The 70,354-nt window shown below is 36.9% G+C and overlaps 6 protein-coding genes and 1 long non-coding RNA gene across 8 annotated transcripts; 3 read left to right on the plus strand and 4 right to left on the minus strand.

Annotated features, from left to right (window-relative positions):
- Positions 1–2,099: 2,099 nt before the first annotated feature.
- LOC127153800 (beta-1,3-galactosyltransferase 1-like) lies at positions 2,100–5,735 on the minus strand. Its single transcript, XM_051095050.1, has 2 exons — positions 5,628–5,735; positions 2,100–4,065 (listed from the first exon to the last, which is right to left on the minus strand). The coding sequence occupies exons 1-2, from the start codon at positions 5,684–5,686 to the stop codon at positions 2,961–2,963; spliced, it is 1,164 nt and encodes a 387-aa protein (XP_050951007.1). The 5' UTR covers positions 5,687–5,735; the 3' UTR covers positions 2,100–2,960.
- Positions 5,736–7,994: 2,259 nt separating this feature from the next.
- Positions 7,995–20,180, minus strand: aars2 (alanyl-tRNA synthetase 2, mitochondrial (putative)). The gene is made up of 22 exons (XM_051095606.1): positions 19,907–20,180; positions 19,198–19,386; positions 17,064–17,209; positions 16,779–16,970; positions 16,204–16,348; positions 15,967–16,112; positions 15,779–15,887; positions 15,649–15,687; positions 15,269–15,383; positions 15,046–15,173; positions 14,792–14,936; positions 13,327–13,496; positions 13,129–13,242; positions 12,902–13,042; positions 12,191–12,328; positions 10,781–10,884; positions 10,188–10,296; positions 9,992–10,117; positions 9,786–9,896; positions 9,597–9,680; positions 9,400–9,513; positions 7,995–9,323 (listed from the first exon to the last, which is right to left on the minus strand). Exons 1-22 carry the CDS (start codon positions 20,162–20,164, stop codon positions 9,141–9,143), a joined length of 3,006 nt encoding a protein of 1,001 aa, XP_050951563.1. The 5' UTR covers positions 20,165–20,180; the 3' UTR covers positions 7,995–9,140.
- Positions 20,181–20,744: 564 nt separating this feature from the next.
- On the plus strand, positions 20,745–28,308 carry LOC127153506 (uncharacterized). Its single transcript, XR_007825279.1, has 3 exons — positions 20,745–20,960; positions 21,450–21,509; positions 28,166–28,308. It is a non-coding gene; the product is annotated as an uncharacterized LOC127153506 (long non-coding RNA).
- On the minus strand, positions 23,166–39,347 carry rrbp1b (ribosome binding protein 1b). Of its 2 annotated transcripts, none has more exons than XM_051094577.1 (28): positions 39,248–39,347; positions 36,565–37,277; positions 36,180–36,328; positions 35,963–36,085; positions 35,074–35,226; positions 34,860–34,978; positions 34,343–34,496; positions 33,707–33,845; positions 33,405–33,556; positions 33,243–33,268; positions 33,029–33,136; positions 32,835–32,897; positions 32,674–32,734; positions 32,559–32,593; positions 32,378–32,465; positions 29,087–29,179; positions 28,805–28,897; positions 28,620–28,724; positions 28,449–28,538; positions 28,266–28,358; positions 28,115–28,186; positions 27,870–27,962; positions 26,137–26,220; positions 25,999–26,064; positions 25,677–25,760; positions 23,930–24,010; positions 23,689–23,832; positions 23,166–23,590 (listed from the first exon to the last, which is right to left on the minus strand). In XM_051094577.1, exons 2-28 carry the CDS (start codon positions 37,241–37,243, stop codon positions 23,555–23,557), a joined length of 3,183 nt encoding a protein of 1,060 aa, XP_050950534.1. In that variant the 5' UTR covers positions 37,244–37,277; positions 39,248–39,347; the 3' UTR covers positions 23,166–23,554. The 2 variants fall into 2 exon arrangements, with proteins under 2 accessions (XP_050950534.1, XP_050950533.1); XM_051094576.1 differs by having other exon boundaries at positions 36,565–37,298; positions 39,248–39,268.
- Positions 39,348–45,441: 6,094 nt separating this feature from the next.
- LOC127153505 (protein PET117 homolog, mitochondrial) lies at positions 45,442–46,286 on the plus strand. The gene is made up of 2 exons (XM_051094580.1): positions 45,442–45,640; positions 46,134–46,286. Exons 1-2 carry the CDS (start codon positions 45,545–45,547, stop codon positions 46,284–46,286), a joined length of 249 nt encoding a protein of 82 aa, XP_050950537.1. The 5' UTR covers positions 45,442–45,544.
- A 1,707-nt stretch (positions 46,287–47,993) lies between these two features.
- On the plus strand, positions 47,994–57,990 carry kat14 (lysine acetyltransferase 14). Its single transcript, XM_051094579.1, has 10 exons — positions 47,994–48,252; positions 48,413–48,534; positions 48,754–48,875; positions 48,967–49,148; positions 52,085–52,504; positions 54,619–55,199; positions 55,284–55,417; positions 56,964–57,139; positions 57,220–57,410; positions 57,488–57,990. The coding sequence occupies exons 1-10, from the start codon at positions 47,994–47,996 to the stop codon at positions 57,659–57,661; spliced, it is 2,361 nt and encodes a 786-aa protein (XP_050950536.1). The 3' UTR covers positions 57,662–57,990.
- Positions 57,991–59,486: 1,496 nt separating this feature from the next.
- dzank1 (double zinc ribbon and ankyrin repeat domains 1) lies at positions 59,487–70,076 on the minus strand. The gene is made up of 21 exons (XM_051094207.1): positions 69,977–70,076; positions 69,744–69,868; positions 69,516–69,666; positions 67,737–67,866; positions 67,584–67,647; positions 67,395–67,498; positions 67,194–67,279; positions 66,568–66,685; positions 66,360–66,473; positions 66,191–66,283; positions 65,982–66,104; positions 64,258–64,413; positions 63,960–64,182; positions 63,778–63,881; positions 63,612–63,695; positions 63,419–63,509; positions 62,277–62,362; positions 62,101–62,184; positions 60,542–60,669; positions 60,373–60,447; positions 59,487–60,301 (listed from the first exon to the last, which is right to left on the minus strand). Exons 2-21 carry the CDS (start codon positions 69,850–69,852, stop codon positions 60,130–60,132), a joined length of 2,295 nt encoding a protein of 764 aa, XP_050950164.1. The 5' UTR covers positions 69,853–69,868; positions 69,977–70,076; the 3' UTR covers positions 59,487–60,129.
- Positions 70,077–70,354: the final 278 nt, after the last annotated feature.

A 70,354-nucleotide genomic window follows, 5' to 3' on the forward strand; every position in this document is an offset into this window, starting at 1 on the left:
CTTCACACCTCTGTACTGATTTCTTGTGTGCTATGCTGTTGTAAATAAGAGGAACAGAAAACAAACACACTCGCACAGATTCTCACAGGCCTGCTATGCAACTGAACGCCAGTAGGGTTGCTGATAGAATAAATAATACATAATAAATAAACTTCCAAAAACGTTATCCAACACACATTCAATATGAAAATTAGCTATGCTTTTATTATAGTAAAAAGTATGAAAGCCCCTTTCCTCCACTGAATAATAAAATAAAAAAGGTAAATTGCAACTTTTTATCTTGCAATTCTGGGAAATGAAGTCAGACTCAGAATTATCAGACATTTTTTTTTCCCCAGACACACGGGCAGCAATCGGAAGATTTTGCAGAAGAACGAAGAGAGAAGAGAGAGGGCCTTTAAGTTCTCTGGAGGCTGCACCTCCAGGAGGTCCGAGAGCCAACAGTGACTTTCACTTTTGGAGGGAAGTTTTACGACTCTTTGTCTGTGAGCATGGTATTTTGCATATGTAATTCGATTGGGTGTTGATGCAAAAACTACTAAGGATTTTTAAAACACTAATATGTTGCAAAGGTATCAACATATAAATATACACTATCATTTAGATCATCAAAATACAAATTCAGACCAAACATGGCATAGGTAAGTTATACTACACTAGAGATCTATCATAACAAATGCATACAACAGAATACAATGAAAACACAAAAATTACAAGGCAGTAATAGTAAAACTATACACAATGACCTGGGGCTATGTGTGATAGGAAGGTCAAGGATAAGTTTGTCTGTGAATGAATAGGAAAGTGTCCATTTCTTTTGGCATTGTGTCTTTCCTATAGGCAAATGTAGTGTGCTCCGTTTGCATTCCTTGAAGCAATAAAACCCATGATACCAGATGGTCACCCTGGCAACTGAGCCCTTTTGGGGTGTTAGTTGCTTTGCAGGGTTGTCTCCAGAACTCCAGCATATAGCCGGCTTGTTGGTTTTAAAGATTATTTGTTAAATGTAACAAATAACTGTATGTCTGATTGGTCCAGATGCTACACAGTACAATTTAAATGACATGAGACGATGGCTGTTTTTAATGACTCTGTGTTGGAGTTTCATGAGCACAAATTCATACTAGTACGTCCACATCATGAAGGTAAGACCTTATGGATTTATGAACAAACCACCACTTGATTTAAAAATTATCTTTGCAGTCTACTGACATTTTATTATGACACTTGGTATTCTGCAAGGTGCCTCAACATGAAGGCCATACTTGTCTAGTGTTCTTCTTATATAGTGCATTAAAATGTTTTTCCTCGTTTCGTCGAGTCATCTTGCATGTCTTTGGCTGTACATTGCAAACTTGCTCTAATCAAACATTTTATGATATTGTGCTTTTTTGTTTAACATACTCAAACATACTTTCTGGTAAGAAAAAAGGCTGCCAGCTGTGTCTAGGAACTTCTAATGTCTTGGAAATCTTCATGCAGCCTTAGACTTTCTAAAGTAGTAAAATTATTTCTTCTCTATCCAAAAGATTCCGGGGGGCGCTACTGTAAAAAAAGAACGTGGGTACAACTTCCGGTGAGGCGGCGGACATGTATAACATGGTATTTTGTGTGCTAATTAGCGAAGAGGCTAAGTGTTTTTTGGACCATTGTTTACTTTGTAAAGATGCACACCTTTATGAGAGATGTCATGTCCTTATGGACAATATATGCTTTTCGAATTTGTGTTCCCACAGCATTAGCAAGTTTGGATCGCTAAATCTTGAACGACTGCCCTGGTGAAAAAAAAACAGCATATGCTGGTAGGTATGTTTTGATGCTGGGATGCTGGTTAGGTAGGTTTTGATGCTGGTTTATGCTGGTCCTTTGCTGGTTCATGCTGGTCCTTGATCAGCAAAAACCAGCAAAGGACCAGCTTAAACCAGCATCAAAACATACCTAACCAGCATCCCAGCATCAAAACATACCTACCAGCATATGTCAAAAATTCAACAAACAAACAAACACACACACACACGGTTAGGCTTTTATTTGTGCATATGGATTGATCTATGGAAATTGTGATCCGATGGAGCTTTACAGGCTTTTGGCTGCTTTATTTTTTACTAACCACCAGTTTGCGCTGTTTTCGACACTCTTGAAGCTTTGAATCTTTTCCCGAAACAGTCAGAGGAAAGTCTCGGTGCTTCACGAGGTTTCATTTGCCCGTAACTCCTGTCAACTGTTGAATGAATGAGTGTCACGTCCCACTTGTTTACTTTGAACCAGAAGACGCTCCCACTTTTAACGTGGTCTGATTTTAAAATGCCTTTCAAAGGATGAATTTTGAGATTTTAAGTTTTGAACTGATATATAATTTCTTATGATTTCTAAAACGTGATAGGGAAAAAGGCGACGAAGAAAGTCTTTTGTGACAAAGGTCAGAACTCATGTTATAATGTAGATTTTTTTTTAAGTTGCACTCTTGACATATTAATCTGTTACTTTTCCTACATAATTTGTGACACAAAAATATGGTAAAATATCTATTTAAGAGTCTTAGACCTTTCCAACGATGTATAGTTTGTCATGATTACAGTAGGATTTAATTGTAATATAGTGAAGTAAACTTAGGGGTCACACACAGAGGGGACAGTGACAGTTAAAGGGGTAATTGTGTTTTAAGACAATTATGTTCCCTACCATAAAAGTAAGTAACTTAAAACAGCAATGTTAAATAGGGGTTGAATAATTATGACAGCTGTGTTATTAAAAAAATCCAGTAATTCAAAAACCTTACATTATATATTAACATCATCACTTTTAATATGCCAGTAAACTGCTGCAGATGCAATTTTTATAAAGTGCTGGATCTTCAGAAAAGCTTGTATTTGTAAACTTCTGTAGTCTCTGAGGGGTTGGCTAATTTTGATTCAACTTTATATTTCACAGAGTATGTGTTGGGTCTTAATTTTCCTCATTCATGCTGGTTTATCCGTTAATTTCTGTCTCTTTACATTTTGCCAGAACTTTATTATCTGCTTCGGTGACCTTGCGATTGTTGTAATGACTTTAGAAAGATCATGATGTTTAGAATCCTTCATATAGGTCCGAAACTGAGAAGGATCTGGAGGGCGTGAGGGTTTTACGCCCAGCCGTTTCAGACAAGTGCCCACATACGCATCCTCAATGTTAAATGGCTTCATGTTTTTGGAAGCCTCAACTATTTTTTTGGGAAGATCGTTGGAGAACACATATCCTACTCCCAGCACATACAAAGGGTATTTTGGTTCAGGGTACAGCTCCTCTGATACGTAATACTTTGATTTTTTGTTTCTAATGACATTCTGGTTCCACATCAAAAATCCTGTAAAGTAGTTTTGTCTTGGTGTGTTGGGTGCCAGCAGGAGGGTCATCAGGTTCTCCACATTTATGTACATGTCAGAATCAACCTTCATAGCATAAGATGCTTGAGGGCAACGAGTGGCCAACCAGTCCATGATCACCATTGTCTTTATGGTCAAGTTGAAGTAGGAGTCCACAAAGTTGCTCTGCAGTAAATCTCTGTGTTGTCGACTCTCTTCCTCCAGCTGCTGTTGAGCTTCAGATCCTCCAGGCAAACCCACCATAAACAGAGTCAGCACTGTTTTTCCCTGGACTGAGCTCTCATTCCCCCATGTGCTCCGGATGGCGATACGAGCATCTACTTGATGAGGAGCCACAGGAACAATGAAGGCCAGGAACGGATTCTGCTTACATTTATCAGGTTCATCCAAGATGAAATGATAGTTTCTTGGATGAGCCACATGATAATGCACTGAAACGTGTTCTTTTAGTACAGTAGTTGTTTGAATGATGTGTTGATCTGTTAAGAATCTCCAGGCAAATATTTTACCAGAAAAGGCCTCAGTCACGTTATAGGACAGAGTCTGATTTACAAGATTAAACCAGGTCTGATGGTGTTTAAATGGCTTGATTGAGAAATCATAGAAACAAGCGATGACAAACAGTGATGTCAATGTGAGCAGCAGAATGAATCCTCTTTTAATGCGACTGTTTCTGTTTTTATCCTGAGCCAAACAACACCTGAGAAAGACAGAGAAACAAAAGGATAATCAGACCTAATTATACTTCTGAAGATGTGAATGGTTTATCTGCTTTTCTAACCAGGGTTAAATGTAAAAGTACCTTGAGACTCTAAAATGTGCTTTATTGCAGGAGTGCATTATAGAGCCAGATACACAGTCAGTGACAACGCTACCACAAATTTTCATAAAAGATTTTTTTTTTGAAGATGGCATCAAATGCATCACAAAACCCACCACTGATCCTTTGCAAGTGCAGTTTTTGTGTGTATTTGACATTCAAATAAGTTACGATTCTAATCAGTCTCTATGATAAGCTGTCCATTATCTACAGTACCAAAAGTGACCATGCTGGTTTTCCCCGTCTTACTTACACTAATTAAATAGTATTACAAATAGTTTGTATTGTACAGGTCGGCACATTTTTAAAAGAAAGAAACATGAATCTGGGTCTTTTTCCAGTATGAAACATTTTTGCCATATTTTATGCATTTTGGCCAGTAGTAGTACAGTCGGTCTTTTACACTCAGGTGGTGTTTGGTTATAGTTAACTGAATCTAAAAGCATTAAAAATCCTGAGAAACTTGTTTGACTGTTGACATTAATAACGTGTTTTAATGTCAGTAATAATTTTACCACCACCAACGCACCTGCCATTCTAGTTTCCATGGCTTAAAATGCATGAACCTATATAAAAAACAGTGAGGAAATAATGATAACACTGTTAAAATACATAATGTGGGCTAATGCTAAATAAACAATTTATGTACATTACATGTTATTACAAATGCCTGCAAAGGGCGCCAAAGGCTTAATAATTGTTGCTGTTACACTTACAGGATGATCAAATCCTTGTTAAATAGTGATCATTTAACATTTAATTTAAATATCCTCTTAATCTTGTGATAGAAATGCTACAGCCTCTATAATTTCTTGTGGAGCACAACCCTTGCCAAAATTAACCATGGTTTTATCGTAGTAAAACTGCTTAATTTTCTTGTGTGTTTTTTTGGATGCTTGAGACAATAAAATCAATTAGAAAACTGTATTAGGCCTAATAAAATTATAGTTATAGGTAAATTTCTAGATCTACAACTGTAATTTATAAATAATACAATTCAATTGTTTGTTTGTTTTTTTTTTTTTTTACTTCCATAACGAGGGAGAAGTCACAACAATACAATTCTGCTTAAGGCACCCATTTGGCCAGCAGCAGCCTTGTTTACAAGCTACTTAAAACCTAAGGAAAGTGAAGAAAAGAGGGAAAACTCAACCTAAAAACAAACAACTGCTTGATGCCGAATTGCCACTAATTTGAAAGTGAAAGTAAAATGTGCACGGCACCTTTACCGAAGGAAAGCGAGGAAAAGAGGGTAAACTCAAACGAACTAAAAACAAACAATTGCTAGATGCTGAATTGCTGCAAATTTGAAAGTAAAACTCGAACTATACTTCACATATAGACTGGTACCAACAAGGCTTAGATTTGGACCTAACTAAGTCTCATTGCCAGACTGTGTCTGTATGAAAAACGCAGTTTAAACAAATAACAGGTGCACGTACCTCTTCCACATGCTTCCAATGGCCATGACTGTGTATTTGACTGTGTGTGAAAGATGCATTCTGTATTTTTTCCTGATGTTAATGCGTTTGTTCCTTCTTGTGAACTGAGGGTGGGGCTTAAACTTTATACCTTGTTATGAACTTGTTATTTTGGTTACTTAGGTAGAACAATAATGCTGCTGCTTCTTTTTCAATAATCACAGAGAACAGAGGTGTATGCGTAGCAGTGGTGTGCAGTTGTGTTCTGAAATGAGGAAACAAAGTCCTCACATTTTTTTTTTTTTAATTTCTGTATTGTTGTTATTATTATTAAATGTAAATTCATGTCCCAGTCACATTTTCTTGGTTAAACATTACTTACACTACCAGAATAAAAATCTATTTTGTATTTTTACATTAACAAAGTAATTAATAAAACCAAGCATAAATCTCATCAGACGCGGAGATGTACCTTTAATTTCAACAAGCTGATTGGTCACCAAAAAAAAAAAAAAAAAAAAAAAAAACTCCACAGATCATGTTTTCAGGTCATTTAAAGTGTGATTTTGACTTGACAAAGTGGTTATATTTAGTTGTGTGAGTTGTTTACTTACTTTTTTATTAGTCTTCCCATTTATGTAATTATATTGTTCATTCAGACCCGGAATGCACACAAACAAAGGAGGCAGGATTTGTCACATGAACCAATCACAGCTGAACATAACCAGTCATATCCAATCATATTACGATAGAGGCATTGCCTCCTTTCTTGTGACTTTTCCCCAGACTGTCTGAATTACTCCCCTACAAACTCGCCCCATGCTTTAGTGGCAGTGTTGCCAAGTCCACGGTTTTCCCGTGGAATTGGGCTACTTTAACACTGTTGCTGATAGTTTTTTTATGTCTGCGGGTTGACGCGACCCACTAGAATGCTCATTTTACCAGTGGAACCCTGCCAAAAAGTATATTTTATCCTGCGAACATGGTTTTTAATGAGGGACCCCCCTCGAAATGCAGTAGCAATTGGGCAGGTTTTGTTGTGAAAACCTGGCAACCTATTTAGGTCAAAAATGAGATAATGATACTGATTGAATGCTCTTGACACATATTATTCATCCATCAAATACTTTTTCTTCAAACTCGCTAAAATACCAGCCTCAGCCCAATCAGAAGTACCAGTACTTACATAGAAACCTATACATGAGCCTGATAAAAATGCAAAAATGCATCAGGATTCTATGTTCATCACAAGGAGTAAAACCAAAGAATATAGTTCTAATGTGCAGAACAAGATTGCTGAGCTTCACAAAATAGAAAGTGGCTGTAAGAAAAGAGCTAAAGCATTGAAAATCCCCATTTCCACCATCAGGGCAATAATTAAGAAGTTCCAATCAACTAAAGATCTGCCTAGAAGAAGACGTGTGTCTATATCATCATAATGGATGATGAGGAGGAGACTTTGAGTGGCCAAAGACTCTCCAAGGATCACAGCTGGAGAATTGCAGAGATTAGTTGAGTCTTGCGGCCAGAAAGCCTAAAAAAAATTCAAATAGCCCCTACATCACCACATGCTGTTTAGGAGGGTTTCAAGAGAAATCCTGCTCGCTCATCCAAAAACAAACTCCAGCATATTTAGTTGTCAGATATGACTAGAACTTCAAACAAGACTGGCTTCTATGGTCAGATGAAACTAAAAAAAAAAAAGCTTTTTCGCAGCACTCAAGATGGGTTTGGTGCAAACAGGGATAAAAAGTACCCCATGCCCACATTTAAATAAACTGCTGGATTTTTAATGTTCTGGGCCTATTTTTCTGCCAGAGATCATGGACATCATGTTTAGATACATGGCATCATGGATTCTATCAAATACTAAGAGATATTTTTTTTTTTTTAAACCTGACTGCCACGGTTATAAATTTTATACTGGCCAATTAAATTTTATATTGGGCTGTTTAAATATTTCATCAGGACATGATCCAAAACAAACACAAAAATGTGTCACTGAGAACAAAATGAAGCTTCTGCCATGGCCGTCCCAGTTCCCTGACCTGAACCCTGTAGAAAATGAGTGGGGTAAACTGAAGAGAAGAAGCACCAACATGGAACTGTGAATCTGAAGGATCTGGAGAGATTTTATATGAAGGAATGGTCTCTGATCTCTTGTCAGGTGTTCTCCAAACTCACCAAGAATTATAGGAGAAAATTCAGAGCTGTTATCTTGGGAAAAGGACTTAATTGGGTGCCAATAATTGTGGCCAACGTGAACTAGAGAAAAAAATAAATTTAATAATGAGATTTCCCCCAAACTTTCCATTGTTTTACTTCAGTGAAAGGTTAGAAGTTCATGATTTGTTTTTAAATGAAAGATCAAAACGATAAACAATGTAGATTTATTTCCACAGCTGCCTTATTTGCTCATATTTACCAAGGGTGCCAATATTTGTGGAGGGCACTGTAGCACACGTACGTTTGCAAGAGGTCTGTTAAAAATCACTTGATCTGGAAAGCATCTGCTGTGTACAAACATCTGACAGATGTCTGTAAGATGTCAGTTTTACATACATTCTAAATTATAAACATTTTAAAGACATCTGATAGGAAATGCCCTATAGACGTATTGCAGATGAGCAAACACTCTAAAAAAAAAAAAAACGTCTTCCAGATGTAAAAGCAGACGTCAAATAGACATCTCTGTGATGTATGTGTGCGCATCAGGGTTGTTGGTGGGGCTATCAGAAACTGTCAAATTATAATCTTGACAAGTGTGAAGAGTATGGTATGCACCTATAGAAAGACTAAACTAAGCTAAAAAGCTAGAAACTTTTTATGCATTTTGGCCGTTCACTTACATGACAAGAGCATTTTGGTGGCAGTAAAATGCAAACGGGTTTAAAAGGGCACATTTTTGAAAACAATACCATTACTGTCTCTGTAAACTACAAAAATGCAAATTTATGAAAACGGTGACGTCAGAATGCAAAACTCAACATAAATATCACCTAAGAGTGAAATGTCAATGCAGACACCAGCAGAGAACTGCAAGTTGGTGGTAAAAACTCTTTTCATGTCTGTAAGGATGATTCATTTATTAGAGACTTGAGGCAAGTTCAACATTTGTTTGTTGGTGTGAGACTTTACTTCTCTTTTGTCTCCCTCTGGTGACTGGATATAATAATTCTCCAATGAAGGACAATAGCTAGCCAGATAGATGCTAGCCAGCAGGGTGGCACTCTGACACAATGCTTTTACAGTATTTTATATACCATGATTGTAACATTTAACTGACACGAAATGATATGAAACATGTATTTACAATTATAAATTCTTAGAGCAATGCCTAATAACAGTTTCTTGAACCAAACCCACTATTATAAAGTGTACCCAACACAGAGCAATAAATAACTTAATACCAGTATTTAATATCAAAATAACCCCACCTTTCAAAATTTCACAATCCTGACCTTTTAAAACAAAGGAACAGGAGCTATATTTTTCGATGAAGCAGATCCATTGTGGTATCCAAGATTAGTTTGTTCATGATGCCTTTTGGATTTTGTTTTGAGCAAATTCGTCAGCCCAGTGCAAGATGTCTGTAATATCTGCGAGATTGGCTGAGTTTCCCACACCTTTAGCTACATCGGTTGAGCCGTCTGCATTTCCTCCTAAGCGTGCACACACATAATGAGCCCATTTAAGGGCTGAGTCACTAGCAGAGCCCTAGAAAAAAGAGAACAAATACAATCACATACCTGTGTGGTTATATCATAGTTATGTGATTTTGTGTGTGCTGTACCTTGGGTACTTGGCAGGCACAAAGCACCTTCCCTGACAACTGCAGGTGAGAGAACAACATGACCATGGAATCTGGAGAACTCTTGCTCAGCTGGAGCACAGTCTTCATCAGCACCTAAACACAATCACATGTATACAAACTGTATACATTTGACACAAATACAATCATCAAACATCATCACAAAAGATATTAATTACCGATATCGAGTCTGTATGGATGAAGTCTACCACCACAGGTTTATTGGAGTGTTTGATCAGCAGCTCTTTGGCTTTCAAGGCAGCCTGAAGCAGAAGAAAAACATCTCAACAAAACCTCAGAGCAGATGTGATAGAAATGACTACCCAGCAAACTACCTTTTGAACATCATTGCCTATAGATGTATCTACCTCTTTGATCTCCAGTTTTCTGATGGTGGTGTTGCTGGTCTTCTGCATTCCTTTGAGCCGATTCTGCAACTCTCGCCTCTGCCATTGTGGGATAGGTGTGATATCAACTGCCTAAGATGCATCACACATAGGACATAGACCAAAGAAATTCATACATCATGAACTGAATCGGCAACAAAGACGAGAGGTTATAGAGAGTTACGTACGTTCATTAGGAGGCCAACCTCTTTGGAGAGCCTCTGTGCTGCTGGTATAGACAGGGAGCTTGCAGCTCCTACCTGGGCTGCCAAAGACTCCAACTCTTCTTCCATGGCTTGGCCCGTCTCACGAGCCTAGGTCACAGGAGCAGTTAGTATCACAAAAACCGATCTGGTACACAATAGCAGATTTTGGTTTTCAAACCTTTTTGGCTTCATCTCCAGTAACAGCAAGTATACGGCTGATGCCTTTCACCATCTGTCGCTCAGACACAATGACAAAGTCCTTAATTGCTCCCGTCTTTAATAAATGCCTGATAAAAACAACAATATATTGGTGATGTTGGCTGCAGCTTGGGAAACGCCAAAAGTATTGGTGGTTTCCCCAAAGGACAGGCAGCTAACCCTGTACCTGGAGGGCTCCCATCCTGCAGAAAGGGATGCATAGACTCTAAAATACATTCAAGAGTTTTAGACACCAGTCTGTTATTATGGGGACATTTCCATGCCCCTAAACATGACACGGCACAAAATGAAATGTGGTACTTGGCCATTCAAAGTGGCCAAGGTTTCCAGACCTTCTGCTGTCAGTCTGAAAGTCTGGCTATGCGAGACTAACCCTAGGTGAGCACAACTGAACCAGCTAAACAAAGTGTTCAGGACTTCATTGCTTTATTTTTAAAACTACAGCCAAGTGTGTTACAGCAAAGTTGGAAATGCAGGAAGAAGTAGCTCCCCAGGAGTAGGATTGGCAACCCTTGGTCCCAAAGGGTTCCAGCAGTTTCAGAAGAATCTTACGTGCCACAGCAAAGCTCCACTGAAGCTTGTTCAGTGGTGTTTGAGTTAAGCAGATCCGAAACGGGCACAGCCACGGACACTACTCGCACTGGGTCTGGATACACCTAAAACAAACAGGTCAAAACATCATCTATAGATTGTTTCCACCAATAGGGAGCTGGGTACCAAAACGTCCTTTTATTTGGGAGGAACAGGGCCATAACTTTGGCCATGCTCTCCCCAAAGAAAAGGACATAAGCACAGTCCACTCATCTTACATCAGGGTTGCCCATTTCTGCTCCTAGAAGGCCACTATGCTGTAGAGCAAGGGTGCCCAAACTCGGTCCTGGATGGCTGCTGTCCTGTAGAGTTTAGTTTCAACCCAATTAAACACACAGGCTCTTACTAGGCATAGTAAAAATTCCTGGCAGGTGTGTTGAGGCAAGTTGAAGCTGAACTCTGCAGGACACTGGCCCTCCAGGACCGAGTTCAGGGACCCCTTCCGTAGAGTTTCCAGTTTTCAGTCCTTCAATTTCCAGTCCTACTTAAACATACCTTAACCAGCAAATCAAAGACTTCAGGATCATGATTAGCTGGACTTCAGGAGCAGAAATGTTCAAGCGAGTTTGTTGGTAGGGATGTCCCAAGCTGATCTCAAGGAACGGTAGCGGGGGGCGATTAGGCATTTTTGTGGGTTCGAGTATCGGGACCAGCAGGAATTGTAGATGAGGGGAGTAAATTTACAGTGCTCTCTTTCACTATTGGTGCTCGATTTCACTTTGAGCAAGGCACTAAACACCCAACTACTCCCTGGATGCTGCAGCAAAAATGTCTGCCCGCTGCTTCAGGTCTGTGTTGACAGTCTGTGCGTGTTTGTTCGCTACTCATGGGGGGGTGTTTGCACATGGATAGGATAAATTCAGAGCACCAATTCTTATGTTAAAATTATTCTGCTCCCATTTTAGGTTTTGGAGTCTCTACTAATTGCTGGGCTCCAGGCTGGACTTTTTAGTTACAGATGCCCCTTTTTCACATTTGAGATCCTGCCCCTGTATACATTGGATTGATTTTAATAATTTTCAAGTGTGCACCTAGCACTAGAAATATACAAGTATCAGACCATGACTCTGTATTTGCAGATACTCAGTAATAAATGACTCAGATCAGGGGCACAAAAAACTTGATTGGGACATCCCTAGATGGTGGGTCTCCAGGAGCAGGATTGGTCTTCCCTGTCCTACACCCTTGTTACATATATACCTCTAGGCATGCAACAATCCAATATTCAATATTATATATATTTTTTTATATTTTTTTTCTGTCTCAATTGGTTTTGTTTGGTAATGGGACAAATCCAAATCCTACTGTGCATTATGGTTGTTACTGTCAAGCTCTAAAAAGGACAGAGAAAGTGGTGTCAACTCTATTTACCTCATCTACTGTTCTCAGACCCGTAATCTGTTTAGCTTTGGACAGAGGGATCTCCTCTATGTGCACCTCTGCATTTTGACGAATGATGTTCTGGACCAACTCCTCAACTTGCTGTAGCTCAGACACACTCAGGGAGCCCTTTAAGCAAGCACATACACATGTATTAGACATTTTGGAAATCATTTCACAAGTTCGCCTGCCCATCCAGTCCTGATGGTTAATGGTAAATTAACTTGTCTTGCAGTCCTCAATGGAGGCTCGAACCCAAGGCTTGGCTTGAGCTCTGAGTTTAACCCCCCTTTGTGGTACTACATAGAGCAGGGGTCTCCAGACTCAGTCCTGAAGGGCCAGTGTCCTGCAGAGTTTAGCTCCAACCCTAATTAAACACACCTAAACCAGCTAATCAAGGTCTTACTAGGCATGCTAGAAACTTCCAGGCAGGTGTGTTGAGGCAAGTTGGAGCTAAACTCTGCAGGACACCGGCCCTCCAGGACCAAGTTTGGTGACTCCTGACATAGAGGGAGAATAACAGAAATAGAGGAGGAGATGGGGAGGTGGAGGGATGCCAGAAGAACTGACGCTGGGATGGTGCAATGAGTGCTGCTTATATAGGCTCGTAATGATGAATGACAAGCCTGAATGATCAGGCTCCTACCAAACCTGCATTTGGAACTTCATTAAATCACTGAGGTAGCTACTCAGCTGATGTACCTTCACGCTGAAGTCGAAGCGAAGCCGGTTGGCAGTGCAGTGAGACCCCCGCTGGCTAACAGAAGGACCCAGCAACTCTCGCAGAGCGAAGTTTAGCAAATGTGTGGCGGAGTGCTTGACCATGCAGCCCAGGCGGATAACCTACAGTTCAAAATGCAACACTTACTAAAAAGTATCTGCAAGATGCATTACCACGATGTTGGTACTTTTATTCCTACTACTCCCACCTCATCCAAATGAAGCTGCACTTGGTCTCCGGTTCTCAAAGTCTCTGCTGCTGTGACTTGATGTACCACATAACCCCCAGCCAGACGGACAGACTTTACAGGGAACAGCACATCCTGCAAAGCATAACCGCAATGGTGAATCTTGTGCTTATCAAATACATAAAAATTAAGTATCTCAGATGGGATATGACCAGCAACCTGCAGTCCGTCCTTAGTGAAATAACCCTGGTCATGTGCCTGTCCACCCTGCTCTGCGTAAAAGCTGGTCTGGTCCAGAATCACACCACAGCGCTGCCCCTCGATCACCTCTGAAACCAGAGAGCCATCACAGTAGAGTGCCAGGACTGAAGCTCTGCAAGGCTGAAACACTGACAGAGGAAAATGGATCAGGATCTTTGTTCAGTCTCACATGTGTACAAACCAAGTGGTGTTTTCTTAATATTTCTGCTGTTTGGACTGTTTCGTAGTATACTGCTATTTGATTGCTACGGTGTTATGACTTTATTTTTAACATGCTGCTATGTTACTTAGCATTTTGAGGATGTTTCTTTGTGGTTAGTGAGGTGTTAATGTTTTTTTTTAGCATGCTGCTATGCAGTTACTAAGATGTTCTGAGTGTTTGTAGCATGTTGCTATGTGGTTACAAAGGTGTTATGAGTGTTTTTAGCATGTGGCTATGTGGTTACTGAGGTGTTCTGAGTATTTTTTTAGCATGTTCCCAGATGGCACACATACGTTTGCAAGATGTCTGTTAAAGATCTCTTGATCTGAAAAGCATCTGCTGTTTCTAAACATCTGATAGACGTTTGTAAGATGTCAGTTTAACATATGTTCTAAATCATAAACATCTTAAAAACATCTATAGACGTCTATTTGACATCTGATAGGAAACGTCCTATAGACGTATTGCTGATGAGCAAACACTTTAAAAAATGTCTTCCATATGTAAATGCAGACGTCAAACAGATGTCCCTGTGATGTATGTTTGTTATCAAGGTTGCAATGTGGTTACTGAGATGTTCTGAGTGTCTTTAGCATGTTGCTAATTGCCCAGATTGCCCAGACTGCTGTGGAGTTGCTAATGTGTTTAAATGCATCTGGTGTTCTTAATGTTCGTTCCCAGATAGCACATGTACGTCTGCAAGATGTCTGTTAAAGATCACTTGATCTGGAAAGCATCTGCTGTGTACAATCATCTGACAGACATCTGTAAGATGTCAGTTTTAAATGCATTCTAAATCATGAACATCTTAAAGACATCTTGAAGACGTCTATTTAACATCTGATAGGAAACATCCTATAGACATTTTGCAGATGAGCAAACAATCTAAAAAAAAATATGTGTTCCAGATGTTAATGCAGACGTCTAATAGACGTCTCTGTGTTGTATGTTTGTTATCAGGGTTAACATATTTCTCTGTGGTTACTGAGGTGTTAAGTGTGTTTTTAAGCATGTTGCTGTGTGGTTACTGAGGTGTCACAACGTGTTTTTGATGTTGTAAATGTTCTTTAGAATGTTACTGAGTTTGCTAGCATGTTGTGAGTGATGTATGTAAGTTACATTTTAGTTTGTTGCTTGCTTGCTTTATAATATAACCATTTAGTGGCACGTCTGGTCTGCTCCACAAACTCATGCACACATTATTTTTTAACTCTCCAATACCATATTGTCCATTAGGCCCCAGACTGTAACAGTATTTCGGGGAGTCGTCCGTATGAGGAACTCCTCGACTTTGTAGCTCCGCCAGACTATGAAGGTCCAGCTGGTTCACCCTATCTCCATCATCCTCCTCCGACTGAAGCCTCAACTGAGGAAAAAAAGAAAACCACCAGATTAGTCCACATACCCCATAAAAACAGAGTCCATTATTCATCCACCAATCAGAAACTGGATTAAGGAAAGCTACATGCTAATACCTTCTCATATTCATCTTCAAGCACTGCCATCTCTTTTTTATCAACCACCTTGCCCTTCTCCTCCAGCATCAGGTCAATGAGATCGAGAGGGAAGCCCAGGTTACGATACAATGACCAGGCGACCGATGCTGATAGAAACGACAACACATTGGACACATAGAGTACATAGAAAGAGAATAATAAAGAGGTTTAAGAAAAGAAAATTACAAATTGTGGGCTTTACCTGGAAAAACAGCCGAGTCTTTGTCCATATTGCTTAGGGTCCTGTCAATCACCCTCCTGCCCTGCTTCAGTGAGGACAGGAACTGGACTTCATTCTGATTAATGAGATCCATGATCTACAGAGGAAGCACAAAGTTTGTCATAGAAAACCAAATTCAGTTCCTGCAGTGTTATCAGCAGGTTTCCCAAATATCTCAAAAGACAAAAACAGCATTTATTTGAAAAAAAAAAAAAATTATTCTGTAACATTCTAAATGTCTTTACTGTCAATCTTGATCAATTTAATCAATCCAATTTCTTTTAAAAAATGGTAGTTTATCTTATACAACTTCACCCAGTTGTAATAAATGTAATATTGTGGTGCTTTCCGAACATGCTTACCCTTTCAGATTCTGTGTGCAGCTCTGGATAGGCATCACCCTGAAAAAATAGGAAAAGGGGAGGAAATATGAAACTTCAGACACAATTAAGTGATGGCAGTAATAATTTGGTGGGCTCTGAATCATCTCACCAGTATATGAGCTACAGTAGGCACCAGGCTTGCCAGCGCACCCTCAGGAGCCTGCAGCACTTCTGTAGTAAACCTTACGGCACGTCTCAAGATACGTCTCAACACCAGCCTTTCACAAAGAGGACACATTGCATAAATTGTATCCTTTAAATGACTCGTACTGCACACTTTGATGAAGTCAGACTCACTCAGCGCCTGTCATGCCTGGGTAAACTCCGTCAGCGATGCACACACTGAGTGTCCGGATGTGGTCGGCCACGACCCGATAGGCCATGTCCACTTGACCCACATCAGCCTCTCCGGTCCTGCCTTGATATGCAGGAACCTTAGAGCACTACATGCACAAACAATAGAGGTAATGTAGTTTAGTTTGTATTGATCCTGCAATATTATTCATGTGAAAAGGTTAAACGAAGATTAGGGACCTGATGGATGGCGGACAATATGGGTGTAAAAAGATCTGTGTCATAGTTAGATCGTTTCCCTTGCAGGACGGTCACCAGCCGCTCCAAACCCATCCCAGTATCCACGCTGCACTGGGGCAGAGGTCGCAGGCTACCATTGACCTCCCTGCAACACAAAGACAGAACACTGACATAGTCACATCTGTAGCCTGGTCTCCATAAAATGTTGCATGGTTGTTTAAATGATGCATCTGTTTACTCAGTTTTGATACATTTTGAGCTTTCTTTAAGGATTTTTAGGCTTTTAGGTACACTATATAAGGACCATATTATTGTCCCTGTTATAGCTGTCCAAATGCAAATGTTCCACATTTTTTTGATAATTATTGACCTAGAGAGTCTAGAGAATTGTTCACAAAAGTAGTTTTTTTAAATAATATCAAATATTTAAAGAACAGTTGGATTGACAGCAGTGGTCATAGAGGCAAAGTTGTTCAGAATGAGGAGAAATATTTCAGCACTATGCGCTCGAAGCTGTTATTAAAATTAAATTTGAAAATATATAAATAAAAGACACTGGAAGTAACCTTTCTAACCTGTTATACTGCATAAATACTAGATTCCAAATTTCCACCACATCCGGACTGTCTGCGTTGACCAGTGAGGCGGCGTTGCGATTCCCAATGTGATCATAGTGAATCTCCGTGCAGGGGCCACAAGGACCCGTCTCCCCCATTTCCCAGAAGTTATCTTTCATCCCAAATGGCAACACGTGATCTGGCTGCACTCTGCAATAGGAATGTCACAACAATTCAGGGAATCTCCTACAGAAAACGAATGCATTTGTCTACTTTGCTTTGCCTTGCCTTTAGTAAACGTACCCCATGCTAAGCCAGATTTGCCGTGTTTCCTCATCAGCAGGGAGTCCATTTGCCACGTCTCCAGAGAAGTATGAGATGTACAAGCGATCTGCAGGAATGCCGTACTCTTGCGTTAAAAGACGCCAAGCCATTGCACAGGCCTCCACCTGGATTATGAATTATTACTTTATTCAAAAATAAATTACAATGCTACAGAGCCCTACATTGGAGAAGGTGATGATTAAAAAAAGAAGAAATATTATTTTGAAATACAATTTTAACCATTTTTTGTGATAGAATCCAAAGTTTCTTGAAGGAACGCAAAATTTCTTGGGGTACGCAATACTTTTACAAGAGACAAAAGTTGTTTCTTGGGGGAATGCAATAGTTTTACATGAGAATTCAAAGTTCCTCGGGGGAACGCAATACTTTTTCAAAAGAATGCAATGTTTACTGGGCAAACACAATAGTTTTGCGAGAGAATGTGAAGTTTCTCTGAGAATTGCAATAATAATAAGAATTTTAAGAATTATGAAGTTTATCCAGTGAACGCAATACTTTAACGAAATGCAGAACGATGTTGAAGTTGGAGGAGAAAATGAGACAGGAGTTTTTAGACATACCATAACCATCATAACCGGAAAAAAATAGTTCACACAGTGCTAGACAAGATGAGTGTTTGAGGTGAAAAAGTATATAAACTTTTTTTTTTTTTTTTTTAAAGAAAATAACAGATCGTTTTGCTAGATAAGACCTTATTCCTCGGCTGGGAATGTTTAGAGCCCTTTGAAGCTAACCCTGAGAGCACACACACACATCACATAGACGTCTATTTGACATCTGAATTTATATCTGCAAGACATATTTTTTAGAGTGTTTGCTCATCTGCAATACGTCTATAGGACGTTTCCTATCAGATGTCAAATAGTCATCTATTAGATGTCTTTAAGATGTTTATGATTTATAATGTATCTAAAACTGACATATTACAGACATCTGTCAGATGTTTGTACACAGCAGATGCTTTCCAGATCAAGAGATCGTTAACAGACATCTTGCAGACGTACGGGTGCTATCTGGGAATCCTTTAAGTTTCTTGAGCAAACACAATAGTCTTCAGAGAAACTGTTGTGAGAGAATATCCTGATAGCACATGTGCATCTCAGAGACGTCTATCTGACATCTGCATTTACATCTGGAAGACATATTTTTTATGTAGTTTGCTCATCTGCTATACGTCTATAGGACGCTTCCTATCAGATGTCAAATAGTCATCTATTAGATGTCTTTAAGATGTTTATGATTTATAATGTATCTAAAACTGACATATTACAGACATCTGTCAGATGTTTGTACACAGCAGATGCTTTCCAGATCAAGTGATCTTTAACAGACATCTTGCAAACGTATGTGTGCCATCTGGGAACATGCTAAAAAAATACTCAGAACACCTCAGTAACCACTTAGCCACATGCTAAAAACACTCATAACACCTTTGTAACCACATAGCAACATGCTACAAACACTCAGAACATCTTAGTAACTGCATAGCAGCATGCTAAAAAAAACATTAACACCTCACTAACCACAAAGAAACATCCTCAAAATGCTAAGTAACATAGCAGCATGTTAAAAATCAAGTCATAACACCGTAGCAATCAAATAGCAGTATACTACGAAACAGTCCAAACAGCAGAAATATTAAGAAAACACCACTTGGTTTGTACACATATGAGACTGAACAAAGATCCTGATCCATTTTCCTCTGTCAGTGTTTCAGTGTTTTAACAGACATCTTGCAGACGTACATGTGCTGTCTGGGTACTAAGTGTCTCAGGAAAATGCAATGCTTTTGCAGAAGAACAAAGTTTCTTGGGTGAATGCAATACTTTTGTGACCATATAATATGGTATGGTAAAATATGGTAAAAGGTATAATTTTTGTAAATTTATTTGTTCCTCTTTTTTTTTTTTTTTTTCCCATTACCATGTTTGTGTAGGGACTCTGTAAAATGCAATTCACACACATGATAACTTGAATATTAACTCTTGAATGATGAACATTCATTTTGATATTTTTTAGGGGGCATAAGTGTCCAGATTTCATACGCAAGAAAAAAAAAGCCTTATTAAATGAATAACATTTTTGAGCAAACCTTGAAGTAATCTCCAAATGACCAGTTCCCCAGCATCTCGAAGAAGGTGTGATGGTACACGTCTTTCCCCACGTCCTCCAGGTCATTGTGTTTGCCTCCAGCACGGACACACTTCTGACTGTTCACCACCCGCCGGTACGACGCCATCTCACTGCGGGGGTCCGGACAGCCCAGAAGAATGGGCTTAAACTACAGGACGACACAGACCATGATAACCTACCATCAAAATTATTATTACAAAATGCCCTTAAACCTCTCAAAAACACATTTAATTCCTTTTTTGGGCTGTAAATAAAAGCACAGTGTTTACCTGGCACATCTATTTTTGAATATTTGACTATTAAATTGTCTATTTAGTGAGTCTCTTAAATATAAACAAGAATTCAAGATCTACTATTTTATATAGATTTAGTTATGGTTTCCAAAGTTTGCTTTTACAATTGTAAACTGATCAAACCATTTGACTTTATGTGTATAATGACATTTTTTAAATCAAAAATAAATACTAGATTTCATCACAATCCACAATACAATATTTTTAAGTGCAAACGTTATATTTCTCCCTACTTATACCATAGTATTACCATACGTGCCAAAAAAAAACAAACAAATAAGAATAAAAAATAACATAGTAGAAGCGTTGTACTTTGACGTTGTTGTTCCTTGTTATATTTGCATTATCCTGCATGTGTCATTCTTGACTGTGTACCTGGTTCATCCCAGCATTGACGAACAGAAGACTCGGGTCTCCTCTCGGACGCACGGGGGAGGACGACACAACCCGGTGTTCATAACCTTCCTTGAAAAAGTCGATGAACTTCCGCCGTACTCTTTTAGATGTGAATTCTTTATGCGATTCTGAGTAAGACAGGGCCGAGCATCTTCTTATGCCCGCAGATAAAACACTTAATTTTGCATTTAAAAACGCACAGTGGAGCTGTTTCACAAGCCCTATGCGCGCAGCCATCTTGCCGCGTCACAGCATTAAACAGCAGCATCCAATCAGCGACGAGAATGAAACCGAAACTAAACATGACGGTGAATCTATTCGAAATAAATAAATAAATAAATAACATCTAAAAAGGAAAATATATTATATTACGAAAGTGTAAATATAAAAATGTAAAGTATATATATAATATAAAAATATAGAAAACCATAACATTTAGGATGTATATAAAAACAAACGTATATGAAGTACATATAAAATCTATTTTATAGATCTTTATTGTATGCATTTAAAGCAGGGGCGGATTGGCCATCTGGCAATTCTGGCAAATGCCAGAAGGGCCGGACTATTTTTTAAATGTGGGCCGGTCAGTTTTTTTTTTTTTTTTTTTTTTTTTTTAATATGTATTGTTTTTACATGCAGGCAGCTTTTATCTCTTGCAAGATGTGAATATGATGAGGATGATGATGATGATGATGATAATAGTAATAATAATAATAATAATAATAATAAATGTTAAGCATTTGGCCCAATCGGCGACAGCCGGCTGGTTTCGAGATGGGCCGACCCAATCTGACCCAATCAGAGGTTACGCGGAGTATCAAAATGTGGCAAGAATGTCAAACAGTAAGTGCAACACAAGCTAATTGTCAGAGATGAACCATAAAAAAAGGAAAGGCGGTGCCGAAAAGCTCAGAGAAAGCAAAAAAAGGGCTCTAAAATCAGACGCTGCCAAATGCATAAAATTAACTGAAATATTCTCGAAAGGTTTAAATTCGGCTGCTGCATCGGAGGACAGTAGCGCGTAGAGGAGGTAAGAAAAAAACAGAAAATATACTTCTAAGTCATTATACTAAAATATACTGAGTAATTTTCACGCCATTCACGCTACTTCTGACAGTTTTTGACAGTAACCTACACTGTGTTTAACAGTTGTAAGCTTAGCGTAGAACTCCCGTACATTTTAAAATGTCATTATCAGCAGATAACGTGGGATTTAGGGTATACAGACTGCTGTATGCTACTAGCAATATAGTCTACATGCAAAAGAACCTATAGCTATAGCCATAGTACTGTAGGCCTTTGTAGTGAACTCTGAATACATAGCTAATCTTTAAAGTAAAACATTAAATACATGCATAGGTTACAGTATGTAATTAATCCTTAGGTAGGGTAGAACATAGACTTCTATTACAGGCAATAGTGTAATATATCTATGCAATAGTTAGACAATGTAAAATGAGACATTGGCTTGCTTATGTTCTCCCTTGACTGATTCGTGTGTTCATCTATTCAAAACTAGAATGTTTCTGGACCCAGTGCAGATAGCTCAGCTGCTGCAGCAGAGTCAAGTATCATGGAGGTAGGAAGACAGCAATGAGAGACACACCCTGACACAAATGCTGACAGTTTCTTAATACTGTGTATAGAAAACTGATATAGAAACCAGTTAGGGGTTGCCAGTGGGGGACTAGTTCACCACAGATGTCCGGTCAGTGAGATGCCATCAATCCAGAATTCTTTTGATTCTTTATTCTTTCCACAAAGTTTCCAACAAGTACTGAGCATGCAAGTGCTAACAATCACTTTGGGGTATCCATGTGGGTTGGTGTGTATGTGTGGTCTACAACAAATTAGAATAAACAAATTAAGGAATCAGAAAAACTTCTACAAATAAAGATACTAATTATTATTATTTAGTTTTTACTGTATGTATAAATTTGTTATAAACGGGTTGTTTTTGTTCCAGTCACATACATTAAATGTTTAAATATCTATTACATTTGATACTGCTATATACTGCTATATTATTTCACAATCTGTACACCAATATAAGTAGTGCATGTGCGTGTCCGTGGTGGAGCTGTGTCGGTGTGGTAATGTGGGCTGGTGTGGCTACAGTGCCAGGGCTGAATTTTTGTCCCAGTCCGCCCCTGATTTAAAGCAAACAAATAATGCATCAATCTCAATCTCTCTCTCTATGTATGTGTGTGTTAGAGTAAAAACCCACATATACAAAATAATGAGGTTGGTAAAATGATTAAATGTTTTTGAAAGTGTGAAATATTACAATTTATAATAACTTTTCTATTTTAATATATTTTAAAATGGAATTTATTCATGAACTTTCAGCAGAAATTGTCTTCAGTTCTAATATCCTGATTTAATGCTCACAAAACACTTATTATGTTGTAAACAGCTGTGCAGATTTTTTTTTTTTTACAAATATAACCAAAAATATAGAAAAAAGTGAAACAATTAAAAAAAAAAATAGAACTAAAATAAAACTAATTAAAAAACATAGCTTTTTTAAAAAATAAAAACAGCTTTTTTAAACTTAAAAAATAGAACTTTTTTAGAAAATGTAACTTTAAAAAAATAGAACTTCTAAAAAAACAATATCTTAAAAAAAAACAGAAATTATTTAAAAAAATATATAGCTTTTTATAAATAGAATTTTTTCTTTAAAAAAACCTAACCTAAAAAAAAAGTACTTATTTTTTTTTTAAAAAGGAACTTTTCTAAAAAACAGAACCTTTTTTAAAAATAGAGCTTACTTTCGTTTTAAAAGCAGAACTTATTTTAGAACTAATAAAAAAAAATAGAAACTAAAAATGGAACTAATTTTAAATATAGCTTTTTTGAATAAAAACTTTTCTTTAAAAAGCCTAACTTAAAAAAAAAAAAAAAAACTTCTTTAAATACTTTAACTTCTTTAGAACTTTTTAAAATATATTTAAAAAATAGAACTAATTTGTCAGAAATGGAAAATGGAACTTATTTTTTGAAATAGAACTTTTTAAAACATTTTTAATAGAGCTTTTTTTTTTTTTTTTTTACTATAATTTATTAAAAAATGTCTTTACTGTCTCTTTTAATCAATTTAATGCATCCTTGTTAAAAAGTACCCCTTTAAAAAAAAAAAAAAAAACTGAACTCCAAACTTTTCAACAGCAGCCAAAGTTTAAACTACTTGATAAATATAAACTACTTCATAAGAAAAAAAAAAAAAAACAAGTCAAAGTATATAGTTTATTATTACATCATCACATTTGTTACCAGCTGACTACAAAAGTGTAGTAGCTTTGCATTGCATTGCTCCATCATGAAATGTTCCTTCCTTTGACCTTCATGAGAACATGCAAACAAAAGATAAAAAGAGCGATTGCACAAGTCATCACGTGACTTTCACTCGAGCACTGCTCCCTTTTAACACTGCGAGCGGTTTTGCAATAACTTTAGGAGATGTGTTCAGTCACCTAATGATAAAAAAAATACATTGATATGCTCCCTTAACAATCCTCACTGGCTAATAACAGTCAGCATATTTGCTACAGTAGCAGAGAATACAAAAGTAAATAAAGCATAAGAACAATTAAGGCACTTGGGGTTGCTGGGTTTATTCTGTCAAACAGACGTCCCTTCTTTTGTCTCTTCGGCTTCCTGTGGACAGAAAGAAAAAATGTAAATGTTACTCATATTCCACATGACATATATGCTTAGCGAAGTTTGTGGTTGTTTGGAAAGTGTTTATAATGTACCTTTCCGTGCAACTCTTCCTGTAGGTTCTTCACACTCTCTTTCTCCTTGTCCAGCTCTTCTTGAGTGCTCTTCAGGAGCTGTTGAAGTTTAGTAGCTGCCTGGCCGAGGTCTCGCGCCAGCTTCTTCTCTTTCTCCAGTCTCTCCTGACATAGAAGCATGCAAAACATACACGGTTATTGAGTGCAGAGTTCCTGTATATGTTGGTTTAAACTTTCGATTTTGAATATGTGTTATAGGAACCTTTAGCTCTTCAGTTGGTCCTTCTCCAGCAGCTTTCAACTCTTCTAACTGAGCCTCAAGATCCTGGATCCACTTTTGAGCCTGAGTAGAGAAATACATATATAGAATTTCAAGAATTTCAAATTAATTTTCAAATTAAATCAAATGAATAATAGTCCACATAATATTTTAAATACAACAATTAGAAAAAATAATGAAATTTTGTTTAAATGTATTGTATGTGTGTATGTGTGTATGTATGCATGTATGTATGTATGTATTAAAAACAAATAATTTAAAACAAAAACTAATAAATGAAAACAAATTAAATAAATTAACCATGTAAATAAATTTTACATTAAAAAAAAAAAAATCCTAAATTAGAGGTCATAATACAAACTGAAATGTAATTAAATTAATATAAATACAAAAAAAAAAGTTCAAAAATTCAGTTCACTGAAAAAAAAAAAAAAAAAAAAAAAAAAAAACACAATACAAATTAGATCATTTGAAATAAAAAAATGCAGTTAATCAAGGAAATATTAACAAACTTAAAACCAAATATAATAAATTAAAAATCAAATTTAATAAATTAGACATCTAAATTAAATATCTAAAATTAAATCAAAATCAATTAAGTCAACTGAAAAAAAAAAAAAAAAAAAAAAAAAAAAAAATACATTAGAGGTCATGATACTAACTGAAATGTAATGAAATTAATATAAACAATAGAAATAAAAACAAAAAAAGAAATAAAATTTAGTTCAATTAAAAAAAAAAAACAGAAATACAAGTTAATTTAACACAAATTAGTTCATTTCAATTAAAAATAAAAAGTGCAATTAATCAAGTAAATAAGAACAAATGTAATCTAAAGCAAAAATCAAATAAATTGAAATTAAATTAAATTAAACTAAACATCTAAATAAATTCCACATTAAAATTAAATTAAAAAATAAAAAAACAAAAACTAAATTAGATGCCAACTAACTGAAATTAAAAAAAAAACCCTGTAATTAAATTAATATAAACAATACACACACAAACACACAAATTCAGAGTTAATTTAATACAAATTTTAATACAAAAAAAGTTAATTTGAAATAATAAGCACTTAAAAATAAATCAAGATCAACCAAAATTGAATTAAGTGTAAATCTAAATAATTAAAAGCAAACCCAAATGAAATAATCAATTAAATATTAAAACAAAAACATTAAAAATTAAATTAGTTTTGGCATTTGTATTGATTTGGTTTTATGTTTATTACAGTCCTTAAAGGAACACTTGAAAGAAAAATCTGTCATGAATTACTCACCCTCATGTCGTTTCAAACCCGTAAGACCTTCGTTCATCTTCACAACACAAATTAAAAGCTTTCTGACCCTGCATAGAGAGCAACGCAACTGACACGTTCAAGGCCCAAAAAGGTAGTAAGGACATTGTTAAAATAGTCCATATGACAGTGGTTCAACTGTAATGTTATGAAGCTACAAGACGACTTTATGTGAGCAAAGAAACAAAAACAACTTTATTCAACAATTTTGTGGTAGCTGCGTTGCTGTCTACACAGAGTCAGAAAGCTCTCGGATTTCATCAAATTAATATCTTAATTTGTGTTCAGACAATGAACGAAGGTCTTACAGGTTTGGAGCGACATGAGGGTGAGTAATTAATGACAGAATTTACATTATTGGGTGAACTATTCCTTTAATATTAAACGGACTAGCTTTTATGTTGTCTATGTTGTCATCCAGCAATGTGTCACCTGTTCATAGTTGTTTGCAACCTGCTGTCGAACATCCTCTTCTGTCTCTAGTTTATTTGTTGCCTCCTCCAGCTGTGTTTTCACCTGTAAAGTTAGACGTTGAAGAGTATGAGATGTATGTTTTGTCACAGATACAAAACCCCCACTCAACAGCCTATAAATGTACACAAGTGAATGTACTAAAGACAAAAAATAAATAAAAACCATGCCAGGCACCACATGATACATAAGACATGCTACACCCTCCTTCACCGACAGGCTTTTATGAAAGACAACAAACAAGATGCACAGAACAGTTACTACGTGCACAACCGGTATTGACCTGAGTGGACTGTGCGCTGTCCTCGTTCTGTACTCGCCGAGTCACTTCCTGTAGCTCCTGCTTGACCTGTAACACACAGCTGTCACTCAAAGTAGAAAATCATTTGTGCAACCTGAGACAAACTCATGTTAAACTTACCAGTGAAAGTTCGGCTCTCTGTTGCTGAGCATCCGTTTTGGCTGATACCAGCTGGACCTGAGTTTCTGATAGCAATGTCTTCAGCTGAGAAGAATATAAAGAATATATATAGATTTAAATTTAATTAAATGTTAATATAATATAAATGACAAGAAAAACCACACAAAACAAACAAACAAAAAAAAATCTAAATTAATTTAAATTAGGTTCCATTAAAAAAGCAAAATAAAGTATATTTAATAAAAACATACATTTAACAAAATAAAAAAAAAAATCTAGAAATGTTATAATTTATATACATTTTATACAATAAATATTACAATATAAATCAACACACTACAGTAATTTAAAAAAAATTGTAAATTTAAAAAAAGCAATTAAAAATCTATATTTTCATATTTTAATAATTTTAATTTTAAAAGTTTAATAATAATAATAATAATAATAATATTTAAAAAAAAAAAAAAAAAAAAAAAAAAAAAAAAAAAAAAATCAATGTAAGCCAAGATCAACCAAAATGGAATTAAGTGTAAATGAAAATGGAATGCAATTCGAAAATAACAAAATATTACAGTACTTTTTACTTATAAGTCAAATTTATATTTAAAAAAAAAACAAAACAAAAAAAACAATATTTTAATATTAAGCATAAATGAAATAAAATTAAAAATATATTAAAATACTACTGTAAATTTAACTTCGAATATAACAAAAAACAAAAAAGTATTTTCATTTTAATAGTTAAATTTAAAATGAAATCACATCAGAATAAAATCAAGATCAACTAATATGGAATTAAATGTAAATGAAAATGAAACAAAATACTACAGTAATTTTAACTTATATATATATATATATATATATATATATAAAAATCTCAATTAGAATTAAAAAAACCCAAATTAAAACAATTCTAATATTTTAATGTCAATAGATTTTTTAAACATTTAAAATGAAATCACATCAAATTAAATCAAGATCGACCAAAATGAATTTAAGTGTAAATGAAAACGAAATGAAATTCGAAATATCAAAATACAACAGCAAATTTATTGTCAGTATTAAAATTCTAATAAAAAATATCAATATTTTAACTTTAATAGTTTATTTTAAAATGACATTACACCTAAATTTAATCGAGTGTACATGAAAATAAAACTTAAAAATATCAAAACACTACATTAAATTTAACAATCAAAATAAAATTCAAAAACAAATTCAAAAATATTTTAATTTTAACAGTTTAATCTAACATGAAATCACATTAAAATAAACCAAGATCAACCAAAATGGAATTAAGTGTAAATGAAAATGAAGTGGAATTAAAATATATTAAAATTTCACAGTAATTTTAACATCACTTAAAAATCTAAATTATATAAAAAATAGTTTATTTTACAATAAAATGACACCAAAATTGAATTACAAGTAAATGGAAATTTAATAAAATTAAAAAAAATATATCAAAATACTGCAGTCATTTTAACTAAATCAAATTAAAAATTAGAATTTAAAAACCCAAATTAAGTGTAAATGAAAATACAAAAAAACTACAATAAATTAAAATCTAATTAAAAACTATAATATTTAAATTTTGTTAATTAAACTTACTACTAAATCATCCAATTTTAATTTAATATAAAAAAAATAAATAAATAAATAAAATCAGATGTACACTTCCATTTAAAATGGGGATAAAATCCGTAATAACCTTATTAAGTCATTCGTTTTACCTGAGACATCTCTTCTGCGTATGTTTGACTGATGGTTATGGACTCCAGTTGTTTCTCCAGCTGTGCTTCCAAAAGCATCACCTGCCCCTTCAGCTGCAGAGAACAGAGAATCCACGAATCTCTATTAGAACAGTTTGAATTTTCTCTTGTATTTCACAGAAAAAAGAAAAACTCATAGTTTTAGAGCAACTTGAGTCAGAAACCTGATAACAACCTGAAGAACGATGCTAAATGCAAACACGCACCTGATCCGTATCTTGTCTGTCGGCATTTATCTTTTCTATTGTCTCCTCCAGGACCTTCACCTGATCCAAGGCCTGTGGGAGATCCATATAACTTCAGCACAAGCGCTTGGATACAGTAAAAAGTCACAAATCCAGTGGCGGATGTTCTTACCGCCTGTTTTTGCTGCTCAGCATCTGAAATCTTTGACTTCCATGCAAGCTCGCCGTCCTCCACGCTCTTCTGTAGAACTTTCAGCATGCTCTCCTGTATGAAACAACACCTTTCCAGGTCAAAAGACCATCTTTAAAGAAAAAGTCTAATCTATATTGGCATAATAAATGTGTATCACCGTACAGTTTCACTGAGAGTTGTTCTGTACTGTTCACACTCGGCCTGAATTGACCTCTGGCTCTCCTCTGATTGGGCGAGCTTCTGCTGCAGGTCCTGACACATATTCAGATAAACGTGAGACAAGAGACAAAAAACGTGCACTACAGGTATGCTTTCGTAGAGATGATATATTACCGTCAAATCTGAGCTTGACTCTGTGTGCTGTTGTTCTGCTGGACTCTGTTGACTGTTTGTCAGAGTCTTCTGTGCTTCATGTGTGAAAGCTTCCAGCCAGTTCGACTACAACATACACATGTAAAATTAACTTACTTCACCTGCTCGCAAATTATTAACAGGTATACAAAACGAAAAATTCGAACCTGATGTGTTTCTATGCTGATTTGAGGGAAGAGCTTCTGGAAGGCGCTTCTGGTATCTTTCTGAAAAGAGCTCAGCTGCTGCTCAACTTCACTCTATACACACACAAAAGCCTTTGATCATTAAAATAAACTAATAAATAGCACAAGAAATGAGTAGGAGTTTTAGCAAACTACAGCGTTTTGATAATGAACACCCCGTTCTTCATGGTTTTTGTGTATTTTGTAGATATACAATTACGTGTGTGTTTATACTGTCAATGTGTGTATATATATCAGGGTTACCTGTGCTGCCTTGGCTTGGCTCAGTCTTTCTTCATTCAGCCTCTCAGCAGCAGCCAGAGCCTCTACCGCGGCATAGTTCTTCTCACGTAGTTCCTGGACACACACCGAAACACCAATCAGATGTCAATTGAGGTGTAATTCAGAGATGGATGGATTAAGGGATAGATAGACAGATGAACTGGCAGGCATATATAAAAGGTTGTTTGGCATAAAGGTTATATGGACAGATGTGCAGAGCAGATATGATGGGCATGGATAGATATGGACAAATGAGTGGGTAGATATGGATGGATGAGGGGAGTTAATGTAGAGAGGTGATGATGGGTTGGGTAGATATGGATGGACACAGGTAGATAGATATGGATTGACAAAAGTAGTTATAGATGAAGTAGTAGGTACATTTGGATGAATGCATAGGTAGAAATGGATAGATAAGTAGGTATATATAAACAGTTTGGCTAGATATGTTTGGACTAGCTGGGTAGATATGGACAGACACATAGGTAGATAGATATGGATGGACAAGTAAGTACATATAAACTAGTTGGGTAGATATGGTCAAACAGGCTGGATCCATATGGACAGACAAGTTGGGTAGATATCAACAGTGAGGTAGATATGGATGGAAAAGTAGTTATAGACGTTGTGGTGTACATTTGGATGAACGCATAGGTAGAATTGAATAGATAAGTAGGTATATATAAACAGTTCGGCTAGATATGTTTGGACTGGCTGGGTAGATATGGACAGACACATAGATAGACAGATAGATATGGATGGACAAGTAGTTATAGAAGTTGTAGTGTACATTTGGATGAACGCATAGGTAGAATTGGATAGATAAGTAGGTATATATAAACAGTTTGGGTTGATATTTTTGTATTGGCTGGGTAGATATGGACAGATACATAAGTAGGCAGATATGGATGGATGAGAAGGTATACATGAATGGGTTTGGTAGATTTGGATAGATAGGTTGGGTAGATATGGATGGTCACATGCGTAGGTAGATATGGATGGACGAGTAGGTACATATAAACTAGTTGGGTAGATATGGACAGACCGACAAGTTGGGTAGATATGAACAGTAGATATGGATGGAAAGGTAGTTATAAATGACGTAGTAGGTACATTTGGATGAACGCATAGGTAGAATTGAATAGATAAGTAGGTATATATAAACAGTTCGGCTAGATATGTTTGGACTGGCTGGGTAGATATGGACAGACACATAGATAGACAGATAGATATGGATGGACAAGTAAGTACATATAAACTAGTTGGGTAGATATGGTCAAACAGCCTGGATCAATATGGATAGACTGACAAGTTGGGTAGATATGAACAGTAAGGTAGATATGAATGGAAAAGTAGTTATAGACGTTGTAGTGTACATTTGGATGAACGCATAGGTAGAATTGGATAAATAAGTAGTAATAAAACAGTTTGGGTTGATATTTTTGTATTGGCTGGGTAGATATGGACAGATACACAAGTAGGCAGATATGGATGGATGAGAAGGTATACATGAATGGGTTTGGTAGATTTGGATAGATAGGTTGGGTAGATATGGATGGACAGATGGGTAGGTAGATATGGATGGACGAGTAGGTACATATAAACTAGTTGGGTAGATATGGACAGACCGACAAGTTGGGTAGATATGAACAGTAGATATGGATGGAAAGGTAGTTATAGATGACGTAGTAGGTACATTTGGATGAACGCATTGGTAGAATTGAATAGATAAGTAGGTATATATAAACAGTTCGGCTAGATATGTTTGGACTGGCTGGGTAGATATGGACATACGCATAGGTAGGCAGATATGCAAGTATGAGACGGTATATATGGTAGATATGGATGATAGTTTGGGTTGATATGGACGGTCACATAGGTAGGTAGATATGGATGGATGACTAGGTACATATAAACTAGTTGGGTAGATATGGACAGACCGACAAGTTGGGTTTTGGGTAGATATGAACAGTACGGTAGTTGGATATGAATGGAAAGGTAGTTATAGATGACGTAGTAGGCACATTTGGATGAACGCATGGGTAGAATTGGATAGATAAGTAGGTATATATAAACAGTTTGGGTAGATATTTTTGGATTGGCTGGGTAGATATGGACAGACACATAAGTAGGCAAATATGGATGGATGAGAAGGTATACATGAATGGGTTTGGTAGATATGGATGGATAGGCTGGGTAGATATGGACTGACTGACAAAGTTATGTAGATATTAACAGTAAGGTAGTTAAATATGGATGGAGAGGTAGTTATAGATTAATCACATAGGTAGGTAGATATGGACAGACGAGTAGGTACATATAAACTAGTTGGGTAGATAATGGTCAAACAGGCTGAATAGATATGGATAGACTGAGAAGTTGGGTAGATATTAACAGTAAGGTAGTTAGATATGGATGGAGAGGTAGTTATACATAAAAGTAGGAACATTTAGACAGACGCATAGGTAGAAATGGATAGACAAGTAGGTAATATATAAGCAGTATGGGTAGTTAATGATTGGACTGGCTGGGTAGACATGGACGGACAAATAGGTAGGCAGATATGGATGGATAAGAAGGTACATATGAATGGGTTTGGTAGATATGGATCAATAGGCTGGGTAGATATGGAGAGACTGACAAGTTGGGTAGATATTAACAGTAAGGTAGTTAGATATGGATGGAGAGGCAGTTATAGATGAAGGCGTATATACATTTAGACGGACGCATGGGTAAAAATGGATAGGTAGGTAGGTAGGTAGGTATATATAAAAAGTGTGGGTAGATACAGATGCACAGGCTGGGTAGATATGGATGGACACATAAACAGGTAGCAACGGATGAATGAGTAGGTAAATATAAACTAGTTGGGTGGATATGGCCAAACAGGCTGGGCAGATATGATAAGAATGGAATGGCTTGGTAGATATGCACAGACACATGGATAGGTAGATTTGGATGGATGAGTAGGTTTATACATGTTGGGTACATATGGACCGACACATAAGTAGACATAGACTGACAGGTTTAGTAGAAATGAACAGCAAGGTAGTTGGATGGACAAGCAGGTAAGTAGATATGGGTGGCACATGAGTAGATATGGATGTACAGGCAAAGTAGATATGCTCAGATGGACTGGGTAGATATGGACAGTGGTAGGAATGCACCAATGGGTTGGGTAGATATGACAAGAAGGGTAGTTAGATGTGAATGGGCAGATAGGTAGATATAGACAAGTTGGACAAGTATGGATGGAAGTAGAAATGAACTAACATTGCTCTTGGCTTTCATTCTCTCCATCTCTTCTTTAAGCTGTTGAAGTTCCTCCTCCATTGAGACCATGCACGCATCCTTCTCCAGACTGACAGCACAAAAACAAAAGCCATTATTAGAAGCATAAACAGAAAAAAAGCGGCAAGTATCCGAAGGAATGGACAAAATAAATCTCTCTTACTTCTCAAATGGAGGCTCTGTTTCAACTTTATCGGCCTGTTGATACACAATTATAAATGAATGAACATGTATTACACACATGCAAATATTATTCAGTTATCAAAAGTTTCACTCACACTTTCCATCTTTTCCAGCTGAGTCTGTAGGGATGCCACCAAATCCTCTTTTTCTTTCAGACTAATGAACATAGAGAAATAGATTCAATCCAAATTGTCTATATACATAAAATATACACATCAAAAAAAAAAAAAAAAAAAACAACAGCTGTATTGAATACCTAGTTTTAAGTTGGTCGATCTCTGCGGTGTATTCCCTCCGTTCTGTGTCGGCCTCATTTACCCTATAAAACAGGTCCATGTTTAGATCAGAGACTAGTGAGGTGCACAGATAATTGAAGTTCTACTAACAACAGATGTGACTGAACCCATCCTAATTTGAAAGATGAACTAAATTCAGCATCAAGGATCATACCGATTCTGAGTTTCCTCAGCCCGAGCTCTCTTTACAGTGTCAAGCTCCTCCCTCAGCTGATTAAGCTCCGCCCCCAGTGATGTCACCTGGTCCTCCCTCTCTTTCAGACTGCAAATACATTAAAATACTCATGTTACCACTAAACTTTGAATATTAAAAAAATAAACTAAACAGTGATTCAATCATATGAATCCAAATGGGGTTTGGACATTACCTGCTCCTCAACTGTTCAACCTCCTTCTGTACAGAATCAAAACAGGGATGAGAATAGTATTATTTTTCATTCTGAAAGTTACATCCAATACAGTATTTGATGTTCACTGAGATTTAGTGTATTGTAATGGCAACCATATTAGAGAGTGCCAAATATTTGTACCTGGATCTCAGCCTGTGCTGTTGCTTCCACCTCCACAGAGGGCTTTTCCTCAGCAACCGTTGCTGTTGGAGACAGCTGTGATCTCAATGTCTCCAGCTCTTTACATCTGTCTTTCAGCTCTGTCTCTGTAGCGTGCATACGCTCCTGGAGTTCTGTAAACAGAAGTCATTTCCTCCTTAAAGTTACAAAATAGAACATGGCTTCTACAACTTCTCCAACTCACTGTTTCCATCTGGGAACAGAGCCAAAGGAACACTCATATTCACATCAAGTGAAAGATGTGTGTGTTTGTGTGTACTGACCAGTGAGGGTCTTGGCTTGCTCTTTGGCTGCGTCTACTTGAGCCTGAAGGGTGGTGCTGCTGTGCCGAGCCTCACGGAGTTCCTCGCTAATGCGATCCAACTTCTTCTGCAGAGCCTGCTCTGCTTCCACATGGGACGCCTAAACATGGACAACCATTCAATACTTTGTGTAAAAGGCCAAAATTTAAGTTAAAACTAAATCTACTGTACAGCTTTATTTGGAATGTAACAAAATATAGTTCTTTTTGGAACCTGATAGTCAATGTTCACCATCTATTTTCATTGTATAGCAAGTCATGTGGGTTTGGAACAAAAAATGTAAAGAACAGGATTTAATTTTTTTTGTGTACTTCGTCTTTAATATCAAAGAATGTATCATAATTAAACATTCAACATGAGAGTGTTAACCACAGGGGCTTACATTTCTTGCATAGCTACGCTAAAATACCCACCCACACACAGATAAACACAAACAGACAAAACATCCTGAGAAAAATACAAGACATTACAAAGACAGATAAAGCGTATATTGTTACATATATGGTGAAATTCCAGAACTATCATAGTACAAAGACCACAACCATCTAAAGGAAATCCAGATAACAGGAAAGAGGTCAAGGGTCATAGGGTGCTTACTTTTGTTTGTGCTTGCTGTTCTTCAGCAGCCGCCATCTTGGTTTCCAAAGTCTTCCTGAGCTCCTCTTCAGCATGCTGAGTGGCCGTGCGCTCATTCAGTTCTCGGTTGAGACGCACACAGTCCTGACGCAACTTTGCCAACTCCGCATTCTGCCTGTGTGCGTGAAAATGCCACAGATTCACATAAAAGAAAAGGTTAGATAAGATATTCTATACTTAGAGGCTGTTTGGGGTTTGCAATGTTGTTGCTAAGGTTTTCCAAGTGTGTTTGCTATATGTTTTATATAGGTGTTCTGGGCAATTGTTTACTGGTCCAATTCAAAGAAACCCATTCTCAAGTCTCTTGTCTCTAGATATGTCTCTCTCAGTTCAGGTTGTTGGATTTTTCCCACCCAGTTTGGCATCCACCAGTTGAAGTTGTTACTATACCTTCTTCTTGTCCATATGTCTTTAAGTCCAAAGTTTGACACTTCATTGGTTACAATGCAAGGTTATAAGGGGACTTTATGCGTAATACCTGCTTTCGGCCTGGCTAGTGGCTTGATTGAGGGCATCTCTGAGAATAGAGTTCTCCTGTTGCAGACGGGCCAGCTGAGCATTCGGTCCGTTCTCTAACTGCTCTTGTAGGCTTTGGATCTGTGGACACACGCACAACCAAAACATTCAATAACCTGACAACATACTACCCAGCATAGTGAGAAGGAAAGTGTGAGAGGCTGGCGACTTCTGACCTTGCTGTTAAGCTGCTGTGTCTCCTTGACATGCTCCTGGTAAGAAGTCTGCATACGAGCCTGAAGAGCTGCAATCTCCTGGCCACGGGCGCTCAGTTCAGAGCTCATACGGGTTTCTACGGATGTCATCTTGTTCTTTGCAGAACTCAGCTCCTATTAGCCAGAGCAATGAGAGTTGGAGATACAGTTAACCACCCAGACCCGTCATTATCAAATTACCAAATAGGACATATTCTTGATCAATGTCATTGTTGGTCCTGGGACAACATTCCTATTGACCAATCAGATTTTCAAGATAGGGAAAGGGTAAGGGTCAGTATTAGGGGCTACAGCTGGGGACAGAGTAAACTCAATCAAACATATCTTTGTTTTAAAATAGTTAATGGTTATGGTACAGGGATAGCATTAACTGGAACCATTGACTGGAACATTGCTCCATCCATCTATCCATCCATCCATCTTCCAAAATGATTGCCCTTTGTAGGGTTGTGGAGATGCTGGAACATCTCTCACCATCTTAGGCAACACCTTGGACTAGGAGTAGGCAAGTTTGGTCCTAGAAGGCTGCGGTCCTGCAGAGTTCAGCTCCAACCCTGAAAAAAACCCTCTCCTACCTATAGCCTTAGTAATTCTGAAGACATTGATTAGCTTGTTCAGGTGTCTATGATTAAGCTTGGAGCTGAACTCTGCAGGGCTGCGACTCTCTAGGACTGAACTTGCCTACCCCTGCCCTGGATGGATGGCCAGTCCATCACTGAACATTGCCCCAGGACCAACAAAAGATTTATTTTTCAACAGTCACTCAAGACCTTGCTCTGAAGAAGCTTGATCATGAGTAGAAACTAGCTTGAACCTCATTTGTTTAGCTATGCATGTTGGCAGGTGTCACCTTGGTAAGCTCTTTGACTCGGGTCTTGGCTGCAGCTACGTTGCCCTGCTCAGCAGTCAACTGCTTTTCCTTCTCCTCCAGCTGCTTCTTCAATGCCGCCAATGGGTCACCCTTCTGAGATGCCTACAAACAAGTAAAAGAAAGAGATATGACTACTAACAGAAAGAGACAAGCATTAGGTGTTTGAAGAGGGGTTGATCAGGTGTAGACTTTGTACCAGTTGCCAGGAGTCCTTTCCTGCCTTCTTGCTGATGATCTCAAAGAGTTTCTGGGTCTCTGACTCGCTGAACGATTCACTATTCAGACTGGAGACCAGAGTTTTATATGGTGATGGCTGGGGGGCACTGACTGTTTCCACAGAAGCCACTTAAAAGAAATTTAAATTAGGATGATAAGCGTATTGCAAAGAAAGCAAGTTTGAACAGGTACTATAACATCTGTCCTACAGCCTAGATCAGGGATTGGCAACGACGGTTCTGGAGTGACGATGTTTTGCATTGTTTAGCTCCAACCCTAAATTACTAAACTCTGCAGGACAGCGGCACTCCAGGACCAATGTTGCCTATACCTGTCTTAGATGGACATGTCCAAAGAACACTCACCTGGCTCAGCCTTCTTCTTAGACTTCTTCTTGGTTGGAACTTCAGTTTTGGGTTCTTCAGCTTTAGGGAGAGCAGCAACCTCAGGAGGGACTGCTGCTTTCACCGCCACCTGTGCAACCACCGGTTCCACCTTAACTACAACTTCTGGGACCTCCACAGGTTTGATGGGGGCCGGTTCCACCTTGGCCACCTTCTTCTTTTTCTTCTCTTTGGGGGAAGGAGCAAGTGGGGCCACCACAGCACTTACAGTGGGAGGAACAACACATTCAACAATCTTAGGGGCTGGTTCAGGTACAACTGGCTTGGGTTTAACTTCAGGTTCAGGCTCGGGAACTGGCACAGGTTCTGGTTGGGGTTCTGGTTCAACTTGGGGTACCAACTTGGGCTTACTGTTCTCAACCACCTCTTCAGGGACGGGCTCAGGCTCAGGTTCTGGAAGGTTCCCATTTGGCTTCTCCTCCTTCTTCTTAGCCTTGTTTTTCTTTTCAGATGTCTTTTTCTTCTTGTCAGAGCGCTGGGGTTGGATCTTACTTGAGTCTTGCCGCTGTTTGGCCAGGGCTTCCTCATATGAAGTCTCCTTCATGGAAAAAGTTGACACAAGTGTAATGCCAATGGCAGAGAACACCATGAAGCCACCAAACACCACAATTCCCAGAGTTTGAGGGTCGTACACATCCATCTTTGCTCAGTCCTTTTCTTTCCTTATCCTGATCCTACAAATACATAAACAAAGACTATTTCATGTTAAGGACTGTTTAATGTTAACAACAACATTCTAGCATTTCATCCAAGCACCTTAAACCATTTCACACAAGAACTTCCTGTTTACTGGACAGACATAAAAAGCAATGCTAAAATGTAAATTCATAATGTTTTGAAAGATATTTTTTCAAATATTTTCACATGAATGATACACTGAAGTGTTGTTGAACTGGTGCATTGATCTTTTGGACTTGATACTGCCACCTATATGTGTGGAGGCAGCATCAAGAAAAAAACAAGAAAAAGTAAGCTTTCACTTACTGGCAGAACTATCCTACAAGCATATTTGTCACCTATAAGTCATTTATTCTGGCTGGTTGTGTATTACTCATTTGGCTGGGCATCTATTGGCCTTACATAAAAGGGGGGGAAAAAGGTTTCACAGTGCTGAGTGGATGGCAGTAAAAAAATGATGCCTTGAGACAGTGTGAAAAATCTCTTGCTCTTGCAAATTTTGAGAAAAGTTCTTTTGACTAAAGCCAGCACTATAACTTATGCGCACTAGTTCAGGTTATGCAACACCCCACCAAGACTATGCTCCTCAACATTCTCTCACACACACATAGAGGCATACATTCAGCTTCCAGAGGACAGGTCTGTGTGCAACAGACCATAATAAACTTCCCCCAACCTCACGTTTGCTCTAGCCGGTGCAACTCTCGCCTGGAATTTCTATAGAGGGGGTCTCTAAATATCTGCCTCGGGCACTCAGGTAACGGGGAATGCTGACTGGGCTTAAAGGAAATGCCATTTAAACAGCATATGCATTATTATAAACTGCTTTGTTTTATAGAATAGCCTTAAGGAACGCCTACCAGAAGCCCTGTGGTGGTACTACTGCACAGTGATGATATCAGACAATGATACCACAGTTTTTGTACTATCAGTATTTAGAGGTACTTCAAAGAACACCATAGTATTAAAATGATGCAAAATGTCCAAAAATATGATAATGCTACTGGTTTGTTAGTGAAAACATATGAAATGCAATTATAAACACTAAAGATCTAGCTGTAATAAAAACAAATAAATACTGTATTAACATGTTAAACAACACAGTTTTTTCTTAATTACAAACCCATTTTTTTCATGCAAATATTTTACGAAAATGATCCACATGTGACAACCGGCAGAGAGATGACTTGGCAGACACAGGAAATGCAGAATTCCTATATGCAGGACACATACTCCACATCTGAATGAAGGGGGGCTGCTTTCCTATGTTGGATATTAACCCTTTCAGGAACATTGCTGACGTTACATAATAACTGCCAAAAGAATTCCAGCTTATCTGCTGTCTTTATATCTTCTTGAACAAAGTATTAACCCCAATTTCCAACTCAATTACTTCTTTGGTCTGATACAATCTAAAAGTTTTTTTTGAACCCTCTCTTTCCTCTTGAATGAACTGCTACTTAAGCTTCACGAATTTAAGAGAATCTTAAGATACATTTTTATTAAAAATACAATAAAGGCAATAGGAAACTTTGTAAACTGTTAAAGTATACAGGCATTTTGGATGACTGTTAAGTGTTAAAGTCTAAAGATGAACATACTTAAAAGGATGGAAAAACATATTAATGTTTTAAATCCATTGCAAAAAGACATAAGGCAAACAATCCCGCTACTCAAAACGGTACAAAGCCAGTAAGACCAGAAAAATATACAAAAAGAAACTCTGAAACTATGAAGCATCACTAAGGACACGTACACTCGCGTAGATGAAAAACGCGTTGAATCAGATCACCACAATACACAAGTTCAAACTACTCGAGAAAGCAAATTATTTTCAAACTCAACCAACCTAAACAAGGATGACTTCAACAACATCGTCAGTCAGACTGACAAACTTTAGATAAAGAATATAACAACTACATTGCTAATGAAAAAACACACAAGAGTGATAAAAGCATGCGCTTACCTGCGGTCAGACTCACAGTGATAAAAAATCGCCGCTGACTTTTGGAGTCGTGGCACTTTTTGCGAGTTGGCGCAGAGCCCGCCTGTGAAGCCGACCTTATGCTAACATCTGATTGGATGAACGCCTGTCAATCAACGCTCTTTAAACCAACCGCGTCACGCGTAGTATCCAAAAGCATGCGGTGGGAAGCGCTGAGGGCTGTGAGTATTCGGTGGGATGTATAATGATGAAAGTGCTTGAAAAATAAACTAAGTATCGGATGTAATACTCCAAAAGCATTATTTAAAAAACAAAGCCACCCTTTTTTTTTTAAATATTACCCTTAAAAATTACTTTGGGGTTATCAAAGGGAAGTTAAGGCATCAGTAATGCTATGGTAGTTTGATACTTCAGCGCTAGTTGTCACTTTTGTTGTAGGATTGGATGGGGGAGTTTGTCTGGGACCCAGACAAAGACTTTAGTATTAATGTCCTTGACATGCATTCGCCTGAACGTCAGTCAGATATGGTTATGGATTGAGATTTTACTCAAAATGATCAAAACCAAAAGACTGTTATCATTCATGTATGTAGCAAAAAGAGTTAAGTGCCCAAGTTAGGGTTACCTAAGGTTAGGGGTTTGCTGTTAAAATGCTTGCTGTAGGAAATAACACTTTTATTTGAGAGTTAAGATGCAAGAAAGCATGTACTGTCAGTCTTGACTGAACAAGAAGGGGTGGAAAGTGTGAAATGTGCTACCTAGCAATTGCAAAACCCATCTTTCCCATATCAGCTTGAATAAAGCTTAAATGACAATGTGTTCTTCTCAAATGTAGGTGATGTAATTATTAGCTCTGGAAAGACTTCCAGTAATCGGAGATAACTAGAGTTTACTCTGAGGGCAAATAAATGTCACAGAGTAACTGTTTACAAAATCAATAGTTCACATATGTGGAAAACGAGTTAGTTAGTGCTACTGTAGGTTGTGCGTTGAGAGGCCTTAATGTGAAGATGAGAAATAATTTGACTGGAACTACTTCCAAAAGTCATGTTCTTTGGTTTGACCCCTGTTATTTATTAAGTAAACAAGCAGGGTGCTTTCTCTGATGTCTGTTTGCTAGGGATTAAAGCCTTTGCAAACTTACAACTGTGCAAATTTTTACTGTATTTGTAATGTCTGTATGATTATTATTAGTGGTGCTTGCTAAGGTGCAACCATTATTGCACATACTTAAAGTTAAATATCAATCCTCTAAGAGTGAGTTTTTAAAGGAACCGCTCACTCAAATATCTTCGTTCATCTTCCGAACACAAATTAAGATATTTTTGATGAAATCCAAGAGCTTTCTGAACCTGCATAGACAGCAATGCAACTGAAACTTTCAAGGCCCAGAAAGGTAGTAGGGACATTGTTAAAATAGTCCATGTAACATCAGTGGTTCAAATGTAATTTTATGAAGTTATGAGAATACTTTTTATGGACAAAGAAAATAAAAATAACGACTTTATTCAACAATTTTCTTCATCTTCGACGAGCGTTCATTCTATGCCAACAAAAAGTATTTTTTATAGCTTCATAAAATTAAGATTGAACCACTGATGCCACATGGACTAATTTAATGATGTCCTTACTACCTTTCTGGGCCTTGTCAGTTGCGTAAAGATAAACAAAGGTCTTACGGGTTTGGAACAACACAAGGGTGAGTAATTAATTACAGAATTTCCAATTTTGGGTGAACTATCCCTTTAAGCTTAAGGTCCTTGCACACCAAGTCTGAAAATTTCACACATTAAAAAAAAAATACAACTTCACGTTGTGTCAGTCACGTTTACAAACTGGCTCCGAAAGTTTTGTCCGTCATTAAAATAATTCTGATAGCGTCAATTACGGGAAAAAAACGTAACCTGTTTGTGTTATATAGTAACATCGAGAGATGAATAAATTTACAGTTGTGGAAATTTGCTTCTTCACTGAAAAAAAAATGGTGGTGACACAGAAATTGTTAGTAAATTTCACAGACATTTTTACAAAGAAACGGCAAGTAACAAATCAAATTGAATGTAACATTTAGAAGTACATAAAATTATATTTTATTTCAATTATGTCCTCAAACAATCTTTGTTTTATTTGCAACTTATGAAAATCATTTTTAGTGTATTTTACTCTGCATGTACTGCATCTAGACACGTCAATGTTAACATTAAAATGATGTAATCTCTTCTTACAAAAACATTTTAGAGGTTTCCATTCAATCAACTTCCATTTAAACCTTCTATCAGTCCATGTTCACTCAAAGCTTTGCTCCAAAGGTCATTGAAGATACATCTACAACACTGTCAACATTGTACAAATCCACCCACTCGCACTAACACAGAATGTTTCTATTTCTCAGAAACTGTTTAAAGCGAGTCAAGGTAAAACATCGGAGCTCATCTGGAGGGAAGTGGTTCACACATCATTTCCAGACCTGATGAAGAAAAGGGCGGCCTACATATCAACAAACAGCCAGAGAATTTGTTTACTTAGTAACAAGACATCTATTCCCATGCTGATTTCTTACATGATGCTGCTGAGTAGCACCCAGCTGATAGGTGTACTTTCAAGGTGTGTTGATGGGATGGTACATCCAAAAAAACGGAAAGATGGATGCTAAAATACCAAAATACGGATGTGCCAATACACGACGACATCATTTCAGAGATAACATTCCCTATATTCACCGCCAACACTTGCAAATTAAAAATGTCGAGGCAACATATTTGCTTAGGCTCCAAATGCCCCGAGCGGTTTATGGTCTTTGGGAACAACCACATCTGCCAGCAGCGGTAAGTACAATTACAGAGCCATGGAGGTAAGGGGGTGGAGTACGCTGGATGTTTGCTTTAGCCGGCACTGACGAGGGTGTTCCATCAAACAAACCTTTATGGCAACACCACAGGACACACAGCTGAGCAACTCTAAACACCAGATGTGCATGTTCATCCTTCTGACTATCGCACAAACATACATATTTTCCATAGTAATGCTGTTGACCATAATGACAGTTGCATTATGGGTATGCAGGATCAGGCAAAAACATGTCAAACATGAAGAAAATTCAACAGTCACACTAAAGAAGAACTGAATGAACTTTAAGTTTTGCAACAAAGCGTAAACAATTAAGTAAACGTAAAATAATTTGGAATAATCACTAGGGATGTAACGGTATTATCAATATCGTGATATTGCGGTAACAAAACTGTTGATATCATTGTGGTCACGTGACGAAATAAAACGATACGTCTTCTGGGGAAAAAGCAGTTTTTAATATATTTAATATATTTAAACTTTTTATTCTAACATAAAAGCTCTTTAAAGTATGCTTTATTAAAGTTTATTGCATGTGCTATGCATTTAGCACGTGTTTGAGAATGCAACGGCCACTAGTTAATTTATTTTCGCGGCAGCCCTGGTGAAAAAAACAGCATATGCTAGTAGGTATGTTTTGATGCTGGAATGCTGGTTAGGTTTAAGCTGGTTTAGGCTGGTCCTTTGCTGGTTTTTGCTGGTCACGTTGCTGGTCAAGGACCAGCATGAACCAGCAAAGGACCAGCTTAAACCAGCATCAAAACCTACCTAACCAGCATTCCAGCATCAAAACATACCTACCAGCATATGCTGTTTTTTTCACCAGGGAGATGATTACAGCATTTTACTAGATTTGTAGTAAGACATGTTTTTGTAAGCCTGTTCTCACCGAAGCTAGTTTTCAGTCAAAATAAGAGCTTAAAAGTGCAGTATGAATTGCTAACAGCTATCGGTTTAAATGGGTAACGTTACTGCACTCTAGGGTCAAAATATCTCCTTCAGATGTAGAAAATAGGAAATAAGTATTGTAATTTACTGTAAAGCAAAAATAATATAGGGTACAAGGGGGTAAAAGGCACCTTTGATATTATTTTCCTCTAAACCACTAGATGGCAGGAAAACGTGACGTAGCACTTTCCAAAACATTCGACTTTCAAGATACACGTGCAAATTTGACTGATCTTTGAAGTCGATTTTGTGCTTGATTGATCTAATATTTGGTGTTTTTAAAAATGTTTTGGAATATATCATAAGACAAATGTCTTCTTTATGATTTTCTGTTTTGTTTAAGATAATAAAAGCAGCAGCTTTAAATAACGAAAGAATATGGAAAATATGGTATTTGGGGTAAAAAGCGCCCATGCTGTTGGGGCTAAAAGGCACAATAATTAACATGATAATTCATAGAAGGACTTTTCCATTTGTTGATATGACATTGTTAGATTCAGATGGTAAATATCATGTATTATGCTGGGTGTCCATCTTAGAGATAATCACCATGTTTAGAATGAAATAATCATATTTAAAAACAACTGTAAATCTATATTCAATTATTATTGGATCTCCTTCAATGCTTTCAGAATCTTTACATTTTAAAACGATTGTTTTTGTATTTTATAATATATGTTTTATATTAACATATTTTAATGACAGTATATTTATTGAACAAAATGTAAATCTTTTATTTATCGAAATAAGCAGAAAATAGTACAAACTTGGCTAAAGTGATTGTTTTTAAAGTTTGGCTTTCTAAAACAAACTTGTAATTTAGACAGTATACCAAAAAAAAAAAAAAAAAAAAAAAAAAGAGGGTTGAGTCCCCTTTAAAGTTCAGGTACAAGATTTTTTTCTGACTTAAGTTGAACTCTCAAAACTGCATTAGATAGAAGAATTTAATCTATAAATATCATTTTGTGGACTTCATATCGAGATATTATCCTATCGTCAGATTTTTATATCATTACACCCCTACTAATTATGCCTATTTTTCTCTTTTTTCTCAAAATTTTAGACATATTTCTTCAAACTGAGTTCACATAAAATTATAAATATTATAAATTAGTGTTCACGATTAATCGCATCCAAAATAAAAGTTTTTGTTTATATAATATCTTCTGTGTCTATTTATGTACACACACACACACGTACAGTATATATTTATATTCATATAATCTGTATTATATATATTTTTTATATAAAATATATAAACAACATTTTTTTTAATGATATACATGCATGTGTGTGTGTGTGTGTGTGTATATATATATATATATATATATATATGCTACATAAATATAAATACACACGGCACACACACATATTATGTAAACAAAAACCTTTATTTTGGAAACGAATAATCGTGAATAATCATTTGACAGCACTATTATAAATGCACGTTTACATCTCACAACACTAACTATCAATGTGTATGATAAGTTCATGGGGATTCACACTAAAAAAACTATGCATTTTACAAAAATTTAGTTGAATTTTAAGAAACACAGTTAAATATAATTCAGTTTTACTCAGTTTCTATTTGCTTGAATTCACATTTGCTTTACAATTCCGCATCCTGTTTTCGTCCTCAGATGAAAGTCAGGAATCGATTTAGAATACAAAGGACAGTCTCAAATCATTTCTAATGGCACACAGCCCTGGCTTTATGTGAACAGAAAAAAAAATAAAAATCATAACTTGCTCCTTATGTAAGTTGTCACTCAGTAAGACACACATACACTGTGCTTCAGACGCTGGAGTTTTGTCCAGTACATTGTGTACTGTACTGACGAGTCCAACACAGGAGACAGAGGGGATGAGGACAGAGAACAAGGATGGACGGGTTGATATGTGGAATACATAATGACCCTTAACATGTGGATTCAGACTCGAGGCAAGAGTAAGAGGGGAAGTTAAAAAATGAAAAGACTTTCATAAAACAACATCTTTGGCTTCTTATTGATTTTTGTTGACAGTTCAATATACAATCCGACTTTACACCAGACGTGGAACATTCAAGCTGATAAACCCATGAAACATGCTGGACTATAGATTGGAAGTACTAAAGATAAGCCGTGACTGGAATCAATGGTTATGCTCAGAATAGCATACTACAGTTTTTCTGAAGTTTGCAGCATGAATATTGTGTATGAACATTTTTTGCATCAGCTATGACTTCTATGAATCCAAAGAGTTCTCTTTTTCCAGTTCAATTCTGTGGAAGTATTTGGCAGTCCGATCAAATAATCAAACACGACACGTTAAAAATCGTTACTGATATTATGTGAGAACTGCGCATGCGCAGTAATCTGCTCTCCCTTTCACTACACCGCCGCTCCTGACCAATAGGCGGCAATAAAACGCCTAGTCTCCTATTAAAATCACCACAAAAGAATTTACTCCATTCTGTTTTCAAAGTGCCCTAGCCATCTATTATCCTGCTATGCTAAAATTTTATAGTAATGCTCAATAACTATGTCTACGGCCTCTAAGGTTGTCCTGGGATTGTCGATAGTGCTCACTATCAGCACCGTTGCAGGTGTTCATATCAAGCAGAACTGGGACAGGCAGGTAAAAACAAATCACTCTTGCTCCATTAGCCTAGATGAACACCATGCCTCTATGAGGCACTATTATTCATGTATTCATACTTGCTTACCTGTAGTGTACAGTCTGCATGCTACCAAAACAAGTAATGACGTGTAAGAGAATCTGTTTTACTGTCGTTATCTAATGCATCAAGTCTAATCGTACAAAAACATACTATTTTAATATATTAACGGTAGTTACTGTGTTATTAAATGTTTTGTTCGGGGAAAGATGACGTCTATTTGACGTTTATTTGAACCCTGACAGTTGCATTTTGTAAGCGTGTTCAAGCTACTGTTTATAACAAATAGCGTTACCGTTTTTTTTTTTTTTTTTTTTTGTTTTTTTTGTTTTTTGTTATAGATACTTACCATGGTAGTGAGGAGCTGTATCTTTGATATTAGTTTAAATATGTCGTCTGAGTTTGTATAAAATGTGGAGTATTTATTTGTTAACACATCTGTCACATTCGCAGAGTCTGCGTGAAGGGGTTCTGCGGGATCTGGAGCGCGTGGAGCGGAAGCGCGAGAACCTGCGCGCTCTCGAGGAGCAGATCCAGCTGACGAGACAGCTCGTGAACGAGCGCGACAGACGAGAGGCTGAAACGGCGGGACCAAACAGTTCATAACGCGAATAGTTAGACTGGTACAACAAATTATTCTTACTTACGACTAACAGTTACAGTTGTACAACTAATACTCGGGTTTCTCTTACGTCTTTGGTAACTGAAATACAGTGGTTATAGTTTCAACAATAGTAAACTCTGGTAATTAATGAATTAATTAGTCAAAACTGCGCACAAAAGGTGCTTTTAATAATTGGCATTACAGTATTTACCATGGTTGTGTATCAATATTAATGTGTCTGTATACTAAGGTATCTCAAGGATGAAATGGGACAGATTTTTACTTGTCCAGCCACAAATAATAAATAAATAAATTCTATAGTTTTCTATGTTTTTTAATCTTCTATTCTTATTAAGTTATGACACCTACATTTTAGATACCAGTACAATTTTACAATGATTTATTCCAATATTCTATATTCCAGCTAGCCCAACTAATATACACTACCAGTCAAACATTTTTTTTTGGACAGTAATATTTTTAATGTTTCTTAAAGAAGTCTCTTCTGCTCACCAAGACTGTATTTATTTTATCCAAAATACAACAAAAGCAGTAATATTGTGAAATACCGTCACTATTTAAAATAACTGCTTTCTGTTTTAAAATGTAATTTATTCCTGTGATCAAAGCTAAAAAATTTTTAGCATCATTACTCCAGTCTTCAGTGTGACATGATCCTTCAGAAATCAGCATTTATCTGAACGCTAAATTATACACTATACCATTCAAAAGCTTGGAGTCAAATGAATTAATTTTTCTTTTTCTGGGGGAAAGAAATTATAGAAATTAATACTTTTATTTAGCAAGGATGCTTTAAATTTTTCATCAAAAGTGATGAAAAAGACATTAATAATGTTACAAAAGATTTCTATTTCAGATAAATGCTGTTTTTCTGAACTTTCTATTTATCAAAGAAACTTGAAAAAAATCTGCTCAGCTGTTTTCAATATAATAATAATAATTGTTTTTGAGCAGCAAATCAGAATATTAGATTGATTTCTGAAGAATCATGTGACTGGAGTAATGATGCAAAAAATCAGCTTCGAAATCACAGGAATAAATTACATTTTTATTTCTTTTTAGATTTATTTTTGGTATTTTTATGCCTTTATTTAGATAGGACAGTGTAGCTGGACAGGAAGCGAAGTGGGAGAGAGAGAGAGAAGGGGGATTCGAACTTGGGACGCCCGCAGTGCAACGGCGCTATATGTTGGCGTGGTAACAACGAGGCTATCGGCGCAGACATAAATTACATTTTAAAATATATTCAAATAGAAAGCAGTTATTCTAAATAGTAAAAAAAATATTACACATTTTACTGTTTTTGTTGTACTTTGGATCAAATATGCCTTTGTGAGCAGAAGAGACTTCTTTAAAAAACATTAAAAATCTTACTGTTCAAAACCTTTTGACTGGTAGAGTAAAGTTCAAACATTTTAAAGACAAGTAAACACTAATAAAATAAGAAGAAATAAACAACAACAAATAGCAGTGGTTCTCAACTCCAGTCCTCGGGGTCCACTGCTCTGTACATTTTGTATGTTTCTGAATCTGACACACTCAGTCCAGTTCATGGATCTTTCTCCTAACGAGCTGATGATCTGAATCAGGTGTGGTAAATGAGGGATACATACAAAATGTGGTAAGAAAATATAGTACTACATCTGCCATGTTGTCACAGTCACATATCTTATCTACTAGATTGAAAAATGGACAGTGGGGACCAGAGGGGTCTTGCTGCACAGGACGATGAGACCATGTGCACATCAGCCTCTGAGGGTCTGGAGGAGGGCGAGGTGGAGGGAGAAACTCTCCTCATTGTGGAATCAGAGGACCAGGCGTCTGTGGATCTGTCTCACGACCAGAGCGGAGACTCTCTGAACAGCGACGTCGGGGAGGACGGAGAGGGAAGCTGGAACGAGGACATGTCGTTCTACTGCGACAAGTGCCACAAATGGATCCCGGCCGGTGAGAAGACCAGTGACAGAGGACGACACATTTGATACGTTCTTATGTTACCAGATTAAGATGTGATGATGTGATGCATTTGTTCACCCAATAAAGACTGATCTGAAAAAGTGCCTTGTCTCAGAGCTGTCTTTCTTTTCTTTCTCCTTGTATGGTTCAGCCCAGCTACGTGGAGAGCAGCCAAGCTATCTGAAAGGAGACAACTTTTTCAAGTTCACCTGCTCGGACTGCGCAGAAGATGGGAAGGAGAGTTTTGAGCGGATGAGGCTGACCTGGCAGCAGGTATTTCATCGGAAACAATTAAAATAAATGAAACCATATTTAGTTAGGTAGACAAAAGTATCTGAGGGAACATTTCGGCATCTGTTCTTGAAGAAAATCTGCTTTACAAACATTACAAAATTGGTAATCTCATGTTATCCAATTAAAGAGTTTTGATGTGATTTAGTTCTGTTTTCTGACAAGAAAAAGTCTCTAAATTGTTTGATTTTATGCTTATAGGTGGTGATGTTGGCCATGTATAACCTGTCTTTAGAGGGCACTGGACGACAAGGTTATTTCAGATGGAAGGAAGATATTTGTGCATTTATTAGTCGGCACTGGACCTTCCTACTTGGATCTAGGTGAGATTGAGTATCAAAAATCTTATATTTTGTTTTAGAGTCACTCTAAAGTAAAGACAAATGAGTATGTTTTATGATCATACACTCTCAGAAAGAAGACGTCCACGTGGTGGAGCACCGTTGCAGGGTGTCTGTCTGTCGGCAGCCCAACGTTTTTCCGTTCAGGAGCGCAGGAGTTTGGAGAACCCGGCTGGTGGAAGCTAGTCCAGAACCGGCCACCGACTCTACGGCCAGAGGGCGAGAAAAGTTCTGCAGCTTCACTCAAAGCTAAAGGTAGTAGTAATTTACATCAGAATGAATGTTCGTCCGTTCAGCATGTTTTGAGCAGTGGTTTACTGATGTAGTTTTTTTTTTTTTTTTTAATTCATGTTGAAGTCAAAATGTTATGGAAGCCAGCTTCTGCCACTAAATAAAAAAGGTAATTGTGAGTTATATCTCACAATCCAGACTATTTTTTCACAATTGCAAGATTACATATAGCAATTCTGACTTTTTTTTCCTCAGAATTGTGAGATATACAGTACTGTGCAAAAGTTTTAGGCCACTAGTATTTTCACCAGCTAAAAAATGGTTTAAAGTAAGTTATTTCTATCTTTTGCTGTAGTGTGTCAGTAAAAAAATATCGGTTTACGTTTCCAAACATTCTGTTTGCCATTAATTGTAATAATCTAGTGAGATTTTTGTTTGCAGAAGGAGTCTGACAACAGCCAGTGCTCCACACAGAGATCTGATCTCATCTGTCTGGAATGACATGAAGACACGGAACAAACTGAAACAGAGTAAATCCAGAAGAACTGTGGCAACGTCTCCAAGATGCTTCAAGACACCTACCTGCAAAGCTACCTGAAAAAATTTGCGCAAGTGCACCTAGGGCAAAAGCTGCTGTAAACGCAAAGAATGTTGAACCAAATGTTGATTTCATTTAGTTAATAGAAGGTAATTGATAAAGAAAATCTATTTATGACAGCATCCTCATTTTACAGCATTTTTACACAAGTGCCTAAAACTTTTAACAGTGCTGCAGCTTTGCAGGTAGGTTTCTTGAAGCATCCTGGAGACTTTGTGACAGTTCTCCTGGGTTTAGTCTGTCTGAGTTTGTTCTGTTTCTTCATGTCATTCCAGACAGACTGGATGATGATGAGATCAGATCTCTGTGCAGAGCACTCGCTGGTGTCAGACTCCTTGTGCAAACAAAAATCTCACTGGATTATTATGATTAATGGCAAAATGAATGTTTGGAAATGTAATCTGATATTTCCTACTGACACACTACAACAAAAGACAGACTTTAACTGACTTTAAACCATTTTTTAGCTGATGAAAATACTAGTGGCCTAAGACTTTTGCACAGTACTGTAAATTTGCAAAAATAGAATTGTACAATATAAACTCAACTGCGAGATGTAAAGTCAGAATTGTAGGATATAAACTAGCAATTGTGAAAAATAAAGTCAGAATTGTGTGTTATAAACTTCACAGTTGTAAGTTATGGAGTCAGAATTACGAGATATAAACTCACAATTCTGACTTTTTTTCTTAGAATTGCATGATATAAAGTCAGCAATTGTGAAAAATAACATAAAAATTGTGAGATAACTTGCAAATGCAAGTTATAAAGTCAAACTCACTTTTTTTGTTAAATTGCATGATATAAACTAGTTGTGAAAAATAAAGTCAGAATTATAAACTCACAGTTGTAAGTTATAAAGTCAAGATATAAACTCACAATTCTGACTTTTTTTGTTAGAATTGCATGATATAAACTAGCAATTGTGAAAAATAAAGTCAGAATTGTGAGATACAAACTCACAATTGTGAGTCATAAAGTCAGAATTACAAGATATAAACAATTTTGACTTTTTCTCAGTATTGCACAATATGAACTCGCAATTGCGAGAAATAAGGTCAGAATTGTGAGATACAAACTTGAAAATGCAAGTTATAAAGTCAGAATTATGAGATATGAACTCACAGTTCTGACTTTTTTGTTAGAATTGCATGATATAAACTAGCAATTGTGAAAAATAAAGTCAGAATTGCGTGTTATAAACTCGCAATTGCGAGTTATAAAGTCAGAATTACAAGATATAAACACAATTTTGACTTTTTTTCACAGAACTGCATGATGTGAACTAGCAACTGTCAGAAATGAAGTCAGAATTACAAGATATAAACTCACAATTCTGACTTTTTTCTCAGAATTACATGATATAAACTAGCAACTGTGAGAAATGAAGTCAGAATTGTGAGATAAACTCACAAATGTGCATTATAAATGTAGAATTATGAGATATAAACTCACAATTCTGACCTTTTTTTTCTCAGAATTGAATGATAAATTTGCATTTACCAGAAATGAAGTCAGAATTGTGAGATATAAACTCTCAAATGCAAGTTATAAAGTCAGAATTACGAGATAAAAACTCACAGTTCTGACTTTTATTCTCACAATTCTGCAATTGCGATAAAGTCCAATTTCAAGGGGGGAAAAAGACTGATGTGTTCTCAGAATTGCGAGTTTATATCTCACAAATCTGACTTAATAACCTGTAACTGCAAGTTTATATCACGCAATTCTGACTTCATTTCTCATTTTGTTTCTCACAACTCTGACTTTATAACTGCCAATTATGAAGTTAAAAATCATAATTTAAAAAAAAAAAAAAAAATCGCAATCACGATTGAAAATAGAATTCTGAGATAAAAAGACACAATTACCTTTTTTATTTTTTATTAATTGGCAGAAAGGGCTTCTATAAGACGTCATCCATATAGCGACAGAATTTTTAATATGAGATGTCTGTTTTTTAGCTCCTGTAGGTAAATAACTATGAGAAAACAAAATGCGGTAAATGGTAAAACTATTTGCGCTATAATCTAACGTGGCTGTAATTGCAACAAAACATTGAAATAGTGTAAAAAGAAATACCATTTTGCAACATAAATCAGCATAATGAACTGTTTTTGGGCAGCTAAAATAACTGGAAGCAAATTACCCTGGATCCCTCACAAATTCAAGTTACAAATGGTCTCTTGTGTTATTTATGTTAAAAATATATGTTAAAAATAAGGTGGATAGGAGAAAACCTAAAAAAATATTTATCTGCTAATTCATATCTGTGATTTTAAAATCTGCATCACAAGTAAAATGTGTTTTTGTAATGCTGTCCCTTCATTTCAAACGTAAATGTAACGTGTTGTTTTTCCAGCTGTGTCGAAGCCGTCCCTGGACCCCATAATCACCGTGGAGGGTTTAAGGAAGCGTGGAAGTCGGAATCCAGTGGAGAACGCCATGCAGCTGAAAGAAAAGCGTTCCCGAACACAAGAGGCTAAAGAGATCCGGCGTGCCCAAAAGGAAGCGGCCGGGTTTCTAGACCGCAGTGCCTCGTCTACACCTGTCAAACTGGGCAGTCGTGTGCGTCGCTCAGAGCCGTATCTGGAGAAGGGTGAAGTCATTGACTTTTCCTCTCTCAGCTCCTCAGACAGGACCCCCCTCACCTCTCCCTCCCCTTCCCCTTCACCTGATTTCTCCGCCCCTGGAACGCCCGCCTCACACTCTGCTACGCCCAGTCTGCTGTCAGAGGCCGATCTCATCCCGGATGTCATGCCTCCTCAGGCTCTGTTCCACGGTGAGTTGCTGCACTTGTTTAACTGAGCAAACACCTGTTTATGGTTACTTTTCTAAAAATACCAAGTAGCACATACAGTTGAGGTCAAAAGTTTACATCCCCCTTTCAGAATCGGCAAAATGTCCATACACAATTGCAAAATGCATGTTATTGTTTATTTAGTACTGACCTGATCAAGACATTTCACATAAAAGATGTTTACATATAGTCCACAAGAGAAAATAAGTTGAATTTATAAAAATGACCCTGTTCAAAAGTTTACATACACTTGATTCTTAATACTGTGTTGTTACCTGAATGATCTACAGCTGTGTTTTTGTTTAGTGATAGTTGTTCATGAGTCCCTTGTTTGTCCTGAACAGTTAAACTTCCTGCTGTTCTTCAGAAAAATCCTTCAGGATTTGGTTTTCAGCATTTTTGTGTATTTGAACCCTTTCCAACAATGACTGTATGGTTTTGAGATCCATCTTTTTACACTGAGGACAACTGAGAGACTCATATGCAACTATTACAGAAGGTTCAAACTCTCACTGGTACTTTAGAAGGAAAAACAATGCATTCAGAGGCGAGGGGTGAAAACTTTTGAAATTTGAAGGTCAGGGTAAATTTAACTTATTTTGTCGTCATGTAACTGCCTTCTGTAGCCTCTGAAGGGCAGTACTAAATTAAAAGAAAAGAAATTATACTTAGGCAAAATAAGAAAAATGTAAACATCTCCATTCTGTTCGAAAGTTTACACCTCTGGCTCTTAATGCATCGTTTTTCCTTCTGAAGCACCAGTGAGTGTTTGAACCTTCTGTAGTACCTGATAGACACTGAATGGGTAAAATACTAAAAATAAATAGATAAAATATTATTCATTTATTTTAAGTTGTTTTTTACAGTGTTCATGTATGTAAAAAATCTTAAATATCAATTTAATAGTCTTACTGTTACTTTGGATTTTTGTTTAAACCTGTGCATTTGGTTCAGTTTAGTATGGAAACCCCGTTTCTGGGGGGAAAAAAAAGGTAATTGTGACATTATTATTATTATTATTATTATTATTTTTTATTTTATTTTTTTTTTTTTTTTTTTTTTTTTTTTTTTTTTTCCAGCACAATTCTGACTTTTTTTTTCTCACAATTACGTGATATAAACCTGCAATTCTGACTTTTTTTCGTACAGTTGTGAGACATAAACTTGCAATTGTGAGTTTATATTTTGCAATTCAGACTTTTTTCTCACAATTGAGGCTTTTTTTCTTGCAATTGCAAGTTTATAGCTCGCAATTCTGACTTTTTTTTCACAATGGCACTTTTTTTCTTTCGCAATTGACCTTTTTTTCAGAATTGCTTGATATAACCTTGCAATTAAATTTTTTTCTCACAATCTCGCAATTCTGACTTTTTTTTTCTCACAATTGCAACTTTTTTCTCACAGTTCTGACTTTGTCCCACAATTGCATGATATAAACTTACAATTGCGAATCTTCTTGCAATGGCAAGTTTATATCTCACTTTTTCACACAATTGCGAGTTTATGTCTCGAGTTTATAAACTCACAATTGCTACTTTCTCACAATTCTGACTTTTTTTCTCAGTTGCGACTTTTTTCTTGAAATTGACTTTTTTTTCTCAGAATTGCATGTTATAATCTCAGAATTACAACTTTTTTTCTAGCTGTTGCAAGTTTGTATCTCAATACTCCAGAAGGAAAAACGATGCGTTAAGAGCAGGGGTGTGAAAACTCAAATTTGAAGATCATTGTAACTTTAACGTATTTTGTTGTCTGGGAAACATGTAATTATCTTCTGTAGCCTCTGAAAGGCAGTACTAAATTAAAAAATATGATATTTAGGCAAAATAAGAAAAATGTACACATCTCCATTCTGTTCAAAAGTTTGAGCCCTCTTATTTTGGTAAAATAATTTACATTTTGCAGATTCTGAAAGGAGGATGTAAACTTTTGACTGCAAATGTAGCAACATTCTTAAAACCAGAAGACGATAGCAAACAAATCCATCCAACATTCAACATATATGTCCATATTTGTTTTTTTTTGTTTTTTTTAAAAAGGTAAGACTTTATCACAGCGTCTTTTTTATTGACATTGATTGTATTACCTTCAATCAGATGATGAAGAATTGGATGCCGAGGGCGTTATTGACCCCGGGATGGAGTATATTCCCCCTCCCAGCATGCCTTTGGCCACCGGCACCATCATGGTCAGGAAAAAGATACGTCCAGCAGAGCTGATCAAACAAGAACTGGAGAGTGAAGACGAGGAGCGAGGTAGAGATGGTGAGGAAGACGAGGGCCAGGATGAAGGCTTGTTACCAGCAGGACGGGGGCGTGGCATTGAGCGGAGGAAGGTTCTCCAGGAGAAGGGCGAGGGCTGCGTGTCCTTGCCCACTCCGCGGTACACGTTCATCAGCCTTTACGAGGAACGCATGCTGCTCCACAGGCTGGAGGCGTGTCCGCAAGCGCTGGCCGTCACACCACAGGCCAAAAGACTGCATCGCAAGCTACTCGTGCGCCAGGCAAAAAGAGAGCGAGGGCTCCCCCTGCTGGACGTGGATCAGGCCGTAAGCGCTACGCTCAGTCTGGTGGGAGGCGTGTATGGGGCACAAGGGGGTTTGGCCAGCCACAGGACGAGTGGAGAAGAAAAATACAGAACCACCAGCCAAGACCTTCGTATACTTGATCGCTTTCAGGTAAGCCAGAAAAATACATGTATAGTATGTATTGTAACTTCTATTGAAGCTTGTTTAAAAAGTGTTTGTTGCTTTGTTCCTCAGTCAACAGTGACCGTAAGGAAAGGCTTCTATCAGCCCACAGTGTCGTTCTGGCACAGGCTGATGGGTTCTGATGCCTGCATGGATCAGACCATCAAGAGTCCCTACACGTCCAGAGTGCTCAAGCCGTACATCAGGTACACATTCTGAACATTTACTCAATTCTTACTATTACAAGATGATTTGATGCATCATGGAAAACCAGATTTTCATTTGATGGCAAATAGTAACAAGTCTGTTTCAAAATGAAGCAAATTTTATATATTTTAGGTTCGTAAAATGGATCTTTTACATACTTAAAATGTTAATTACTTTAGGAATTAAGTAACATAAATTGATGAGCAATTAGATTATAGAGAAATGAATCATTGCTTGTGTTGTTTTTATCAACGCTGAATAGATAAAATACTAAAAAAGTTTCATTGCAGTGTTCATGTATGTTAAAAATCTAAATACAATCAAATTAGTAGTCTAACTATTACCTTGGATTTTTTTTCTTAAACCTATGTATTTGGGTCAGTTGAGCCCGTTTCCGCCACTGAATAAAAATAAAACGTTTTTTTTTTTTTTTCTCACAAATCTGTATCATGCGATTCTGACTTTTTATTTCCCTAGAATTGTGAGATATAAACTCGCAATTGTGAATTATAAAATCAGAATTGCATGTTATAAACTAACAATTGCAACTTTTTTCTTGCAATTGCAAGTTTATATCTCACAGTTCAGTTTTTTTTCTCACAGTTGCAAATTTTTTGTGATTATGAATTTTTTTTTTGGAGAATTTTGAGATATCAACTAAAATTTGCAACTTTTTTCTTAGAATTTTGTGATATAAACTCATAATTGTGACTTTTTTTTTCTTGCAGTTGCGAGTTTATATCTTGCAATTCTGACTTTTTTCTCGCAATAGCAACTTTTTTAGGGATTCTGACTTTTTTCTCAGAATTTCGAGATATAAACTAACAATTGCGACTTTTTTCTAGCAATTGCGAGTTTATATCTCACAGTTGTTTTTTTTATTTCCTCACAGTTGTGACTTTTTTGTGACTTTCTCCATATTTCAAGATAAACAAACAATTACTATTTTCTTTCTTGCAATTGCTAGTTTCTCGCAATTCTGACATTTTTTCACAATTGAAACTTTTTTCTTAGAATTGCAAGATATAAACTTACCATTGCAACTTTTTTGCAATTGGCTTTTTCCTCAGAATTGCGTGATATACTCACAATCATGACTTTTTATTGCAATTGCGAGTTTATATATCGCAATTCTTATTTTATTTGCAAGATTATTAAATTAAGTATTGTATTTTTGAAATAACTTTTGTTTAAAAATGTGTTTATCTATAATAACCAGGGGTTTTACAGATACAAAAAACACTTAAAAATTGATCAACTCAGGAAAAAACGTGAACATACGACCAGCTGTTTACAAATCCATTGGTAACCCATATGTATGGGGTTTTTTTGTTTTGTTTTTTTTTAAAGATTTTTTTTTTTTTTGCCTTTTTACATTTAATTTGACAGGACAAAAGCTAGACAGGAAGTGAGAGAGGGGCGGGATCGGGAAAGAGTTTTTGGGACTCGGGACGCCCGAAGTGCAACGGCACTATGTCGCGCTGCCCACAAAGTTAATTTGGGGCTGACATGTATGTTTATAACATTATGTATTATTTTGTTTAGGAGAGACTATGAAAGCCGGCCTCTCAAGCTGCGTTTGCTCTCAGAAATCCGGGCGTATCCTCACAGGAAGGACCCGAATTGGGTTCCTGAAACTGATGCACCTATAGACTACTGCTATGTGCGGCCCAATCACATCCCTTCTGTCAACTCCATGTGCCAAGACATCTTCTGGCCTGGTAATCATCATTTTATCTTGTCAAACATAGATTTTGGGTGAAGTTTGGTCCTGTGGGAGTAATTCATTCTTCTGTATCAGGTATTGACCTATCAGAGTGCCTCCAGTACCCCGACTTCAGCGTGGTGGTGCTTTACAAGAAAGTTGTGATTGGTTTTGGCTTCATGGTGCCGGATGTGAAATACAACGAGGCCTACATCTCTTTCCTGCTGGTGCATCCGGAATGGAGGCGAGCTGGTATCGCCACGTTCATGATCTACCATCTCATTCAGGTGAGTTAAATATAAATAAACCACGTTGAGTTTGCTTCAGTTGATACAGGAATCTCTTCCCTGTCTTCTCTCTGTAGACCTGCATGGGAAAGGATGTGACCCTACATGTATCGGCGAGCAACCCTGCCATGCTGCTCTACCAGAAGTTCGGCTTCAAGACTGAGGAGTACATCCTGGATTTTTATGATAAATACTACCCGGTGGACAGCAAGGAGTGCAGGCACGCATTCTTCCTACGTTTGCGCCGCTGACGAGCCTACGCTTTGGGTTTTGTATATCATTGTGTAACTTTGTCGATATGCCAGTCTGGGAGTGTTAGTGTTATCAGAGTCATATTTGTTGCGTTATTTCCCGTTTGAAGATTTGGTTTAATGTTTAAACCAAAGCGAAGGATTTGTTTCTCTGTATACATACACCAGCATAACTCTCTTCCTTCTGCATAATAAACACAGCTAAATTAGTTTTTTTTGTAGTTTAAAAAAGTGTTTATTTTTACCACTTGTGTTTTGTTTTGTATTCACACAGTTGCTCTGATAAAAATGTTGCCACCGTTAATTAAATATAAAAATGTTTAATATTATTGTTGGCTCTTCTTTGTTAAAACTGCATTCCAGTTTGGTACTAATTTAAAAAGCTTTACACATATGTTGTTAACTATAGCAATGTGAATAAAGATTCTAAGTGTAAAACAATAGCAGAGTCAACACCACAATGTAAAACCACAGAGGAACAATATCGTTGGAATCACCTTGAAAATGATTTTTCCAGCTGATGAATGATGGCGTAAACTGCCTTAGGAAATACTTTTTGTTTTTGTAAAGAATCATTTTACATGAGGTGAAAGCTACTCATAATAGTTCTTTAAAAAGAGCTCAGATAGCAAGAACTTTTGGGCCAAATGTGGCCAATAGCTGGCACATATGGTTTAGATATGGCATGGCTGAACAGATATGGGCCAGATTGTTACCATATTTGTTTTGCCGTAAGTTTAGAATTTGCGGGAAGTTATTGCTTGGTTCCCCGCTCCTTTTGAGGTATATGGTCCAAATAAAAACAGCTATGGCTGACATTGGTAAACATCGACTTCTGGCTAACATTTGGATTACACTTGGAAAACACATCACGTAACGTTTGGCTGATGTCTGGCAAGCCACGCCTCGGTTGCTACGACTACCGCGCCAATTTGACCGAAAGGCGGCAACTCCCTCACGGATTTTCCGTCACACAAGTGCTTCAGGTAAATGATATTTTGGCATTTTAAAGTAATTTTATTTGAATATTTATGATTATGTGTCAGCATTTGTAGTTATGATGTTTAGTTATTAAAGGTCTGACGATAGAAAGCCCAACACGCGACCAAAAACGCGTGTAAACACAACCCAGCTTTGAAAGATTTGACGGAGGAAATCCTTAGTAGTGATTCCCAAGTTGCTGCTTTTTTTCTTGGACAGGTAAGGGAATGATTTATTGGGTGGACCGCTCTGTAAAACTCACTGCTATCAGTGTAATTTACATGAAACTCATAGGACGAATTTACTGTTGCTAAATTCAGTCATTTCGATCATTCGGGATTTCGCGCAAGGGTAAAAAAAAATGTCCATAGATTTCGCAACGGCTTCAGGATGTTTATGCAGATTTGCTGTCTTGACCAACAGACAATTCCATTGTTACCCTATTAACAGTAGACAATTGCCCTTTTTTGAATGCACCTCAACACCACTGCAAATCTGAGTTCATATCTGTATCAAAAATCAGTATAGTGGGTTTGCACTTAAGTCACGGTTTGTTCACTCGGATGTGCAGCCATATTGGAGATACTTGGATGTGAGCTACAGTATTCATTGTGCGGTTAATGTACTACTGAATCTGTTGTTCTGCTAATTTATGCTGTCTAAACCATGGGGAAAAACGTGGAAGTTGTTAAATCAAATAGAGAAGTTCTGTTCCAGAACAAAAATTTGCAGATAATTTACTCACTCCTTGTCATCCAAGATGTTCATGTCTTTTTTTCTTTATTCGTAAAGAAATTTGTTTTCTGAGGAAAAATTTCAGGATTTCTCTCCATATAGTGGACTTCTATGGTGCCTGTGAGTTTGAACTTCCAAAATGTAGTTTAAATGCAGCTTTAAAGGGCTCTAAACGATCCCAGCCGAGGAATAAGGGTCTTATGTAGCATAACGATCTGTTATTTTATTAAAAAAAAAAAGAAAGAAAAAAAGTACAGCTTATATACTTTTTAACCTCAAATGCTCATCTTGTCTAGCTGTGCGTCAACTCGGTGTATTCCGGTTCAAGACAGTTAGGGTAGGTCGAAAAACTTCCATCTCATGTTCTCCAACTTCAAAATCATCCTACATTGCTACAGAAGTACTGACCCAGTGAACGTACAAAGAAGAACTAAATTCCCTTTACAAAAGGTAAAACAGCGATGTAGGATGATTTTGAAGTTGGAGGAGAAAATTTTTTGACAGGCACCATAGATGTCCACTATATGGACAGAAATTCTTTGTACACAGAGATTTTTTTGTACACAGTGTCGACCAGGAATTTTTTTTACTCATGTAACTCACTTTAATAAGAAATAATTTCACTTGGATAGTTTTGCTGGTGGGATCTTGACTTATTTTGGTTCAGCTGGAAAAGAAGGGCCTAAACAAATCTTCAAGTATTGTATGTAGTGATACTGATAAGATTTGGTATGGTTAAGTTGTGGATTGTCTCAAGAGAACGTATCCAGTCCAGACGGGCTCCTGGCTTTAGTGTGGCGCTGTAGCAGATCCTGTCCCATGTGAGCTGCCATCAGAGAGACCACAGAACTGTTCCCGGTGGCCACGGCAATATCATACGCCGTCTGGCCCCGATTGTTCTGCTTTCTGATACTTGCATTACACCTGCACAAGAATGCAGTATTTTTAAAACATGCCTTTGTAACTTTATCATCATTAATGTTTGCCAAACTCACCCCAGGAGTATCTCAACGCTCCTCAGGCCTTCATTTCCCAGAGCTGCAGCTTCATGCAGCGCTGTGTTATTCAACCTGTGAATAACACATATGATGAAAAGTATTAATTTGGCTCAGATTATTACTAGATGTATAAAAGGAAATCGAAAGGAACTTGTTTTGAACTCACGGCCCAGATGCCTGGTTAACGTCAGATTCTCTTTGCACTAGCACAGGAATGACATCATGATGCCCATTTAGCACTGCAGCAATCAGAACGGGTCGCCCATCACTTCCCAAACATGCTGGGTCAGCACCCTGCAGAGATCATTTTAAACACACCTTATATACCTAAAGGAGTAAACCTTGTGCATTTCAGCAAAATTTCACAGTAAAAAAAGGTCTAGTGATGTACAAAGCAGTCAGTTTCAACAAGGCGTTGCGAAATTGTGAAATCGGTGTGTGAAATCTTTTGCAAAATCACCTGGATTCCTACTGAAATTACTATATTTTGCCTTAAAGGCTGCTCATTTGCTCATTTACAGTTTCATAATTTTGTTCAGGACTGTACTAGAATATGTTTACATGTTTACATTTGAATGTTCAAAACACTCTTTTTTTTGTATAATTTACATTGGCGCACCTGTTTTTACTTTCTATCTGAACGCTCCATTTTAGATTGGGTTCCATTAAAACCGCCTTCTGAAAAGTGCAGTCTGCTCTGATTGGTCAGTTGGCCAGTTGGCCCAGTGTACCACTTAGAGCTTAGGTCTATGTTGGAAACTTAAAGAAGTAGTTCACTTCCAGAACAAAAATTTACAGATAATTTACTCACCCCCTTGTCATCGAAGATGTCCATGGCTTTCTTTCTTCAGTCATAAAGAAATTGTTTTTCAAGGATTTCTTGGTGCCCCCAAGTTTAAACTTCCAAAATGCACTTTCAATGCAGCTTCAAAGGGCTCTAAACGGTCCCAGCTGAGAAAGAAGGGTCTTATCTAGTGAAACGACTGGTTAATTTCTAAGACAATTTATATACTGTAGAAGTACCGACCCAGTGTTTACAAAGTGAACATGCAAAGAAGATCAAACGGCCTTTATACAAAAAAGCTAAAACAGCGATGTAGGGCGATTTTGAAGTTGGAGGAGAAAATGAGACAGTTTTTTGTCATACCCTAACTGTATTGATTTTTTTAAGTTAAAAAGTATATGAATTGTAAAAAAAAAAAAAAATTGAAAATAACCGATCATTTAGTTAGATAAGACCCTTCTTCCTTGGCTGGGATCATTTAGAGCCCTTTGAAGCTGCATTTAAACTACATTTTGGAAGTTAAAACTCGCGTGCACCATAGAAGTTCACTATATGGAGAGAAATCCTGAAATGTTTTCCTCGAAAAACATAATTTCTTCACAATTGAAGAAAGAAAGGCATGACATCTTGGATGACAAGAGGGTGAGTAACTAATCTGTAAATTTTTGTTCTGGAAGTGAACTACTCCTTTAATGCCCTTTACAGTAACTAATGAGTATCAGCTTCGAAGGCTTCCCAAGGCCCTGTAAATTCTAGCTAAACGTCAGTTTATTATTATTATTATTATTATTATTTTGGCTTTGACTTTGTGTTTTGTAACTTTGCAGATCGACTGCATGCAAACATACTTACATTACATACTAAAAAATGGTAAAATACAAACAAAAAAAAAAACTGGAACTGAGGAGTTTTTGGAGCTGTCAATGGTTCTTTGGCCTCACCTCGTCCAATAGCTGCTGCACTGCTGAGATCTGTCCCCGCCCCTCAGGCCCCACTTCCTTAAGAAGCAGACTGTCTTTAGACTCCTGAGAAAGACATTAACCGTCCTGATGAAATGTTTTTTTGTCCTACAAATAAAAAGGATTATTATGTAAATGTATGTGTGTGTGATACCGACCGGCTGCTTTTCTGTCACGTCTGAGCTTAACATCTTTTTCTGCTTCTTTTTGTTGACTGACAATCCTGCTGTATTAATGTTACTGTCTGTATAAACAAAATGTGAGACAGGAAAATAGTCATAAGCATCACTCTGATCATTTGCTATTATTAAATAAACAATAAATGTATCAATTAAAGTAGTAAGAGAAATAAATGAATTGTAATATTATTCATTATTAATAAATATTTTGATGTATAATATTTTTACTATTGTAAATTATTTCATGAAACAGTTATAGGGAACCCCAGGTATTAAGATTTGTATCGCTTAATATACCGTAAATATCTCTTACTGAAATATGTAGTAGAAAAGCCACAAAAGACCTACTTCATTTAAAGAATCCACATCATTTTATACATATTTTGGACTGTGGGGGGCGCCATTATTTTGATGACATGAAATGTTTGCACTCCTGAGCTACTGGTGCTAACTGTTGCTATTTTTATCACAACAAAAATCGGAACACAGGCTTAAACTAAATTCCGTTGGTCCATCGTTTTTTTCCCTATAAGGAGTCTAAATGCCCCTGTATATTCAAATGAAATCCGCACTGAGAAACTCCTTCAGTGGCTGCAGCGTCATGACAAGCGTTGACATGTTTACATCCAGCCAGGATGGCATCTAGCGTTTCTTGTCTCTGCCATTTGTAAGCTCTTTTAGTAACTATGATCTACTAAAGCCTCAAAGGCATCAGGGCTAAAGTGGAGAGAACAAAGACGCAGGGAAGTTTTATTTGTCCACAGGCATCTTCCAATTCTTTTGTCCTCTTATCGCTAGGAAAAGCAGTGAAGACTTGCATCGCTTCTCTGAAAATTACAACCAAGAGCCGCACAATGTGGCACTGTATCTGTATTTTATTTTCCGAGGTAATGCCAGTAGCTCACCGAGAAATAATGGCGCACCCCATAGTCTAAAATATATATAAAACTATGTGGATTTTTTAAATAAAGTTAATCTTTCATTGGTTTTCTACAAAATATTTTACTAACAGACATCATCTGCATTACATTAAGCCATACAAGTCTTTACACCCAGACTCCCTTTAATAATTCACAAATTATTATTTATTTAAAATATTACAATTTTAAACGTGTTAGTACCTGGACTGGCTGAATTTCTGCCTTCTGTCACAGCACTGAGATTCTGACTCTCTGATGCCACAGATCTGCTCTGCTGGCCTGCAGAAGACGACTGGAAGAACAACACGTATATGATCTCACACAGTGAAAAACATGCAAAGCTCAAGAGACTCTCTTTAGACTCAATGTAAAAGCTCTCAGAAGTATTTCTGACCCTGGATCCCTCCGGTGAGGCAGAGATGAAGTTGATACGCAGACTGACTTCATAGCTGTCCTCCTGAATAACAGCGGAGATCATCTAGAGAGGAGATTGACAAACACAAAATGTTCACATCACGCATTCAAACAATTTTTACTTATTTGGAAAGTTGTGGTATTACTCTGCCCAGGCGAGGTTCTCCAATCAGAGCTCTGAACTCAGTATTATTTTGAGTGTAGCTGCGCAGATGTGCGCAAATGTGATCCAGCTGTTTTCTCCAGTATCCTAAATCATACACACCACATAAATATCTAAAGAAGTGCTTATTTATTTGAAAAAACAAAAATCAGTGTACAGTAGTACCTCGGCCTGGACTAATGGCAGTGAGGAGGGGCTTCCTGTCACTCATCTGCTCTTGTCTGCTAAGCTCCGCCTCCCTCTGTTGGCTCCTTTTCTTCAGTTCAGTGCTGGATGGGAAAAACAGACCCGCTGTTTGTGTCTGTGCATCTGCGCACATGCGCAAACGCGTAGCTGGAGGCACAGTTGTTGATTCAGGTGCAGGAACTGTTTGCCAGGTGGCTGAAGACTATAGGGAGAGAGCGATGAGGATGATATAATACTGTACGCTTTTGATGAGCACTGAACAGGCAGTGTATTGTACCTGATCAGCTTCCTGTGCATCCTGTGCCTGGTTTATATGTGAGGGCGTCCTGGGTGGGCCGTCCAGGAAGACACCACAGCCACCGCAGTAATTAGCATAAGGGTGACTGCTAGATCCACACTGAGAGCAAGTCACAGAGCTGGCTTTGTGGCCGGGCTGCAAGTGCAAACATAAAATTACACAGCATTCGAGTTTACGCAAATACTGCAGAACACATGCAATGATATTCTGATTTAATCTCCACGTTATAATTTACACCAAATAAGCACGTCCATAAAAACGTTTAGTGACAAAGCAGTTTAAAACGGACATAAAGAACATGAAATCGTGAAAATGAAAATGTGAATAGTTTTATCAAATAAGAGAGATCATACAAATTCCATGTTATTTTTTATTTAGTACTGTCCTGAGTATGATATTTTACATAAAAGATGTTTACATATAGTCCACAAGACAAAAAAGTAGCTGAAATTATTAAAATAACCCCCTTTAAAAGTTTGGGAACCCTTGGTTTTTAATACTGTGTGTGGTTGCCTGGATGATCTATGACTGTTTTTTTGTTTTAAGATGGTTGTTCGTAAGTCCCTTGTTTGTTCTGAACAGTTAAACCGCCTGCTGTTCTTCACTAAAATCCTCCAGGTCTTGCAGATTCTTCAGTTTTCCAGCATCTTTTGCATATTTGAGGACAATTAAGGGACTCAAACACAACTATTAAAAAAGGTTCAAATATTCACTGATGCTCCAGAAGGAAACACAATGCATTAAGAGCTGGGGGGTGAAAACTTTTGGAATTTGAAGATCAAATAAATTATACTTCATTTGTCTTCCGGGAAACATGCAAGTATCTTCTGTTTTAACATATCTTATGTTTATAACATATACAATTTTAACATATTCCTCCTGTTCAAAAGTTTTCACCCCCGGCTTAATGCGTCGTGTTTCCTTCTGGCGCATCAGTGAATGTTTAAGTCCCTCAGTTGTCCTCAGTGTGAAAAGATGGATCTCACAATCACAGTCACTGCTGGAAAGGGTTCAAATATGCAAAAGATGCTTGCGAACTGAAGAATCTGCAGGACCTGAAGGATTTTTCTGAAGAACAGTGCTCAGTTTAACTGTTCAGAGCAAACAAGGGACTTCAAACCCAAACTTCTGAAGGGTTTTATTTTAATAATTTCAGCTATTTTTCTTGTGGACTATATGTAAACATTGTTTATGTAAAATATCTTACTGAGGACAGTACTAAATGATGTCTGATAACAAAGTTTGGGAGGAGCATGATCAGATAATCAACTAATTTGGCACAGGTGCAACTCGTCTAGCTAATCATCCAAATTAGCACAAGTCATATATATGCACACAGCTGACTTACCTCCGTCATTCGACTGTTTTTCGGCATCCCCCCTCCACCCCAACTCCTCACTCTTAACCTATCCTCATCCTATACTTGGAGTTCTCTGGGTTTGAGCCATATTCCGGGCTCGGAGCCCTCCCCCAGGACAGCACGCCAAAATATGCCTACTGTTTACTCAACTGGATTAGATGTAAAGGTGAACTCGTGAAATAAAAAAAACCCTCACATTTTGTATGATATCTCTTATTATTGTTGAAATTACTCACATTTTCACAGATTTTGTAAGGGGTTCCCAAACTTTCGCATGCCACTGTATAACACATAATCAACACAAATGAACAGAAATCGGTCTTCAGTGGTTCTGGTTTCTCACCTTTGCCCCACACCAGTCACAGAATCGAGCATCCGAGTGGTTGACTCTATTGCACTTGGAGCAGGAGACCATTTTGCCCTGTGAGCTGGGTACAGGTGCAGCATTCTGTCCGCTCAAAATCGGCTGTGGAATGATAAACACTGTTATAATAGTCTCCTATCAGAACTCTAATTATGATTTTAATTGGCTAAGGGAGTCGGGGCTCTTACTGTGCTTTGCTGAAGCAGCTGGGTTTCACAAGTGACACAGTGTGTGATATGAGCAGGATTTCCAGTCCCGCACAAATTACATATGATCATATCCTAGAATAATATGGATATAATATACTTATTTGATCTAATAAGTACATTTAATAGTCCACGACAGGTGAAAATGTACCTGTAGTCTCAGACTAGCCTGCGGCTGAAGTTGTTGAGTCAGTGGAGACTCGCACACCACACATGTGGACGTATTGAGAGGCACCATGGTATTACAATGCACACACAGACCCATCTATGAAAAAACACAGTGAATACTCACATTTTTGTGAAATTATCACTGATTATTTGAATTTCACTGTATCTTATAGTAACAGAATATGTTGTACCTGTCCTCCTTCAGTAGGGGGCAGTCTTTGACCAGGTATCGGAGGCACTGGTGCTCCACAGTGCAGGCAGAATCGGGCAAAAGGATCCGAAGGACGATGACTCAGGCACTTTGGACATCTTCAGGACGATGAATATTAACACAAACATTTAAATAACAAATACATTGAATATGTGACTCTGGATCACAAAACCAGTCATAAGTGTCATTTTTTCAAAATTGAGATTTATACGTCATATTAAAGCTGGATAAATAAGCTTTTCATGAATGTATAGTTTGTTAGGATGGGACAATATTTGACCGAGATACAACTATTTAGAAATCAGGAATCTGAGGGTGCAAAAAAATCTAAATATTGGGAAAACTGCCTTTAAAGTTCTTCAAATAATGTTCTTAACAATGTATATTACTAATCAAAAATGAAGTTTTCATACATTTACAGTAGGAATTTTACAAAATATCTTCATGGAACATGATCTTTACTTAATTTTCTAATGATTTTTGCCATAAAAGAAAAAATCAATAATTTTGACCCAAACCATGTATTTTTGGCTATTGCTACAAATAAACCCCAGCGACTTAAGACTGGTTTTGTGGTCCAGGGTCACATATAAACATATACCTCACCTAAGGAAATCTGTTTCTCTCTGGATCCGTGACATCTGAGTGCTCGTTAAGTTTTTCAACAGGCTTTCCACATCTGCACTCTGGTTCTGGTGGGATTGAGAATGAATGAGTAAAAACAGGATGTAGTTTGTTTATGGTTTGAGATAACTGTTGTCAGCGAGGGTGTTTGAGAGGGTTTTTATACATGTTGTTAATCATTACTTGTGTGTTTTGTGCCGTCAGCCGTTTAGATGAAATAGGACCAAGACGTTGTGAGAGGAATCGAGGGCCTTTCAAAGCTCTTCGAGAGTCACTGCTGGGAATATCTGACGTAAAACAGCGCAAAATTGGCACGAGACAGTCAAGAGGCTGTGTCTGTATCGAATGCACACTGACGACCAAATGATTTACCTAAATACTTAGTAGAGGAAACACCAGCTCCATTTTCAATCTCCTTCAGATTCATTAATGAATCCTGTTCAGTGTAAAAGTAATATTTATAATACATATTTTTACATACATGCAATATTATTATGCAAAAACCAGAATGGGTTTAATACTGACATCCTTGCCATTGATCGGTCGTCCGTTTCTCGAAGCGTCATCCTCATCGCCTGTAGTCAAATCCTGCTCGTCTGAAGGAGACGGCGCCACTGTGAAAACCTTGGTGACGACTGCACTCTGACGCCCATCGCTGCATTACATTACAAACGTTTTTTATTTGGGTCAGTCTGTAGTATAATTTGTTATTGGGTGTTTTTTCAATTACAGGTACTTAGAAAACTAAGAAAATAAATCCTCTTTTCACACTCCCACTGGTTTATTTAATTGCCTGCTAACAATGGATATACATACATCAAATGTGAATTTTGTAATTTTTTTTGGAATATTTGTAGTATATTTCAAATATATATTGGGTGTAATAGCATTCGGTTATGGAAATGACAGTGATGGAAATGACTATGAAATAAAAAAAAAATGATTTTGCTCTTGCTTAGGTTAATTTGACATTCAGAAATGTATGCATAACAAAAATACACAAAATTAAATGAAATTATAACTTGACTGGAAATTTTAAAAATGCTGTTCTTAAGTGTTGTTTATAGTGCTGTCAAATCGATTAATTGCGATTAATTGCATCCAAAATAAAAGTTTGTGTTTACATAATATATGTGCATGTGATACACACACACACACACACACAAATGCACATGTATATATATTTACATGTATATATGCATTAATATTTATATACGATTTATATTACATTTATTTGTAATATACATTACATTTGATATATATTACATTATTTCTTATATATATATATATGTATGTGTGTATATTTATAGATTATATATATACATATATATATATATATATATATATATACATATATATTACAAGGAAATATATTTTATTATTTTGGATGTGATTAATCGCGATTAATCGATTTGATAGCACTAGTTGTTTACTATGATTTTTCTGATTTCATGATTTTTCATGATTGTTTTCTTCACCATCATGTCTCATATTTCATTTAAAGCTCTTCACTGACAAAACTAGCGGGGTAAAAATGATGGCTGTGGTGGAAATTACATCACATGGGAGAGTTTGTGTAAAACTTTGTATAAATTTATATTAAAAAACAAATGGTTTATACCAATTGTTTATTTTACTCTTTATAGTGTTATTTTATTTTTAATATTATTTACATTTTATGATTTATTTTATATTATTTATATTATTTTAGTATTAAAAATGTGGGTACAGAGCCCTGAAAAGGACATGTTGATGATAAAAAAAAAAAAAAAAATAATAATAATAAAATAAATAATAATTTTTGAAGAAACATTATATTTCAGCGTTTTTGTGTTCTCTCTCAAAACTGTTCCCCCACCAAAAACAACAACAACAAACAGTTTTGCGAGAGAAGGCAAATGTTTTGGAAGAGAATGCAAAGTTACTTAGGGGAACGCAATAGTTTTGTGAGAAGATGTTAGAAAAGCAGACAAAAATAAATAATAAGGGCAATGTTCCAAGACAGTTTTAATATAATGTAATGCACACCCTCTCTGTGAAAACCCAGCTAAAGTCTTTTATGTGTGTAATTGATTGTTTTCTACATAAAATCATCATTCATTAGGTAAAGAACATTCTGTGAAAATGTAACCTTGATATCTTTAATACTGACTGAGTAAGGCCATGTCAAAGATTGAAATAATGGCTGAACTCAAACTCATACTTAGATTTTGAGACTTGGATTTCACAAAACAAAACCCTGCAATGCCTGTAATCAAACAACACCCATCCTATTATAAACAACATAGCATAAAATGAACCTACACGGTGACAGCCATGGCTCTCACGGACACTTTCCCCACAGGTAAGCGAATAGGTTCAGTGTACTTAAGAGTGCTGTCACCAAAACCCGGCCTCTTCATCATCTCCGGCTTACTGCCGTCCAGCGTGTACAGGACATTCGCATCAGACGATTCTGGGAAATATGCATTATTAAACACATGAAGTTCAACAAGCAAAGAAGAAACTTGTGGTACAACCGCACTGACTCACCGGATTTGATCTCAACAGGGGTGCAAGAGTCAATCTCATGCTTGGCTTTGCCTGGAGGCGGCATGCGAATGGGTATTATTTGAGGTGCTGCCACTGAACCTGCTGTCATGTTTGCACTCTTCAACCTGCAATATAGGTAAAAAAAAAACGTTAGAAGAAATCATAACTACGCAAAAATGATTAACGGTTAGTTTAATTCGGCACGTGCATAAAATGAGAAAATATGAGCTTACAAAATCTACCGTCGTGACTATTTGTGTAGATGAAAGTATGTCACAACTTGAAACATAAACGATATTTCCTAACACAGCGCTGTATCCAACGACGCTGTAGTGATACACTCAACACACAACGGACGCGCTATTGGTTCGTCACGTATCCCATAGCAACCGAGTAGTACGCATGCGCTTGGCCGCTGTGGGATTCCTGTACCCTCAAGTTTAAAGGAATAATTCATCCCAAATGAATCTGGTCAGTGTTAACTCGCACTCATGTTTTTCCAAACCCATGTTTCCTGCTTTCTCATGTGGAACACAAAATGAGAGAATATGATGTACGTAAGTGCTTATGAAATGTTTTGTTGATCACTGCATTATTGTCTATGTTTTCGA

Source organism: Labeo rohita, chromosome 22 (assembly GCF_022985175.1).
Source record: "Labeo rohita strain BAU-BD-2019 chromosome 22, IGBB_LRoh.1.0, whole genome shotgun sequence".
Taxonomy (NCBI): domain Eukaryota; kingdom Metazoa; phylum Chordata; class Actinopteri; order Cypriniformes; family Cyprinidae; genus Labeo; species Labeo rohita.

What these genes read in the sequence shown, in the direction of transcription:
- kat14 (XM_051094579.1), top strand. Translation starts at nt 47,994, where the DNA reads ATGGACAGTGGGGACCAGAGGGGTCTTGCTGCACAGGACGATGAGACC. An exon ending in ACCTTCCTACTTGGATCTAG is followed by an intron (nt 48,876 to 48,966) that starts GTGAGATTGAGT and finishes ATACACTCTCAG; the next exon opens with AAAGAAGACGTCCACGTGGT. An exon ending in CCAAGACATCTTCTGGCCTG is followed by an intron (nt 57,140 to 57,219) that starts GTAATCATCATT and finishes CTTCTGTATCAG; the next exon opens with GTATTGACCTATCAGAGTGC.
- dzank1 (XM_051094207.1), bottom strand. Translation starts at nt 69,852, where the DNA reads ATGACAGCAGGTTCAGTGGCAGCACCTCAAATAATACCCATTCGCATG. An exon ending in TTCCTCTACTAAGTATTTAG is followed by an intron (nt 67,499 to 67,583) that starts GTAAATCATTTG and finishes GTTTTACGTCAG; the next exon opens with ATATTCCCAGCAGTGACTCT. An exon ending in AGCGTTGAGATACTCCTGGG is followed by an intron (nt 60,302 to 60,372) that starts GTGAGTTTGGCA and finishes ATTCTTGTGCAG; the next exon opens with GTGTAATGCAAGTATCAGAA.
- LOC127153800 (XM_051095050.1), bottom strand. Translation starts at nt 5,686, where the DNA reads ATGCATCTTTCACACACAGTCAAATACACAGTCATGGCCATTGGAAGC. An exon ending in ATTGGAAGCATGTGGAAGAG is followed by an intron (nt 4,066 to 5,627) that starts GTACGTGCACCT and finishes TGTCTTTCTCAG; the next exon opens with GTGTTGTTTGGCTCAGGATA.
- rrbp1b (XM_051094577.1), bottom strand. Translation starts at nt 37,243, where the DNA reads ATGGATGTGTACGACCCTCAAACTCTGGGAATTGTGGTGTTTGGTGGC. An exon ending in GAGTCAAAGAGCTTACCAAG is followed by an intron (nt 35,227 to 35,962) that starts GTGACACCTGCC and finishes TCTGGCTAATAG; the next exon opens with GAGCTGAGTTCTGCAAAGAA. An exon ending in ACGCAGAAGAGATGTCTCAG is followed by an intron (nt 26,221 to 27,869) that starts GTAAAACGAATG and finishes TATTCTTCTCAG; the next exon opens with CTGAAGACATTGCTATCAGA.
- aars2 (XM_051095606.1), bottom strand. Translation starts at nt 20,164, where the DNA reads ATGGCTGCGCGCATAGGGCTTGTGAAACAGCTCCACTGTGCGTTTTTA. An exon ending in CTGGAGATGAAGCCAAAAAG is followed by an intron (nt 10,118 to 10,187) that starts GTTTGAAAACCA and finishes CCTGTGACCTAG; the next exon opens with GCTCGTGAGACGGGCCAAGC. An exon ending in TCCATACAGACTCGATATCG is followed by an intron (nt 9,514 to 9,596) that starts GTAATTAATATC and finishes GATTGTGTTTAG; the next exon opens with GTGCTGATGAAGACTGTGCT.
- LOC127153505 (XM_051094580.1), top strand. Translation starts at nt 45,545, where the DNA reads ATGTCTACGGCCTCTAAGGTTGTCCTGGGATTGTCGATAGTGCTCACT. An exon ending in AGCAGAACTGGGACAGGCAG is followed by an intron (nt 45,641 to 46,133) that starts GTAAAAACAAAT and finishes TCACATTCGCAG; the next exon opens with AGTCTGCGTGAAGGGGTTCT.